The following is a 72,089-nucleotide window of genomic DNA, read 5'->3' as shown; positions in this document are numbered from 1 at the left end:
CCATGTTTGTTGCGGGAATTGATGGCAAGTTAGAGGAACTAAATTTATTGATAACATGGATACAAATAAATCAGCTCAATTACTTTACCATCTTCTTTTGTAAGGAGGTAGTGGATTGCCGGCAACCCTAGAAGGAATCCTGAAAGATATTTGTACCCCATTTACCAAGGCAATCTCGGGGGTTACCCTGCCCCACGACACGTCCACAGTATTCCAAGCAGCAGTGAGTCCGGAGATTGATCAGCATAGAGCACCTGGAACCCCAGCCAGAAGAACAGGCAATAAGGAGGAAAGTGCTATTAGGCTAACACCTATAATCATTCAAGAAAGCTCCACGGAACCTCCTGACCATGTAGCAGACGTTAGGGAATCAGAAGGGCTTTCCCACCAGCATTTGACAAAGAGAGCTAGGAAATCTGTAAGGACGGGCAGGAAGAATGCTCAGTTGGCCATCACAGATATCACAAAGGCAATAGCACCCACAGCACAGGAAGACGGTGAGGAGGTAAAAACCCCAGGGACATCACAAAAGGCAGACGGCCCTTGGAGGGCTTCTCACGACTCCCGGCAATTAAAGGGCCAGAGTCCGGAGGTACCACCCAGGACCAGCAAGTAAATATCCCAATTCGGCCCATAGAAGCAAGCTAGGAGGAGATCAAAGGACTTATTGGCAGGCAAGCAGGGTCAGTACCTGGGAGCCCACAGTTGGGAGGGGAAGATCCCCCAATGTGGAATTGCCTCATGAGGTCAAGTCGAGCAGGCACTTCTATGCAACAGTCAAGTTTTGTAAAGAATCCAAATCTGACTAGCTTGGCCCAAGGCCTTCAGTTACCTTGGATTTCAGAATCTATATCCTGAGGTCCTCAAGATGTGTTTAGTTGCTCCTGACCTTGGAGCTTGTGCCTTCATATGACGGTACTGTTATAAGATTTATACAAGCCCTAGGAAGTCAGCAAATGGATCCAACTGTATTGGTATTTGCATCTCTGGATCTCCCCCACGCAAATCATGGAAAGGAAAAAGCTCCTAAAGGCCTGGGGGATTGAGGTTATCATATATCAAGGAAACAGATACCCGTACCCGCTTTTACAGGACTGTATGCCGAAAAGGAAAAAAGAAACTCCCTGCTCTTTACTACGAGGGGCAAACGGGAAGTCTAATACTGGAGAAGCCATTAAGGAAGATATAGGTGAAGGGGCAGCAGCTCAATCAGACCTGAAAGTACAGATATGGAAAGAAGAGGGCCAAAGAAGGATCATGACTAGAAGATCTCTGACAAGAGATGACCCCCAGGACAAATGGACCTGGCTCCCAACAGTTTTATCCTCTGGAGTACTTCACAAAAGTTGAACAATAGCTCACCAGATCACACCCCCGCAAGGATCACTGAGTATTTGTTCTTGGAACATAGGAGGTTTGCAGGCAAAGCTGGAAAATCCGGTAGTTACTCAGTTCTTAGGCTCCTTTGACATTCTAATGCTGCAGAAATCATGGGCACTCATGGGTCTCCCCTTAATCGGGTATGAAGAATTTAATAAGCCAGTAGAGAAATCCAATACGTTTAGAATGGCAAAATGGGGGTTAGTAACTTATATCAGCACTAAACTCATGGCTAAGATATCAGAACTTTAGAGGGAAGACCAGCCGTTGCTTTTGGTTCGTCTGGGTGGTTGGGCAAAAAATATATGTGACCCCTTGATTTTAATCAATGTTTATGGTTAATCCAAAAAGAAAAGCCACTGAAGCTAATAAACTCCTTGAGCATTTTCTCCACATAAAAAACTCATATAGCCCAGCCTATTGTCTTATTTCATGTGATTTTAATCCTAATTTATTCTACTCTCCAAGCGAGGAATACGCTCAAATAGCAGTACCAATGCCAACTCAAAGCCTGCCACCTTAGGACAAGAAAGACAAAACTGGAGAGAAGTTAATCAAGAGCTGTGAGTTAGCGCTTATTTGCCCTGAATGGGTGGCTCCTGGCTGACACGCCCCCATTTGGACAAAAAGCCTCAGGAAAGGAGGTCTCATTTCTAGACAATACACCCTGGAAAATGCTCCATTGTTTAAGTATGTGAGTGACTTTAGAATCCAAGACCATCCAGAAAGTGATCATAACCCCCTAACAGTTATAGCACAGAGTAAAGTATTCAAGCAGTAAGAAAGAATACTCCTAAAGGGAGAGCTCTGCACTGAAAACTTAAAGTTATTGAAATGGAGCTCTCACTTGGTTAAAGCTCAAGCAGAAGAAGCATGACCAGTGAATCTACAAACGTGATCTCAGTTTGGGAGTAATTTTCAAAAAATCTTACTAGTCAAGTTTCTGCGAAAGGAATGAATAAGGGAGCACATCTGGAGCACTGTAACAACATATCTATGCCACAAGCAGTACGGATGAGGAAATCAGTGGTGAGCAGGCTTTTGAGACAGCTGTGGAAACATCCGAAAGATGAAACACTACTAAAAAATCCCTGAAAGGAAAGGAAACACCTAAAAAGGGAAATCTGGTTCTTTAAAAAATTAAATTAGGAAACTCTATGGGCTGAACTGCAGCACACATCGGCATCCGCGAATTCAAGATGTTTCTGGAGATTGGTTAATAACATTGAAAAAGGCCCAAGGGCTGTAAACAATGCAAACATAAGCGAGGAGTCATGGGTGGGATACTTGATGAAGAAACACCTCTGGCAGATGTCGGCCCGGCTCAGTGGGAGAGGGGTGCCTGCGGGCCCAAGGCCCCAAAGTCTATTATGTTGACTTCTTTCGAAATAACTAAGATTATTGAAAAATAGCACTCCTACTGCGCACCTGGTCCTCATGAGTTACCTCAAGCCTTGTTCAAATACCTAACGACAAGATGGGCAGCCTTTTTTGCAGCAATGTTTAATCACATCTTGTCAACAAGAATTGTACCAGATAACTGGAAGGGCTCAATAATTCATTGTATTTACAAAGGAAGGAAGGCCTCCTTACCATCTAATTATCGACTAATTGCCCTTCTGGATATGGACATCAAATAGTTTTCTTTAAGCCTTTTGCAGCATCTAGAATTGTGGGCTGTGGATAATGGCAGGCTTCCCATTACCCAGACCGGCTTTATTAGGAAACAGGGTCCCTTAACCAAACTTATGGCACTGGGGCCATATTTATACTTTTTTTTGCACCGCATAGCAGCGCAAACTTACAAAATATAATTGTATTTCATAAGTTTGTGCCACTTTTGCGTAAACAACTAACGTAAATGCGGTGCAAAAAAAGTATAAACGTGGGCCTGAGTTTGATAATTAATAGAGCAAAGGCCACAGAGACACCCTTTTTATATGTGTTTTGTAGTTTTTGAAGCTGCCATTTACTGTGGTCCTCGTGATAAACTGTTGGCAAAATTACAGCAATGGGGGTTGCCGCCAAACCTATTGAATGCCATCATTATGCTCTACTCTGACACATGGGTAAAAATTAAGCTTGGGAATGGCTCCTATTTATGTAGGCCTGTTAAGTCTACAACCAGTTTGAAGCAGGACTGCGTGTTGGCGCCACTTCTTTTTAACCTACATATAGCAGACCTTTCCTTAGTATTAGATAATCAGCCAGCTTACACCCCTACTCTTGGTGGTCACCAATTATCCAACTTACTTTATGCAGATGACCTGTTGCTGCTTTGCAGCTCTAGAGTAGGTTTACAGAGACTTTTGAATAGTTTAGGAGGGTATACGCAGGCTAACAACCTGGAAATAAATCAAGGCAAAACTAAAATAATCACCCTTAACAGCAAACCCTCTTCACACTGTAAATGGTTCTTGAACGGACAGATAATGGAGGAAGTGGCAACCTATACATATTTGGGGGTTAGGATTGACTCAAGACGTTTGTTGGCAGGTCACAGGGAGGTGATAAGGGAGGAGACACAAGCTCCAAATTGTGCCTTTGTAATTCTAGCAAAGTCAATCTTTAGGCACTCTCTCAAGCCGTTGACCACAGTAATAAGAGCCAAATTACTCCTGACACTGTCCTATGGCACAGAAATAATGAGGGGGCGGAGAAGGTTTTGTGAAATAAACTAATAGTCAAGTCATATAAAGAAGTTTCCCAGGCAGACTCCTCCGGCCCAAGTCAGCTTGAAATTCTCACTATTAAAACAATCGTTGGCCAGGTCAGCAGCATTTATAAAGTGGTGTCATAAATTGCAGCTTTCAATGGAAGGGACACTAGCCAATTTAGTATGGTGGGAAATTAACCTTAAGATGGGTAACAGTAGCTTCAAGGAGTATCTTGAAAAGAGTATAGTACAGCTGTATCTGGGCGACCTATGGGGTAGCACATTGACCGGCTCAGTATTATTAGTAAAGCAGTAAATAAATCAATTAAGCTCCTAAGCTGGTTAGGAGATATAGAGGAGTTAATTAAATGGTCTCAGGGGTGGTTGGTTTTAAACTCATATAAAGTAGGTAAGGAATCACCCATTATGTCCTCTATTTTCTCCTTGAAAATTAAGCAGAGTTTTTTAAGGCTAAGATTGGGAGACATTTCAACCCTTGGTTTTCTACCCAAACGGAAAAAAGGATGCTGCAACAGAGAATCAGGAATGCAAACTATGCCATCAGGCTGTGGAGTCGTTGACCCATGTGGTCTGTATCTGTCCAGTTCTGGCCAATCAGCCAAGGAAACTATTGAAAGGGAATTGATCGTCCTAAGGGTCAGATCCTGTAGACCAGCCGTCATTGCAGCTTTTGATCAATGAGTGATCTTACTCTTGCGGTCACGCTATTTGGCCATGTTATGTCTGAAAGTTGACATCACTGGGGCTGTTGTGCTGGTTCTAATACACCTGGGTATAGTTTGGATTGTGTCCACTGAGTGTGGCTTCCCATCATGCATTGCGTTGCAACAATGTTTATCTTTCTGATGTAGCAAATCTGGGTTAACCCCACGGGAGGATGCCATGCTTACCATGTCTAATTTGTGTGTAGTGCTGTAGGTTTTCAATCTGCTAATATTAGGTGTAGTCCATGTAGTGATAGTAGGCTCTGTCTGCCTTCTCCTGCACAGTGCTGTTGACAAACTGATATATAGACCAAGGACACTATTGTCTCATTGCACTGGGCAGATGTTACATGTCGATCTATCATTTAATGGCATGTGTCAATGGTGATTTAGGTTATCCAATGTCACTTGATATAGGTATAGCTTGTTTATACCAGGGTTACATGCCTTTACTTGGACAACTATGTAATGGTTTGATTAATGATTCCGGGGCAAGGTCTTAGTGAAGATGGCATTGGGTTTGTGTCAACCTTTAGCTACCTTGGCAATGGCAAACCATTGCATGTCTACTGCGTCTTTTTTATTGCAGTATATGACACCCATTATTGGTAGATGGGTCACCTAGGTCTGGTTTAGTTAGTGTGGCTGCTCTAGGTAATCTGTGCTAATGTGATTTTGAAATTGGTAGCTCTGATGGTGTGTTTATCTAATGAGTGTGATACACATGCATTGTTTTGTTTTGTTACATAATTTAACATTTTTCTGGCACTTCTGGGGGTCAATTGTCCTTGGATATGCTGGATATGTTTTATAGATCTTCATTATGATGGAAGTGTTCATATGTGGTATGTCCTGACCCCACTTCACTATCTGTTTTCAGCAACAGCAGGCCAAGGAGATGGGGCACAGTGGAGTGTGGAAGCTACTGGCCGCAGGACCTCTGGTCAAGACACTAAAGACAGGGAGGGACCCAGTGCCCCAGAGGGCGAGAGGGGTACCACGGGGGAGACCAGATCTTCCACTTTATCTTTGGAATCCTCTTCCAGTGGCCACTCCCTAGTTGTGGCAGACCCATCAGGGACCCCCAGTTCCATCTCTGTTGACCACCCTGTTCTATCACCACCCTCCCTTTAACTCCCCACCCAGTTGGCTGTGCCTGCTCACCAAAGAGGGTGGGGTCTCGTTTGTCCCAGGCACCTCTGTCCCAGGCCCTGTTAGCCCTGCTGCCCTCGGTGAGGAGGCTATTTACTCCTTGAGATTGATCTGTGTGGGTCAGTTCACTATTGTGAATGCCATCCAGTGACTGGCAAGCCACATCCAACAGAACATTCCTGGAGGGCATTCACGGTGCAATGGCTGGCCTACAGAGATCATTTCAGGCTCTGGCCTCCACACTGATGTCACCATTTGCCTCCCGTCCCCCCTCCACCTTCCTCTTCCCAGTCAAAATTCCCCCTTCCCTGATCCAGCCAAAGCAAATAGACAGATGTGCAATCATCCGCCTCAACAGACAGGAGAAGCGCACACAAACACAAGCAAGACGCACCACAGACTTGCACACAAACAACATCCACCTGCATACACTTCAACAGTCACAACCTGCCCCTCCACCCCCTGCATCACAGATGCAACACGGGGCACACCTACAGACACCTCACCAACATTGACTGATCCAGCCTCCACACCCATCCTATCAACAGACATCACCCCAGCAGACCCTCAGACTTCCACCTCATCACCACACCCGCAGACACCACAACCACTGACACTACATGCAGCACATCCAATTCACCATACCAGCAGTCACCACCCCAACAGACAGCCACACACCCACCACAGCATCCCCAGCACCTCCACCCCTTTCAACCCAAGACACATAACCACCCTCACTCACCCACCCAACAGATACCCACCACACACAAGCCCACCTCCCATAAACATGTACATCCACACCTACACATCATACAACCAATCCCTCACCCTCCACACCCAAACCCCCTTCTGATGACTGTCCCATGTGTCTAAGAAAGTCTTCCCACGTAATCTTAACCTTTTCCCTAATCCGCCCTGTAACACCTCCAAAAAGATCAGTCACCCTCCCAAAGGCCATCCCTTCCACCTCTAAGGCCTCCTAAATCTCCCCTGCCAGCACCCATGCCCCTCCTCCCAAGAAGAAGAAATCCACCTCTATCAAGAAGCCCCCTTTCTAAACCCAAGTCTAAACCCACTCCTCCCAAGCCCAAACCCCCTCCACCCCAATGTTCCGTGAGGTGCCTGCCTGCCTCCTTGATGCCTCTACCTGTGGAGGTTACATGGCAGTCAGGAGTCAAGTTGGGGCACCTTTTAGTTCCTTTGCTGCTCATGGTACTATTGTGGACTGGCTGGTGGCCTTGGACTATGTCATTTGTCATATCTATGATATTAAATCCAACCAGTTCTTGTTTTTTTGGTTACATCTTTGCATTTGATTCCCTAGTTGTATGTTGTTTCTGGCTGACATTGGTTGAGTGTAAGTATTTGTGTGTGTGTGCTGCTTGCTGATACATGTGTGGTGGTTTGATGTATGTGGGTTTGTGTGCAGTGCTGTGGTCCCCCAAGAGAAGGGTATGTGTAGTGTTTTAGGCTTGTATGTATATCATAAATGATGTTGTCATGGTATTGTGTTATTTGTGGTGGTATATGTTTGATTTGGTTATGTGCAATGTGGGCATGTTTGGTGTATGGCTTGTAGCCTGATGTGGCTATTGTGTACATGTGGTGTGGAGGTTTGTCAGTGCAGACATGGAGTGTGTTGAATTGTGCTTTTTTGCTTTGCCTTTGGGTGCATGTGACTGTTTAGGTGTTTGCCCCTCAGGGCTGTCTGGTGTATTGTATAGTGTCTGGAGTGGTGTTTGCTTTGCGTACTTCCCCTTCACCCATATGTGTGCCTGTGCAGTCCCTTTGTTATTGGCAATGCTTGTCTCTGAGTTGTGAATGTGGCCAGTTCATGTGGATATGTGTGTTTAAGCCTTATTGTAACTGACATCTGTACCAGTATGGGCTCCTTCCATGTGTGGACATCCTGCTGTCTGAGCTGCTGTACCAGTCTTGCTGTGGTGTGTTGCTTTATGTGTTTGGTATGTTTGTGTGTGTGTTTATTGTGCATGGCCCAGTTGAACCTATGTGCTCTGTATTTGATGGGGGTGTTTTGTGTGACTGATGGTACATCAATGTTTATATGTGTTGTAGGTGTGTCCAGCCCGTGGCCAGTGTTGAGTGTAAGTGTGTGAATTGTATTTGTATGTATGGAGTAGTTGTGTTGTTGTGATTTTGATAGCTGTTTGTGGTTGTGTACCGGTGTTGTGTTGCCATGCATATATGTGTGCTATTGACGCTTAACGCTTGCGTGTGCGGGCTGAGGTGTGCATGTTGTGTATATGTGATATTCCATGATGCTATATGTGAGTGTATGTTGATGTGGTGGGACGAGTGCATGCAGCCCCTCGCATACCCCTCTCTATGTTATGGTTTATCATGTGACAATTTTTGACATTTCACAGTTGACACAAGTGAGTGTGTGTTTACTTACAGTTGTTGTCGTCCCCGTCAGCGTGGATTTCTGTGTCTTTCTCCGAGTAAGAGAAGTGGGATGACATGTAGGTGTGGATCCATGGCAGCTCCGGACGTGTATTGCTTCCTGGAGGTGAGTGTCTCCCTTTGTACTGTTAATTTCTGACTCCCGATCTGTGGTGGTTGAAACGCGACAGACACATTGGCGGTGTGCTATCTCATAATGGGTCCAGTGGAAACATGGTCTTTGCCAGCCTGTTTGTGGCTCTGACAGACCGTGGCAGTCTGGGCTAGCTGGCAGTGCTAGCGGATAGCTGACGGTCTTCTGTTGCCTCCATCGTTGATGGTCGGACCGCCACCACTAACATGTCAGTCACTGGACTACCAAACTTGTAATCAGCCCCATTGTCTTCTCACCCTTCCATGGATTCATATTTCTGCATTTACATGGTTAACAATTGTTTTAATTTTTACAAATATATTTTTAACATCAAACAAATTTAATTTTTGTTTAAAAAAGTTTTGTTTTTTACATAATTTTACACGTTTATTTGTGATTTCTTTTAAATTCCATTCTTGACATGTCTATTTTTAATAAGAAAATGTGCAAATAATTAATTTTAAATGTATTATTTACACATTGTTTAAAAACCCTTTTTTAATCTAAAATTCAGTCAATATAGGTATAAAGAAAATTGTGCAACTATAGCATTTAACCACAATAACACACACCATAATACATTTTTGACAAAACAAATAAACATTACTAACATTTTGTATATTTATACAAAGTAACAACCATTTTGAGTGAAGGTGACACACTTAGCATTGACAACCACACTATTTAACATTCTAAAATGGCAGAAGCCTGACTTCACCGTCAAGACATTTGCAAACAGATGAAAGTCGCCGAAAGTGAAGAGTTAGTTGGTAGGAAACTCCATGACAGACAAAGCCATAGGCCAAAGTGTTTGAAAGCAACGTTCGAAAGCCAATGGATGTGTCCATTTCTGGGGAATATCTTGCATGGCGTGTATATGTACGCAGCTTTAAAAAAAAAAGCTCACTTGCCTCCTAACAGTGCCAGCAAAAACACCTCCTCAACTTTTGCTGCTGTTTCCTGCCTGGGAGCTACAATGCCTGGACAGTCAGGAGACAGGTCCCCAAACTTCTCGCCAGAGGAACTGGAGATGCTGGCAGATTTGGTCTTGTTCCTGTATAGTAAGCTGTTTGGCTTACCAGAGGAACAGGTAGATGTTTTAAGAGACAATGGGGGTCATTCCGACCTTGGCGGGCGGCTACTGCCGCCCGCCAGACGGAAACCGCCATGCGGCCGACAATGCGGCCGCACTCACGCGGCCCCCATTCCGCCATTCCCGCTGGGCCGGCGGGCGCAAACCAAGTTTGCGCCCGCCGGCTCAGCTGGAATGAGGCCGCAACACAGGAGCCGGCTCCTAATGGAGCCGGCGGTGTTGCGGCCGTGCGACGGGTGCAGTTGCACCCGTCGCACTTTTCACTGTCTGCTATGCAGACAGTGAAAAGCTGGGCGGGGCCCTGTTAGGTGGCATGGGCAGTGCAGGGGCCCCCAGGGTCCCCAGGACACCCCTTACCGCCAGCCTCTTTCTGGCGGTGCAAACCGCCAGAAACAGGCTGGCGGTAAGGGGGTCATAATCCCCAGGGCAGCGCTGATTGCAGCGCTGCCCTGGCGGATTATCCCCGCCGGGGCATAAACGGCGGGAAACCGCCGGCCCCGGCGGTACGACCGCCGCGGTCAGAATAGGGAAAAAAGCACTGCCAGCCTGTTGGCGGTGCTTTAGTCATGACCCCCAATGTAATTATGAGTTTTTTTTATTTTTATTTAAACACAGGCTAGAATGTCCTGTTTAGTTCCTGAGTGAAGTGTAGTGATGGAAGTGAAGGTTCTGTTTATTTTTATATACATAGAAACATTATGGTGTGTATGTTTAAACATATTTTCACATTTTAAATATACAACACTACAACATTAGTATATGTTGTGTGTATGTATGTGTATATATATCTATATATATAAATAAATATATATAAATAAGATAAATATAAGATTTATTTTTGGGGTATAAATATATGTTCATTTTTGAATTAACATGATTTTATTTATTTTTAATTTAAAAAAAATATATATATAATTATATATATGCATATATATATATATATATATATTTTATTTTTAAATAAAAAAATGAACATATATTTATACCCGAATTTAGAAATTCCAATGAAGAACTCAGCCTAGATGATGTCACTGGCCTGGATTAGTAAAATAGGGATATAAGAAGGGGTAAGGTTATTAAACCAGTTTCTACAAATTTGTGTTTTTTCTTAAAAAAAAGAAAAATGAAAAAGCTATGTATTTTAAGTATGTTTGTGAATAATTTCTCAAATTTGTGTTACATCAAAACAAAAAAAAGTCACACAAATTATTTGATCTTTAATTTTTTATATCCATACAGGTCAACTCACATCAGAAGAAGGAGATTTGGAAGTCCATCGCCAAGAAGGTGCAGACTCTGAGGTTCTAGAAGTGGCATAACATCCACTGCAGAAAGAGATTGGAGGACCTATGATACTGGACCAAGAAGTTAGCAGATGTCCAGCTCAGCCAGTCCTTCCAACATTCCAAGAGTGTCCACCATACCCTGGCCCTCCTTATGGCGTGCATAAACACAGTGGCCTATCCCCAGCTCGATGGGCAGCTGAAAGACAGACACCAGCATGAAGACGGTAAGTGTTTTGTGTTTTTCATTGCAAAAAAATAATTTTTGTTATAGCAACAAAATTTGGCTCCAATATAAAGGATGATACATGACCAACACACAAGAAGAGTTCTTGAAGGTGTACATTTTGCACAAAGTGTATCATGATGTGCATTTTTTAAAATGATTTGTTAAAAATTATACCATTGTTTTTCTGTTCACTTGCAAAGGACTGTTGTAGGAGGCTGGCCTGGTTTGTACTGGGTACCTAAGGTATTTACACCTTATAAAAGGTCCAGTTATCCCTTATTAGTGAAATGTAGGCAGTGTCTAGAAGCCAGGCTCTCTAGGGGCAGCTGTAGCTGAGCAGCCAAGGCTTATCTAGGAGACATGCAAAGCTCAAGTAATACCACTGTAGTCACACAATACTCACACACATGAAAGAAAATACTCAGTGTTACAAAAATGAATGTACTTTTAGTGACACAAATGCCAAAAATACCATAGAGACTATACTCCCTTAATATGTAAGTAATACACAAATAATATACACTAGTATGCAGAAATAGCTGTAAAAACAGTGAGAAAATGGTGCAAATAGTGTAAATCACAACAGTTAGATATGGGCCTGGGGAAACACAAACCATATACTAAGAAAGTGAAATTCAAATGTCGGTTTCCCACCTAGGCAAGTGTAGTGTGTAGAGGGGTGCTGGGAGTATTAGAAAACACCAAAGGTAAGTAATAGAACCCACCCCGGAGCCCAGGAAATCAGGAGTAACTCACAGTAACTTTCCTAGAACAAGAGAAAGAAGATTATGCAAGCACCAGAAGAGACTGCAAGACACCACTTGGTCCCCTTATTCCACAGGTCTTCAGGTCCAGGAATCCACTCCTAGACTTGAAGACCTGTGGAAGAAGGGGACCAAGTCCAAGAACCACAGAAGAGTCCAGGGAGAACAGAAACCCCTGCTAACCTGGATGAAGGTACAAAAGAAGAACCACCGGTGAAGAACAACAGACAGTACTGCACCCAAGAAGACGGATGCTTGTTCCTGGTTGGTGCAGATGATGTCACACACCGGATGTAAGATTGCAGTCTGATTTGAGTCTCTGGATTCCGCCAACAAGCCTTGGCACACACAAAGCTCGCTTTTAACGTAAAATGGTGCTGCCCGGGACAAGGAGGGACCTGGTGGACTCTACCCAGGAGGGGGAATCAGAGGGGACTCTCAGCAACTCAGAGAGCCCTCAAAAGAGCAGGCAGTGCATGGGGACAAAGAAGGTGCAAAAGGAGGCCCATGCAGCACTACAACAAAGGATCTCATGCCGCCGGAGAACCACTCAGGAAGCTGTGCATCGCAGGATGGAGTGCTGGGGGATGGAGCTGCACGGTTCACAAAGATCTTTGTGGAGGGATGCCAACACGCCTTGGCAACTGCAAAACACACAGTGCACAGGGGTACTGTCTTGCGTGGGGAAGCAAGCTCTTACCTCCACCAAAGTTGGACAGTAGGACGTCAGGTCCGTCAAAACTACTTTAGTCCACCACCCATGATGGTGGATCCACATAACTTGTCCGGAGCCATGCTGCCGGTTGTCGATGTAGAGAGGTGCCTGCTAAATCATGGGAGTCACTCTTTCACTCCAAGTGAGATTCCTTTGTTCTTCTGGTACAGGCTGAAGACAGGCTGTCCTCTGAGGATGCATGACCGAGAAACAGTTTCAGTTGCTGGCAGGAGCAGAAGATGCAATGTGCAGAAGTTGTCTTTGCCTCTTTGCTGCAGTTTGTAGAGTTCCTGGAGGGTCCAGATGCAGTTTCTTTGGTGAGAAGGTGAAGTAAAGGATGCAGAGGATTCCTGCTGGAGTCTTGCAATTCGAATCTGGAAAACCTCCCAACAGGTAAGCACCTATCAGGTGAGGGCTCTGACGTCACCTGCTGGCACTGGCCACTTAGATGCTCCCAGAGTTACCTGCCAACTTGGAATCCAAGGTGGCAAAATCTAGGGACCCTCTGGAGGAGCTCTGAGCACCACCCCTGAGGTGGTGATGGACAGGGGAGTGGTCACTCCCCTTTCCTTTGCTCAGTTTCATGCCAGAGCAGGGACTGGGGTACTTGAACCGGTATAGACTGGATTATGTGAGGAGGGCACCAAATGTGCCCTTCAAAGAATTTCCAGTGCCCTGTGGGGGCTACCCCTCCCAAGCCTGTAACACCTATTTCCAAAGGGAAAGGGTGTAACACCCCTCTCCTAAAGGAAATCCTTTGTTCTGCCTTCCTGGGCTTGAGCTGGTCAAGTAACTGGAGGGCATAAACCTGTCTGAGAGGTGGCAGCAGCTGGGGCTGCCTGGAAAACCTCAGAAGGCCAGAATGGCAATACTGGGGGTCCTCTAAGGAGCCCCCACAGTGCATGTAATCATACAAACAATGCTTTCAAAAGCATTGCAGTATGATTCCAACATGTTTGATACCAAACATGCCTATGTTCGGAGCTACCATGATGTAGCTAGACATAGGTAATGTCCTATGTCCAGCAGACATGTAAAATGGCGTCCCTGCACTCATGAAGTCCGAGAAAATGGTCCTTGAGGTCGTGGGGGCACCTCTGCTAGTGAACGGGTGCACTCACACACAAGTACTCTGCACCCTGCCCTCAGGGCTGGAGGGCCTGCTATAGGGGTGACTTATTAGTGGCCTGGTGCAGAGTAAATGGCAGTGGAAGGGTGCATGCACCTTTTCATGCAGGCTGCAATGGCCTAAGGATGGAAAAAGAACTACTGCAGCCCATAAGGATCCCCAAGAACCCCAATGGCCTGGGTAGCTAGGTACCATATATTAGGGACTTATAAGGGAGTACCAGTATGCCAATTTTGGGTGAAATACTGAGTTACCAGTATGCAACAACAAAATTTAGAGGAGAAAGAGCATAATCACTAGAGTCCTGGTTAGCAGGATCCCAGTGAACACCGTCAAGCACACTGACATCAGGCAGAAAATGGCGGTAACCATGGCAAAAAGAGTGTACTTTCCTACAACAGTTTGGAACAGACACATGTCTGCTTAACATGATCTGAATATAATTTTGTAACATTTTATAAGGGACAGCAGTATTAAACAGGCAAAACACTTTACTTGTCTCAGGTGTGATACTCCGTCATAATTGTGAAGGTTGTTACGTTTCCCCTATTTCAAGTGACATAGCATAAAATGCACTTATGATAAAGTGGAAGTTCTAAACTTCAAATTTATAAATTATTATTATAAACAATCACTATTAAACATGTGAGCCAAATGACTTAAAACATAAAATGAAAAGAATGACATTTTAATTAATAACTTATTAAAAATATGTTTTTAATAAAAGAACATTTCAATGTATGTTAAAAATGACAAATTTGCATGATGTTGTACTCATTCACAAATATGCAAGTAAGCCAGTCTGTGTTTAGAGAAATGAATTATATAGGCATATTTTTTTTTTAAAAGGAGGCAAGAATGTGAACACATTAGTGATAGGGTAACACATAGCAAAGTGCATTAATTTCAAGTCCTTTCTTATGTCAAGATGGAAAATCAATAAAGAAGACATATACATTTCTTAAAGGGACTCTTGCTGCTGGGATGTTATGTCACAAACAAAACAGATATTTTGCCCTACCTATTTCAAGGGCAATATTTTATAATGTACTTGGAATTTGACAGAGGGAAATTCCATCATGTGTATCTTGGAGTATCCAACCTGCAAAAATCATACACAAAAAACAACTTGATTTGAAATACAAAGTTAAAAAAGTTTTTATTTTTATTTGATAAATTTATGAAAAATATGAATACATGTCTTTAAAATTTTACTGTACTGTTGCATCAATATTTCACTAACCTGAAAGCCAGAATCAGTTTTTTGTTGAATTTACTATGGTAAAACTGGCGAAAATCAAATTAAGATATTTTAGAGAAAATTTTTAAAAATCTATCTGTACTAAAGTGGATCAAAATGTATCAAGCCCTATGCATCTACTTATGCTATAGAGGAATTAAATATTAAACAATAAATATTTTGGGGAATTCTTCAACAGCATAATGAAATACATAGGGTATGATACATTAATAAGCAACTTAAGTGCAGAACTGAAATGTTTAATTTAAACTTTTTAAAAAATAGTTAAGTTAATTAAAGTAAGTTTTACCATTGTGAAATGCCCAAAAGCAATAAAACGGACTTTCAGTTTATTCAAATATTGTTACAACATTACTGTATATATAAACACACATTGATTCATATTTTTATTTTTAAAAATACAGGGCCTCATTTCGAGTCTGGCAGACAGGAAAGCCCGTCACCACAATCTTGACACGGTGGCCGCCGCCTTCATGGCGACCTCCCTGCTGGAGTTATTACGAGTTTCCCGCTGGGTCGGCGGGTGGATACCTCAGTTTCTGCCCTCCATCCCAGCGGGAAACAAGCTACATCATTGCCTCTGGCTCGTAATCGGGCCTGCAGCAATGCTGAGCCAGAAGGGTGCACCAGCACCCTCACAATGGTCACTGTCTGCAAAGGAGACAGTCAACATTGGGATGATGCTGGGCAGGAGGGCCCCTGCACTGCCCATACCGAGTACATGGGCAGTGCATGTGTCCCCCTGTAGCCCTTCCTGGCAGTTTAACCACCATGAAAAGACTGATGGAGATCAAGGTTGTAATCCGCAGGGCAGCGCCTCATGCAGTGCTGCCCTGGCAGATTACGATCTCTGCCACCACCAGGCTGCCGGGATCATGGATCCTAGCGGAGCTGGCAGTTCCCTGGTGATCTGACCACCAGGGTTGTAATGTGGCAGTTGGATCGACATATTAGTGGGGGTCCTGACTGCCACCACAAGTGTGGTGGTCTGTAGACTGCCAAACTCTTAATGGGGCTGAAATGTCTACTCACCTTTTTTTGCTTTTTACATACACTGTTCAAAGTGATTTAAGTTTGAAAGAACATTTTGGTAAAATAAGTTCACTATTCAAAACAACAAATCTGAAACATTCAGAAGTGTAAAACAGTTGCTGGGGATGATTGAAAATAGATTAGAAAAATTTTCAAAATTGAATTAGGAGCAATAAAATAAAATTAAAACTGTGAGCAAATGTTTTCTGAAAATGTTCCCTACATGCAGGAGATAAAAACATACATAAACCTAAGATTAAAAGTCATGAAGCAGGTGAAACTATTTTGAGAAAAAATGGCATGTCAGTTATATTTACACAGATAAGTAAAACTATTGTATATGTCTTTACAGCATCTTCAAGAGCGGATGAAGGAAAGCAGGGAAGCAGCTGGCCACTATGTTTTGGGAGAGGAAACATCTGACACTTATGGACACAGTGGCATGGAGAGTGAGGGGACCGCAAATGGAGGCCACCACATAGTAATTTTCATCAGAGGCTTCCAGAAGTGACCAGTTCCAAGTAATGGTTTAACCTATTGGTACCTCAACCTTGTCTACCATTGAAAGAAAAATCTCCACTCTCCCTCTTGCTCAACCCAGTTGGTCAAACCCAACTCCTTAAAAGGGCTGAGGTCTCCTTTGCCACAAGCACTTCGCCCTTGCCCCTGTGACCCCAGCTGCACTGAGTGAGGAGGCCTTGCGCACGCCCTAGCATACAAATTAACACGATCCCTTATGGGGAAATGATTAGAACCAGACATAATTGTAGTGATGATACAATATTTTTACAAGAAATCAAGTTACTAGAACAACATTTTCTGAACAGGAAGTATTCTAGCCATGTTATTTCATCAGCTAAGAAATGTATAATCTCTAAGAACCGTAACACTTTACTCATTCACAACAAAAAACAGTATACAAAACAACGCATTTCTTTAATTACCAAATTTAGTACTGTTAGTTCTACAGTATATCGTATACTGAAACGTCACTGGCAATTACTATTATTGGACCCGTGTCTAAAGAAAATATTAAATAGGCGATCTTCTATAGTACATAGTAGGGGAAAAACAATGAGAAATTCTTTGTGTCCCAGTTACATTGAACCATTGGAACCACTGGAACAGCAAAAGGCCATGGTTGTCTTGTAAACCGTTGGGTTTTTACAAATGTTTTAATTGTATTACGTGTTAGTTTGCTTGCAACAAAGTCATTAATTTCTAGTACAATACACATGAGGTTCACCAAATCAAGCAGTTTACCAATTGTAACACCAAATACACAGTCTACTGCATTGTATATGTATGTGGACTTATTTATGTGGGCAGTACCATTTGGCCACTTAAGGAATGGATTCAAGAACATATTAGAGATATTAGAAATAACTTGAACTATCCATTAGCCATACACTGCAATCCCTCACACAAGGAATCTGCAATTCTCAAAATTAGATTCCATGGTATTACTTGCATTCCCAATCACCCTGGGGGGGAGAGAAATAGGGAACTCAGAAAATGTGAAGCCAGGTGGATTATTAAATTACGAGCACTACCATTGACCTGGTCAGTGCATTGCTCTGCCTCCTGTGGCTCCACCCTCTAAGTAGAGCCCTTTCCCTGGCTCCTCTGAACTCCTGACCCCTGTCAGGAGTCCGAGGCCTCCTCCACCTGCAGGCTTCTGCCTGCGCCTCATCCCTGGTATCTAGTGGGAGAGCTCTGCTTTCCTAATAGGCTACCTTCTGCCTCTCTCCTCCTTTTGCCTTGCTTTGCTTTGCTCTCTGCTCCACTACTGTCCCTTAATGGTCCTTTTCCTCGTTTCTCTCTTCTCCGCTCTCTCTCTCTCTCTCACTTTCGCTCTTCCTCTTACTCTCTCCCCCGCCGCTGCTGCCCCCGTGGCCCAGCCCCCTATTTTTGGCCCTGCCCCCTTTTTCACACTGTTTTTCGTCACTCTCCCACCTCCCAGCTGTCCTCTCCTCCACCTCACCTCCCTACTTAATGGCCGACGCAGTGCGGCCACGCAGCGGACACATGAAGGCACGCCAAAGGCAAGCCCATCTGCACCTGTATGTGCCTGGAGCACACCCAGTTGCAGAACCCCTGGCTTCTACCCCCCCACCGCCGCCATGCACGTCTTCAAAACGAAGCCACCACCTTCCGCGCCCTCAACATCTTCCGCACTCCCGCCTGCCTTCAAGCCTCCCCGCAGACCACCTTGGACCCATCTCCTGCCAGAACTGCACCTTCACCAGCCTCCATGCCAACGACCCACCCTCCAAGGAAGGACGCAACCATCTTAGATGTATCCTTCTCAACACCCGATCCGTCCACAAGGACGCAGTAGAGCTATGGAATCTACTCGACTCAGCCTCCACAGACGTCGCCTTCCTGACCGAGACCTGGATGAACCCTTCCTCAGCACCTTACATCGCCATAGCCATCCCGGATGGCTACAAGATCACCCGCAGGGACCGCTCCAACAAACCAGGAGGAGGCATCACCATCATCCACAAGAACACCCTCAGGATCATGACCAACACCGAAGACACCCTCCGCACTGCCGAACTCCTGCACTTCCAAATCCACACTGACCCAAACACCACCCTCCAAGGGACCCTCGTCTACAGGCCCCCAGCCCACAACAGCAATTCAGCAACTCCATTACCGACATCATCAGCATGCACGCTCTCGCATCCACTGACTACATACTCCTCGGAGACTTAAACTTCCACCTTGAGAATACCAACGACCACAACACCGCCACCCTGCTCGACAACCACTCCAACCTCGGCCTCAAACAGCTCGTCACAACAGCAACCCACTCCACAGGACACACGCTCAACCCTATTTTCTCTGCCAGCAATCACGTCTCTTTCTGTCACACCACCGAACTCCACTGGACAGACCACCGATGCATCCACTTCTCCTTCAAGAAACCCACAACACACCACCACCCACAACGGATCCCCCACCGCAGTTGGAACAAGGTCACCAAAGACCAAATTATAGCGACCCTCTCCCAGAACCCACCCATCGACACCACCGACACTGATGCAGCTGCCTACAACTTCAGGCAATGGGTCAACACCTGTGCCAATACTCTCACCCCAATCAAGAATCCCTCTAATAGACGCACCGACAGAAAGGCCTTCTGGCTTACCGCCAATCTCCACAAATCTAAGCAATGCTGCTGAAGACTCGAAAGAAAGTGGCACCAAGATCAGACTCTGGACAACCACACATCCTTCAAAAACACCATCCGCAGACACCACCAACTCATCCGAGCTGCCAAAAGATACGCCTTCAGAGACCGAATCAACAACACATACAGCCACAAGGAGCTCTTCATCGTTGTGAAGAAACTCTTCAACCCTAGCTCCAAAGCCAACCACATCCCGCCATACCAAGGCCTCTGTGGCTCCCTAGCCTCCTACTTCCACCGCAAGATTTCAGACATCCACGACAGCTTCAGCCCCCAGACCACCTGGCAACCACCAACACCACAGATTCACCTCTGACCAACCTCCTGCTCTCCTTGACCCCCATCAATGACAACAACACCATCTAAATCATGAACACTATCCACTCCGGCTCTCCATCTGACCCCTGCCCTCACCACATCCTCAACAAAGCAAGCTCTGTCATCGTACCCCAACTACGGAAGATCATCAACAGCTGCTTCGAGTCCGCACCTTCCCAGAGAGCTGGAAACATGCCAAGATAAATGCCCTCCTCCAAAAATCCAAGGCGGACCCAAAGGACCTCAAGAACTTCCAGCCTATCTTCCTGGTCCCCTTCCCGGCAGAAGTCATTGTGAAGGCTGTCAACAGACAACTAACCCGCTTCCTAGAGGAGAACCGCACCCTGGACCCTTCCCAATTTGGATTCTGCAGCAACCACAGCACTGGAACCGCCCTCATTGCCGCCAGCTACGACATCAGAACCATACTAAACAGCAGCGAAACCGCTGCCCTCATCCTCCTGGACCTCTCGGCCGCATTCGACACCGTCTGCCACCATACCCTATGCTCACGCCTCAGCAATGCAGGAATCCGCAACAGAGCCCTGGACTGGGTCACTTCCTTTCTCACAGGCACAACCCATAGAGTCCGACTCCCCCATTCCGTTCTTAAGCCACCAAAATCATCTGCGGCATACCCCAGGGTTCTTCCCTCAGCCCGACCCTCTTCAACGTCTAAATGGCCCCACTCGCTAAAAGAACCCGATCCCACAACCTCAACATCATCTCAAATGCTGACGACACCCAGCTGATCCTCTCCCTCACCAAGGACTCCGCCAAGACCTACCTCCTTGAAGAAATGAAGGCCATTGCCAAATGGATGAAGAGCAGCTGCCTCAAACTGAATTCCGACAAGACGGTAGCCCTCATCTTCGGCTCCACCCCCTCCGCATGGGATGACTTCTGGTGGCCTGCCAATCTTGGAACCGCTCCGACTCCCACCGACCATGCACGCAACCTAGGATTCATCTTGGACCCCTCACTATCCATGACCCATCAAGTCAAGGCCATCTCCTCCTCCTCCTTCAACATCCTCCGCATGCTCCGAAAGATCAACAAATGGATACCCACTGAAACCAGAAGAACAGTCACCCAAGCCTTTGTAAGCAGCTAGCTGGACTACGGCAATGGCCTCTACACAGGAACCATGGCCAAACTCCAGAAGAGGCTGCAACGCATCCAGAACGCCTCTTGCACACCTCATCCTGGACATCCCCTGCCACTGCCACATCACAGACCACCTGAAAAACCTGCACTGACTCCCAGTCAACAAGAGAATCACCTTCAAACTCCTCACCCATGCTCACAAAGCACTGCACAACACCGGACCAGAATACCTCAACAGACGACTCTCCTTCTACACCCAGACCCGACATCTCTGCTCCGCCGACCTCACCCTTGCAACTGTCCCACGCATAGGCAGAACTACAACCAGTGGTAGATCATTCTCACACCTCGCTGCCAAAACGTGGAACACTCTTCCCACCCACCTGTGCCAAACCAAAGACCTACTTACCTTCAGGAAACTTCTCAAGACCTGGCTGTTCGAGTTGTATCACCTCCCCCACCTCCCTCCTACCTCCCCTCCTCAGCACCTTAAGACCCTCACGGGTGAGTAGTGTGCTTTTCAAATCCCTGATTGATTGATTGAACATGGTCTGAACATTCAAAATTAATTACATGTGTTCCTATAACTAATCAGATGGTCAGAACTGTTCTATTGGAACAAGATACGTATGATAGGCACATAAATATATTTTACTCTGAGTGGATCATCCAACTTTACAGTTTTGATGACTGTATTACTATTCAATGTGTTGAAATGTTTATGACACAAGTAAGAATATCAATAGGTGCTCTTATGTTTCTGTATTAATTAGGGATACTGTACATATAATGGAAATAAGACGCATTCTATGTACATTGATTTAATTGCTCCCATCAGCACAAATTATTTGATTTGTTTATTTTAACATGTTGACCAATTACTTCACAGTTATTAACTTACTCACAATCTGTAGTGCAAACTAACACTTAGGCTCTCTTTATGACATTGGCGGTAAATCCTGCTTACCCCCACACTGACGGCCGCCAACTTACTGCCGCCACCGTGGATATCTGTTCACCATATTATGACACACATACACCAATCCGACAGAATTCAGCCACCCGCACAAATCTGCCAGACCAAAGGTCAGTGATAAATTTGTAGTATCAAAACCCACACCGTTACGCCAACAGAACAAAGCCTACCACATTATAACCCACGAATCGCCACGGCAGACATTCAACGGCGATAAACCATTAGCGGTACACATCGCTTCGCTCACAATGGACACCCACATACAAAACAATGCTACAATTAAAATAACACACACCTGTTACCTATAAACACACCACACCCACACACCCACACCACTATAAAACACACACCCACATTACCAACAACCCTTTACCATTTCAAACCATTGCCATCAGAGAGACACCAAGACCACTGACACAACTAGAGCGACACACTATTCACACCTCTACACCACTCACGCACCCCACATCACACACACCAGCATATTACCTAACAAACCCTCACCAACACACATCACACAACACCCAAGGCTCCACAAAGCCCCCACGGTTTCACAGAGGAGGAGCTAAGGGTCATGGTGGAGGAAATCATCTGGGTAGAGCCACAGCTATTTGGATCACAGGTGCAGCAGATATCAATTGCTAGGAAGATGGAGCTATGGCAGAGGATCGTGGACAGGGTCAGCGCCGTGGGACAGTACCCAAGAACTAGGGATGACATCAGGAAGAGGTGGAATGACCTACGGGGGAAGGTATGTTCCATTGCAGCAAAACACCAGCTCGCTGTACAGAGGACTGGCGGTGGACCCCCACCTCCTCCCCCACAACTAACAGCATGGGAGGAGCAAGTCTTGGCAATCCTGCATCCTGAGGGCATGGCCCGAGTAGGAGGAGGACTGGACTCTGATAAGTCAACTCTACTACTACTACCCCCTACACGCATGCCATAACATGCCCCTACCCTCACCCTCACTCCCATCCCTCCACTACTTCCCACACACCCCACCATCACATCTCACTCATCCCACTGCTAAGCCCTGCATGCTCTGCCAATGCATGGACACCACTCACAGCCCTGTATGGACACTCATCACTATAGCATGCATACTATAGAGAACTAACTATCCCGCCATACACCAACGTACAAAAGTGAAAGCTGCCAGGGCAAATCCAACCAAAGAGGGCAAGCCCCGGATGCACAATATGTCAGACACAGAAACCATAACACATCATTTACATCCCCACAGGTAACCCAGTCAATGTCAGCAGAGAGGAGGTACCAGCACTATCCAGTCCCCCAACTGAAGAGGCCCACAGTGATGACCGAAACTCTGGTCTTCAGGATCTGGATGACCTACCTGGCCCATCAGGGAAACTTGGAGGACTGCTGAGTGCCAGGGGGAGGACAGGCCCAGGGAACCGACTCTCCAGGAGGCACTTGTAGATATCCTGGGCGCATATCAACATTCCCAGGACACGATGGGCCAGATCCTGGACAATGTGCTGGAGAACAGGCGGCTGCAGGAGGGACAGTACCAGGGGATCAGGCAGGACTTGCAGGCCATCAACAGCACCCTGATCTCCATAGCAGGGGTGCTGGCAGACATGGCCAATATTATAAGGGAGGCAGTCTCACACTACTGGGCCCCTGCCACAAGCCAGACATCTGAACAGCCTTCCACCTCCACTGCTGCTAGTGACCAGGAGGCCCTGCTACAGGACTCACAGGCCACCAGCACCCCACCCCCTGCAGAAGGTGAACCACCCTGCAAACGTTCCCTGCGACCCAGACAGAAGCCAGAGACACTTGCCAAGACCACTGCCAGGAAATGAGACTCTCCTGATTGTCACCCTTGCGTCCCACCCTGTCACCCTGTCCACCTTGAACTGCCAATGCACTGTGCCTCAAACAGATTGGAACAATATCCTGGACTTTCCTCCATTATCACCCCATCCCATTGCACTTGCCCCTCATTTTTTTAGCGCTGCAATAAACACCCTTGCAAAAAACAGAAGTGTGGAGTATGTCTTGTATATCAAATATGCATTCATTGAACTATGTACAAACATAGCAAATCAACTGAACAGAAAATGACCATAGATTAATGACCTGTAGCTGGCTGCAGTGATCACACCAAGAGTATATGTGAGGTCACCAACATCTGCAAAATGAATTGCCAGAGGGAACAGTAAGTGGGCATAGAAGTGGGAAATATCAGCATGCCATTGCCATACAAAGGCAAACAAATGTCATTGAAATTTGAAGTAGCACTGTCCAACCTGTGTGTCATTGGAAGTACTGTCTGATCACAGATGTTCTGTTGTCCTCATCCTCTGCCTCCTCATCCTCACTGTCCACAGGGTCCACAGCTGGCACACGGGCATCTCCAACCTCCTCCTCCTGCTGGAATGGGACATGTAGTCTGAGGGCCAGTTTATGCAACATGCAGCATGCCACCACTATCTGGCAGACCATCTTGGGTACGAAGCACAGGGATCCACCTGTCAGATGGAGGCACCAGAACCTGGCCTTCAGGAGGCCAAAGGTCCTTTCAATTATCCTTCTCGTTCGCACATGTGCCTCATTATATTCTTCTTCTGTCCTTGTCCTGGCATTCCTCACAGGGGTCAGAACCCATAATAGGTTTGGGTAACCAGTCACCTGAAATATTGAGGGACAACATTTAGCCACACACTATCCCATATGGTCCACACCATGCCCATACACCAACATATGCTGGGTGGGAACCAGGGCTCACCTATTAGCCATACCCTATGACTCTGTAGTTGGCCCATCATATTTGGGATGCTGCTATTCCTCAGTACAAAGGCATCATGCCCGGACCCAGGATACTTAGCATTGACGTGGGAGATGTACTGGTCCGCAAGGCACACCATCTGTACACTCCTAGAGTCCGATTCCTGAACTCCTGTTCATTCTGGCGGGGGGACAAATACAATATTTGTTCCATCAATCACCCTAATTATGTTGGGAATATGTCCCATTGCAAAGAATCTTCAACCTGGGGGAAAACAATGTAGCTGCATATGTGTTTAATTAAGGCAGACACCACTCTTGAGAAAATTGGCTGTGACATCCCTGCTGCCAAGCCCACTGTCACTTGAAAAGAACCAGTTGCCAGGAAATGGAATACAGATAGCACTTGCACAAGAGGGGGGATCCCAGTGGGGTGACGGATAGTAGATATCAGGTCAGGCTCCAATTGGGCACACAGCTCTGTGATTGTGGCCCTGTCCAGTTTATAGGTGAGGATAATGTGCCTGTCCTCCATTGTTGCCAGGTCCACCAGGGGTCTGTACATGGGGGTATGTCTACATCTGCTATTCATCCACAGCAGTTGCAATCTAAGGGACACAAGAGTGAGGCGCCGGTCACAAACTGAGCAACGGAGCTACAGCAGAACTTTGCATCCTGTAAACTTTTAATGGGTCATTGTGATTAGTCCAGTATGTCCTAATATCTCCTGTGATGCAGCATTATTCCAGAGCCTTCCCCCCCGAAATGGTATCTGCCTGTCCTGTGTGGAGGGATAGGTGGAAGTGAGATAATTCTGCTGACTTTGTGTGCCGCTGCGGGAAGCGGTCAGGAACTGCTGCGCAACTCCTCATTGGTTATAATTGGGCCCTATGGGTTACAGTGGCCAATGGTGATCTACGCCGGCATGAATGAATAGAGTTGTGTGTGTGTGAAGGCCTCGTGTAAGGGGGGGTGGGTGGATGTCCTCTCAGCGGTGTACAGGTTGTGTGCTGGGCCATGTGGGTGTAAATGATAAGGGAAACAGGTTTGGTGGGCCATATGTTTAACAGGCAGGACTGTTTCTCTAAATCTATTTTCCTGTGTGTATTGTCTCTGCAGGTCAGCGCCCCTCAAAAGAAAGGTATGTGGCTGCCATCGCCAAGGACGTGCAGACCCTGGGAGTCTACGGCAGGCGGACCACCCACTGTCGGAAACAGTGGGAGGACCTGAGATGCTGGGCATGGAAGACGGCAGAGGCCCAGCTGTGGATGGCCTCCCAATGAGGAAGGGGTGCCTGTTGAACCCTGACCCCCCTAATGGCCTGCATTCTAGCAGTGACCTATCCTGTGCTGGATGGGCATTTAAGGGCATCACAACTGCTACAAGGGGGTGAGTACAGTGCCCATCATTACAATGTACGCATGGTAGGGTGGTATCCGGGTGGTGGATGTGTGTCAGTGGGTGCCCCTAAGCCAGGCCTGCCATTGCAGCATAGGTCCCCAGGTGGCTAGGGTTCAGAAGGGAAAATCTTGCAACCTAGCTCGTAGGCATCCACCACTGGACAGGGCTGCGTGGGTCCCAGGTGTGCTGCATTTGGCGGAGTGTGCCCCTTCCCATGCCTTGGTGGCTAATTATTTCTCTGGTAGTGCAATGGCATATTGGGTAGGGCCGTTTACTGTGTGTAATGGTGCTTTGTATGCCAACAGTGGTGTTGGTGCAGCCATTGACCAAGTGTATCCTTTTTCTCTGTCCCTCCGTTTTTATTTTGTCATCCTGTCCTTATGTGCATTAGCATAATCTGGTGAAGGAGCAGAGGCACCGGTGATGGCAGGAGCTGCATCCCACAGGACCCAGGAGGCAGAGTCCACCGACGGTGAGGGCACCAGTGGACAGAGGACAAGAGGAGCACCATGGCGGAGACTGGAGGAGACATTTTGGACACGGATACCTCTTCCGATGGAAGTTCCATGGTGGTGGCGGACACTTCTGTGACCACCCCAACTACAGGTACAGCCACCACCCCGTACCAGCACCGCACTCCCAGCAGCCTCACATCATGTTGCCCATGCCCGCTCACCCAGGAGGATGGGCATCTCCTTCGACCCAGGCACCTCTGCCCTGAGTGAAGAGGCTATTGACCTCCTGAGATCCATCTCTATGGGGCAGTCAACTATTGTGAATGCCATCCAGGGGCTGGCAGCCCAGATGCAACAGTCTAATGCATTACTGGAGAGCATTCTCACTGGATTGGCAGCCCAACAGAGATCGATTCAGGCTTTGACGGCAGCCATTGTCCCTGTTCCCACCGTGCCCCCTCCAGCTTCCACTGCCCAGTTCCAGTCCTCTCAACCACATCCTATCCCAAGCACACATATAGATGAGCATGCACAGAAGACAACACCTAAGAGTGTCACAAGCAAACACAAGTACCACACTTCATCCGACAGGCACTCACACAAACACCATCCAGTTGCAGACAGAACAACATCCACTATTTGCACTGTCTCCCCCTCCTCCTCCTCCTTCACCTCCCACCCAGTTACGTCCACACTCACACCTGCATGCAGTACATAATCATCCACTACCAAGCAGAACACACACCTCACTGACAGACACTTCCACAACAGTCATGCACATGTCTCCTGTGTCCTCTCCCACTGTGGCTGTCCCTCCTCCTAAAATACACAAACGCAAGCACTCAGACACCCAACAGCCATCCACCTCACAACAGTGCACTCTCCATGCACCTGCACCCAAGAGCAGCAGGCAGACACCTCCAACGACCACTCCCTCATCCTCCACTCCCATTCCTTCTCCCTCTTCCTGCCCCAATGTCCCTAAAAACTGTTTTTATCCACCATTGATGTCTTCCCTACCCTGCCCCCGTCCTGCACGTATGGCCAAGGTAGGAAGAACCCAGCCAAGCACCTCAGCTACACAGTCCATGGGCACAGTCGTCGCTGCACCCACTTGTGGTGGAAAGGGATCCAGGACACATGTCCTGAAGGGGAAAGAGCCTGTGCCAGCAATCCTAAAGGGGAAGGAGACTGCCCCAGCAGACAAGAAGGGAAAGGAGCCTGCCCCAGCAGGCAGGAAGACCAAGGAGCCTGCCCCATCAGGCAGGAATACAAAGGTGCCTGCAACAGCAGGCAGGGAGACCAAGGAGCCTGCACCAGCAAGCAGGAAGAGCCAGGGGCCTCGGCCAGGAACTGTGACGCAGCCCCCACCACCAACCATGGTTGTGCAGCTGTCCAAGGTTGCAGGTGATGGACAGGAGCCTCTCCCCACCAGCAGCACCACCAGTTTGCAGCCATCCAAGGTTGCAGAGGATGGGCAGGAGCCTCCCCCCACCAGCAGCACCAGTGTGCAGCCATCACCATTGGCGGACGGTATGTAATCCTGCCTCCATGGGCTGCTGTGTGGCCTGCCCCCTCCAAAACCAGTGGGCAAGACACCCACCTGAGAGACTGTGGCCCATCACTCCCCAGGATCAAGAACAAGGCATGTTGACCCCTCCAGAATGAGTGGGTATGACACCCACTCGCAAGACTGTGGCGCATCACTCCCCAGGATCAAGCACAGGGTGTGTTGCCCCCTCCAGAACCAGTGGGTATGACACCTACTTCAGAGACTGTGGCCCATCACTCCCCAGGATCAAGAACAGGGCAGGTTGCCCCCTCCAGAACGAGTGGGTATGACACCCACTCGCAAGACTGTGGCCCATCACTCCCCAGGATCAAGCACAGGGCACGTTACCCCCTCCAGAACCTGTGGGTATGACACCCACATGTGAGACTGTGACCTTGTACTCGACACGACCAAGCACAGGGCATGTTGCCCTCTCCAGAACCAGTGGGTGAGACACCCTCATGTGAGACTGTGACCTTGCACACGACAGGACCAAGCACAGGGCATGTTGCCCTCTCCAGAACCAGTGGGTGAGACACCTACATGTGAGACTGTGACCTTGCACTCCACAGACCAAGCACAGGGCATGTTGCACCCTCCAGAGCCAGTGGTCTTGTTACATCTCCCAGCTGAGGTGCCCTCCTGTCACCTGTCCCCGTGAGGTGCCTGCCTATTTACCAACTGATCTCCCTGCAGTGTTCTCTCTGTGTTGAAGCAGGTGACATGTGTGGCCTTGGACTTTGGCCTGTGGCCATATGGCCTACTCAAATTGTGGACTGGCCTGTGTCACTTTTTCTGTACATATGTTTATATCTATTATCTTGCCGATTGTTTTTCATACTGTGTTGATCTCATTACATTCACTTTTGCGAAATCGTTTTGTCCTTGCATTATTCAGCCGAGTTACAGGGTCAAATAGTTTTTGTAATGCAGCTGGTTGTGTGTATGGTGTGCGTGTGTGGTGTGTGTTGTGCGTGTGTGTGTCACTCTTGTTCTCCTCCCCCCTCCTTTGTGTGCTAGGCAGCTGTAGTCACCGACTTCGTCTTCGCCGGCGTTGGTGTTTGTGGTGGAGCAGCACGTAGAAGATCATCAGGAAGACATGTAGTTCAGGTTCCATGGCGGCGTGGTTCTTCCCTGTGTTTCCAATGGTGAGTCCTTTCCCTTCTGAGCTAAGTTTCCGCCAGGCTTTTGATGTTGGTGGTACCGCCCCTGAAAAGGTGGCAGTTTCAAGGGTCTTAATATGGTGGGCGGAACACTGACTTCCGACTAGCAGTAGGCAGCTACCGCCGTGGTGGTTGTTGTTTCCGCCCTGGTGGTCGGTGTGGTACAATGGCTGTCTATCAGAGATCTTTTCCTCCATGGTCATAATTTGGCAGTAGTTACCGCCGGCCTGCTGGAGGTATAACCGCCACTTTATCACCGACCACCAGGGTTGTAATGAGGGCCTTATTCTTTTTCTTCTTCTTTTTAACTATTGGCATATTAACTCACTTATCTGGTCTTATTTAACCTGGGGACTTTTCTCTTTCACGTATTTTCTTTTCTTTTTTTATTCTCCATGGGAGATCTTTTTAAGCTAACGTACATTTGGGTCAAGATATCTTATGCATCATTCTTAGTATATTCGTATGTTTTGTGTATAATATACACGTTTTGACATTAGTTTCATTTCTATTAACATTTTGGCTCATTCTAATTTTGTTCTTTTTAGTACATTGATTCATGGTTTATTATTTTTTGTGAGAGATATGACATTCGGGCTGTGCAATAGATGAGTGTGAGATTTACTAAAGTTTTTTACCTACAAGTTGGCCACCACCGTGCTTTCTATTTGAATGGTTCCTTTCAGACTAGTTCCTTTCACACAACCCCTCGGCTTTTTTGTTGGGTCACAGTTGCGGCAATTTCACTAGCTCTACTAGTTAGACATAATTTTTCTTGTTTTTGGAAGCTGGACCCGATATTCAGAGACGCTCTACTTATGATAACTGTTCGGTACATTTCGGACTTCAGCAGCATTCCAACTATAAGATGGCCCCCATCATTATTGCCATCTGAATGCTTCCTACTCTCAACCAGTCCTCTTTTCATTGTTGTTATGCTCTAGTGTCGGAACCAGCGTCGGAACTGGGAACGCCGCGGGATGACTTGACCGTGGCGTGTTCTCCCACTGCAGATATTATTCATTATTAAATAGATACGAGTTGAAACTACTTCGGGAAATATTAACGACGTTGGACTGTTGTATGCTTTTAAAGACATCGCAGAATTGGTGTGAAGATTATTTCCTACTTAGAATGCTTACTTGAGTTAAGCCCTGATGAAGCCCTTAAGAGAACATTTTCTCATAGGATGAAACACGTGTTGGCTGTGGTTGCTACAAGAATATTGGCTGTGATTGCTACATAAACTTTGTCTTCAAGGACGGCCTTTTTGTTGTGCTGAACTGCAGACTGTACAATTAAATGGACTCGATTTCTACAAGAAACTATTGTCATTGTTCAATGAAGATTGGATACATTACTATGGATTCATGAGTGCCCTGACATTTGTTTCTTTCACTGAATATCACATCAGAACCCTGCCCAACATGGGACCTACACTGCAATGTCAGCCCTTGCCTAGGGGCACCCACAGGTACACATCCCCCACCTGGATACCACCCCACCAGACATAAGTAGTAATGATGGGCACTAAGCTCATCCCCTTGTTGCTGCTGTGATGCCCCCAAGCACCTATCCAGCTCTGGATAGGCCACCGCCAGTATGTGGGCCATCAGGGGGGTGAGGGTTCGATGGGCACCCCATCCTCATTGGGTGGCCATCTCCAGCTGGGCCTCCACCGTCGTCCGTGCCAAGCGTCTCAGGTCCTTCCACCTTTTCCGACAGTGGGTGCCCTGCCTGTCATAGACCCCCAGGGTTCGCACGTCCTTGGCGATGGCACGCCATATACCCTTCTTTTGATGGGCATTGACCTGCAGAGGAAATATACACAGGGAAAGGTATTAGTTAGACCGTCCTGCCTGTTACACTCATGGCCGACCACAGCCCTCCCATCCCCTTATGCACAGACATGGCCCAGCATACATGCTGCATGCTTGCCAGTGCCCATCCACCTACCCCCCTACATGAGGCCTTCACACACACCAATACATGCATTCATGCCCCATGCATCGTGCTTACAGTGTACTCATCTGTTGGTCTGGAGGCCCATACAGCAGTCTGTACTGGGGTAGGACCCCTTCTACCAGTTGCTCCAACTCTGCTGAGGTGAAGGGAGGGGCCCTTTCCCCAGTCACACAGGATATGGTAGGTTCCAGACACAGGTCACAGCAGCACATGCAGTCTAGGTCCTCTCCTGTTGAAGGTCAGGTAGCAAGTGAATGAACAGATAGAAAATGGCAGTCACGTCCGCGGCGGTGCATACTGTCGCTGCCAGCATACATCACTATTGGCCACTGTAACCCATAGGGCCCAATTATAACCAATGAGGAGTTGCACAGCGGTTCCCGACCGCCTCCCGCAACGGCGCACAACATCAGCAGAATTACCTCACTTCCACCTGTCCCTCCATACAGGACAGGTGGACGCTATTTCAAGGAGAGAGTAGACCATGGATTCTAACTGCATCACTGATCACAATCGTGCATTCCAGCTATATGCCACTAATACATTAATAAATCACATCATGCATTGAACTGTAGTGGGTACAATGTACTGATTATTGTTGGCTCCTCACTCTTTTGCCCCATGGAATGCAACCGCTGTGGATGAATAGGAGATGGAGACATCCCTCTGTGTACAGACCCCTGGCAGACTTGGCAACAATGGGGTACAGGCACATTATACTCACCTACAGACTTGACAGGTCCACAATCACAGAGCTGTGTGCCCAATTGGAACCTGACCTGATATCTGCTATCCATCACCCTACTGGGATCCACCCTCTTGTGTAAGTGCTATCTGTACTCTATTTCTTGGCAACTGGTTCTTTCCTAGTGACAGTGGGCTTGGCAGCAGGAATGTCACAACCAATGTTCTCAGGAGTGCTGACTAGAGTGTTGTCTGCCCTGATTAAACACATGTGCAGCTACATTGTCTTCCCCCAAATGGAGGATTTGGCCACAGTGAAGGCTGACTTCTATGCAATGGGACATATCCCCAACATCATTGGGACGATTGATGGAACACATATTGCATTTGTCAACCCCCCAGCAGAATGAACAGGTCTTCAGAAATCATAAAAGCTTTCACTCGATGAATGTGCAGATGGTATGTTTGACGGACCAGTACATCTCCCATGTCAATGCTAAGTATCCAGGCTCGGTGCATGATGCTTTTATCCTGAGGAATAGCAGCATCCCAAATGTGATGGCCCAACTCCAGAGGCACAGGGTGTGGCTAATAGGTGAGCCCTGGATCCCACCCAGTATATTTTGGTGTATGGGTATGGTGTGGGCCATATGGCATAGTGTGTGACTAACAGTTGTCCTTCAAAATTTGCAGGTGACTCTGGTTACCCCAACCTATCTTGGCTGCTGACCCCTGTGAGGAATCCCAGGACAAGGGCAGAGGAACATTACAATGAGGCACATGGGTGAACAAGAAGGATAATAGAACAAACCTTCGGCTTCCTGAAGGCCAGGTTTCAGTGCCTCCATCTAATAGGTGGATCCCTGTGCTACTCACCTGAGAAGGTCTGCCAGATAATCGTAGCATGCTGCATGTTGGACAACATTGTATTGAGACACCATGTGCCTTTTCTGCAGGAGGAGGAGGCTGGAGAACGCCGTGTGGCAGCAGTGGACCCTGTGGACAGTGAAGGTGAGGAGGTAGAGGATGAGGATGAGGACAACAGAATTGCAGTGATACGTCAATACTTCCAATGACACACAGGTAAGACATTGTAACTTCACATTTCATTGTCAGTTTTGTGTTTGACATTGTCACTGGCAGGCTCTGCTTTCCCACTTCTATGCCAACTCACTGTACCCTTTGGCAACTCTTTTTACAGATGTTGGTGCCCCACTATCGCTCCTGGTGTGTTCACTGCAGCCAAGTAAAGGTCTTTCCTATGTATACATTACTGTATAGTTGAACTGCAATGTTTAAACCTTGTTAAACAAATACATACTTAAATCATTTGACATACTCCATACTTGTATTTTTTCAAAGGGTGATTATTTAAGTGCTATGAAGAAAAGGGGTTAGTGCAATGGGCTGGGGTGATGATGGAGGAAAGTCCATGGTAGAGTCCAGTCTATTGGTAGCACAGGTGCATTGCCCATTGGGGCATTGGAAGTGGAGCAATGGCAGTTCAAGGTGGACAGGGTGACAGAGTGGGACACAAGGGTGACATTCAGTAGAGTTTTATTTCCTGGCGGGGTCTTGGCAATAGTCTCTGGCTTCTGCCTGGATCACAGGGAATGTTTGTAGGGTAGTTCTCCTTCTGGAGGGGAAGGAGTGCTGGTGGCCGGTTCGTCCTGTGGCGGGGCCTCCTGTCCGCTAGTGGCAGCAGAGGTGGAGGGCTGTTCAGATGTTTGTCTAGTGGCACGGGCCCACTGGTGTGACACTGCATCCCTCATAATGGTGGCCATGTCTGCCAGCACCCCTGCAATGGAGACCAGGGTGGTGTTAATGGCCTTCAAGTCCTCCCTGATCCCCTGGTACTGTCCCTCCTGCAGCCACATGTTCTCCTGCAACTTGTCCATGATCTGGCCCAGCGTATCTTGGGAATGTTGGTATGCTCCCAGGATCGCGGTGAGTGCCTCCTGGAGAGTTGGTTCCCTGGGCCTGTCCTCCCCCTGGCACACAGCAGTCCTCCCAGCTTCCCTGTTGTCCTGTGCCTCTGTCCCCTGAACCATGTGCCAACTGCCACTGACTTCAGGTCCTTGATTGTCTTGGATATGTGGGGTGCCCTGGGGTCCCTGTAGTGGTGGACACACTGCTAATTGACGTGTCCTGGGGGCAGAGGTATGGGCACGCTGGGTGGGTGCTGTGGTGGTGTTTCCTGAGGGGGAGGCTCTGTGGTGGTGTGTGACTGTGCCTGGGTAACCGACTGTCCGTAGGTCCCTGATGGGCCAGGTTGGTCATCCAGATCCAGGCGATCAGAGTCGCTGTCATCACTGTGGGCCTCTTCTGGTGGGACTGGATGTTGCTGGCATCTCTTCTCCGGTGAGATTGGCTGGGATACCTGTGGGAATGTATATAAAGTGTTATTATTTCTGTGTGTGACATATTGTGCATGAGTGGGTTGCCCTCTATGGTTGTTATTGCCTTGGCAGCTTTTCCTTGTGTGAGTTGTTATGTGGTGGGCCAGGTGATTCTCCAGTGTGCATGCTTTAGTGATAGGTGTCGATGCAGGTCTGTAAGTGGTGTCCATGTATTGGTGGTGCATGCAGGGCTTGACATTGGGATGAGAGGGTTGTGATGGTGGGGTGTGTGGGAGGTGGTGGAGTGATGGGAGTAAGGGTGAAGTGGAGGTATGTGATGGCATGCAGGTATGAGGGGTAGTAGTAATATAGAGTTGACTTACCAGAGTCCAGTCCTCCTCCTACTCCTGCCAAGCCCTCAGGATGCATGATTGCCAAGACTTGCTCCTCCCATGTTGTTAGTTGTGGGAGAGGAGTGCCTGTCCTCTGTACAGTCAGTTGGTGTCTTGCTGCCACAGGAACGTACCTTACCCCAGGGGTCGTTCCACCTCTTCCTGATGTCATCCCTTATTCTGGGGTACTGTCCCACTGTGTTGACCCTGTCCACGATTCTCCACCATAGCTTTATCTTCCTTGCAATGGATATCAGGTGCACCTGTGTAACAAATAGCTGTGGCTCAACCCAGATGATTTCCTCCCCCATGACCCTTAGCTCCTCCTCAGAGAATCTGGGGTGTTGTTGTGGTGCCATGGGTGTAGTGTGAGTGGTGTGTGTGAGGGTGTATAGGGTGATGTGTTGGGGTGTGTGTTGTGAGTTACGTAGGTGGTATATTAGATGATGTGGGTATGTGGCTCTGGTTGTGTGTGTGCTCTTGCTGTCTCTCTCTGTTGGCAATTAATTGTAGTCATAAAGGGTTGTGGGTAGTGTGGGGGTGTGTTTTATAGTGGTGTGGGTGTCTGGGTGTGGTGTGTGTATGAGTGTCAGGTGTGTGTAGTTTGAATTGTCCAATGTGTTTTTTTTTTGTTTGAGTGTTTTGAGCGCAGCAGTATATGCCGCCAATGGTTTACCGCGGTTGAATGTCTGCTGTGGTGATTCGTGGGTCATAATGTGATGGGCTTTGTTCTGTTGGCATACCGGTGTGGGTTTTGATACCGCCAGTTCATCACTGACCTTTAGTGTGGCGGATTTGTGTCTGTGGCTGTATAGTGACGGATTGGTGTGTGTGTGTCATAATATAGTGAATGGATATCTGCTGCCGCAGCGGTATGTTGGCGACAGTCAGCATGGTGGTAAGTGGGATTTACCACCAATTTAATAATGAGGGCCTAAGGCCCGTATTTATACTTTTTTTGCGCCGCATTTGCGCCGCTTTTTGGCGCAAAACGGCGCAAACCTACAAAATACAATGGTATTTTGCAAGTTTGCGCCGTTTTTGCGTCAAAAAACAATGCAAATGCGGTGCAAAAAAAGTATAAATACGGGCCTAAGTGTTTTAAATCCTCATAACCTTGCCCTCTCCCCTCTTCTTTACTTGTTATGTTTTGTTCCTGTACAGAAATAGGACTTATTACAGCCCTCTGAATTGCCAACTACCACATATTTAGTTTGGAAGACTTGGGCAAGTGGTTGAACTTGGTGGGCTGCCATTGCAAAGAACTATTACAAAACTATATTACTCTAATTGACCACCTATATCTCGTAATTGCAGGTAACGTTTCCACATCTCCTCATATGCTGTGGCCCATATAATTTATATCATTAGTGAACAATATATATAGATATTGCTTACCTTTCATTTCTCCGTATATATATCAATTTCCAGGTATACATTCATCTTTGGACTGTTTTCATTTGACTGATGGGCAACTAACATAATATTGAACCTGTTATAAAAATAAGAATTTAATAACATACGTTTTACTTAAAAGACTTGATTCTGATCTCTCTGGTACGTCTACTGCTGTAAATAGTTTTTTAAACTATTTTATCCTTTCATCTATTTTGAACAAGGGACTCTTTGTCCACATTCATCGGGTGTTTTCTTAACAGATACACCAGATTCGTGTATGTTTACCTTTGTAATATGTTGAAATAGTAATATGACTCCTTTGGAAACACAAGGGGCACAAGGGGCTTCTTTTGGTACAATAACATTTTGGAACTTTTTCTCAAAAAGCTATGGTTAAGAGAGATGCCTTTTGTGTTATGTTGTTATAGTTTCTTCTGACTTTATCATGTCCTTTTGCATTCATTTACTGTGTTTTTCAACAAGCACACATATTCATTTCTTTGCAGCCTTGAAAAAGTCACTGTGTGACGAAACAAGTGTTGGCTGCTATAGCAAAGAACTATTACGTGTGGCTGGTAATACAAAACTTGACTACGAAATCTTATGTTTTGGACTTGATTAGATGGAAATACAAATCACATTAAGAAGGACTTTCTTCTAATACATTTAATAAAATTGTTACTTTAGTGAATTCTTTTTGGTTTAATAAATACTCAGAGATATACATTTATTGAACATTAGATCCATGACAACATACTTTTACTATATATACATTTGTTTGAGTGCTGTGGTCTTCAAATATATATTCACATGAGTGAGAAGGCTATTGAGCTCTTAGGCAGCATCACTGTAGGCCAAACGATAATAGTGAATGGCATCCAGGTCCTAAGCTGCCAAATGCAACAAGTGGTTGCATTTCTGGATGCCATTCACAGATTAAAGTCTGGCATGCAGAGATCGCTTGCCAAAATTGCAGCCTCCTAACTCACCTCAGCCTCCTAACCAGCCCAACCTTCTGCCTCAACTCAGGTTCCTTACTCAACACAAATCCAAACTTCCACCCCAATTCCAAGTGCAATCACTTCTTTGCAGGCACCCACTCCAACAGACACAAGTAGCACAATACTACACACACACACACACACACACATAAACATAAACCAATCAAGAAACACAAAAAACATACAGACACACACTATTGAAACTACACCCACAAGCACCACAAGCAAAACACCCACAAGCACCAAAACCACACCACACTCATAAGTACCACAACCACCATCACACCCACAAACTGCACAACCACTACCACACCCACAAACACCACAACCACACCAACCACCACAACACACTTATCAAAACCAACACACTAACACAAAAACACACCTATACACAGAACAACACCAACCAAAAGCAAAGCACCCTCTCACCAGAATAGCACACACCAGCTAAAAATACACATCCTAACATATACAACAAAGACAGACCCACATGCAACTGCCATACATACAGGCAGAATCACATCACCCGCTCCAGCTCCCTCTACCTCCACAAGCAAACCCTCTACCACCTCTCCTACCTTTACTCCTCACTCCAAATTCTTCTCTTACCTTGCCTTGACCCGACTACATGTGAACTCACCACTCAAAGAAAAAGTCTTGAGGTGTCTTCTCTGTGTCCAATAAGTGCCCGCTCCTGAGGAGGTTACTCTTGGACTATGTTTAGGAGGTACATTATGAGCAACAAAGCCACAAGATGTTGTGTTTGACAACCCTTTTTTCAACATTTGTTTTTTAATTTAAAAAAGTTTGGATGACAGATTTATCCCAGTTATAAATAAAAATGTTTAATTTTACAAAGTCTGTCCTATCATTATTATTCATGTAGAGTGTCAAATGTTGGATAAGTGTCCATTATCCTGCTGTAAGCTTGTACTAAATTTGAAAAAAAGTAAAAAACAAAAATGTTAGTACAGGTGTTTCTATTAATTTCTTAAATTACATTACACACATATGTGTTGTACCTGGCTTTTTGACAAGGTCATCCCCAAACTTTTTTGCCTCCTTCCTCCTATTTTTTCTGACCTGTTGTTGTTGGCTTTTGACCTCTGGGCACTTTACCACAGCTAACCAGTGCTAAAGTGTATATGCTCTCTGTGTAAATTGTACTATTGATTGATTTATCCATGATTGGCTATTTAATTTACTTATAAGTCCCTAGTAGAGTGCACTATATGTGCCTAGGGCCTGTAGATTACATGCTACTAGTGGGCCTGCAGCACTGGTTGTGCCACCCACTTCAGAAGCTCCTTAACCTTGTCTCAGGCCTGCCATTGCAAAGCCTGTGTGTGCAGTTTCACTGCCACTTCGACTTGGCATTTAAAAGTACTTGCCAAGCCAAGAACTCCCCTTTTTCTACATATAAGTCACCCCTAATGTGTGCCCTAGGTAACCCCTAGAGCAGGGTGCTGTGTGGGTAAAAGGCAGGACATGTACCGGTGTAGTTATATGTCCTGGTAGTGTAAAACTCCTAAATTCGTTTTTGCACTACTGTGAGGCCTGCTCCCTTCATAGGCTAACATTGGGGCTGCCCTCATACACTGTTGAAGTGGCAGCTGCTGATCTGAAAGGAGCAGGAAGGTCATATTTAGTATGGCCAGAATGGTAATATAAAATCCTGCTGACTGGTGAAGTCAGATTTAATATTACTATTCTAGAAATGCCACTTTTAGAAAGTGAGCATTTCTTTGCACTTAAATCTTTCTGTGCCCTTCAATCCACGTCTGGCTAGGTTTAGTTGACAGATCCTTGTGCATTCACTCAGACACACCCCAAACACAGGGTACTCAGCCTCACTTGCATACATCTGCATTATGAATGGGTCTTCCTGGGCTGGGAGGGTGGAGGGCCTGCCCTCACACAAAGGACTCCCACACCCCCTACTGGGACTCTGGCAGACAGGATTAAACTGAAAGGGGGCTTGGTGCATTTCTTAGACACTCTTTGAAGTCACCCCTACTTCAAAGGCACAACTTAGTATAAGGCCTCTGCCCTACCTCATCAGACACTTGCTGGAGAAGAAACCTGAACCAGAAACTACACCCTGACAAGAAGAACTGCCTGCCTGCTCAAAGGACTCATCATCGGGAAGCTCCTCATCAGACCGGCTTGTGCAATGTCTGACGGGCTCCCCTTTCGGGGGCTCTTTGCCGGAGATCTTTTTTATATGTGGTGGCTGCCGTTGAATTATGAAGGTCAGGCACTCTATATGGCAGGAGAGTGGAAAAAGTAAGATTGATTAGAAACCACTGAACTTGTTCTGTTTAATATCTATCCAGAGGGGTTACGATCAAGATTAAAAAAACATAATTAAGTGGAAAATGAGAATGATGCTCAACCACTTTAAAAGGCCTGGAGTACTGGGAAATTGTCACCTGCCCCCTAGGGTCTGGTCAACATGTTTCGCGTAATATTGGTCGTGAAAGATCCTCTAACGCTTCATCAGGACCTACATCAAACTAGACTTCTCCTGGCTGTATACGAAAGAAAACACTATCTAATTGTGTGTGTGAGAGATAAATAACAGTCACTTACATTTGTGTGAACTGTCTCGTCACCACCCTGAGGTTGAACAATTGCCTGGCATGCCAGGACTTTCTGGGGGGCACACCTACCCCCCACTAGGTCAGAGTTTAACCTCTGAACCTGGTTCTCCAACCCAGGGTCACCACCCTGAGGTTGGGCAATTGACTGGCACACCAGGACTTTCTGGGAGGCACACCTACCTCCCACCAGGTCAGAGTTTAAGCTCTGAACCTGGTTCTCCAACCCAGGGTCACCACCCTGAGGTTGGGCAGTTGCCTGGCACACCAGGGCTTTCTGGGGGGCACATCTACCCCCCACCAGGTCAGAGTTTAATCTCTGAACTTGGCCATCCAACCCAGAGTCAATACCCTGAGGTTGCACCATTGCCTGGCAGGCCAGGACTTCCTGGGAGGCACACCTACCTCCCACCAGGTCAGAGTTTAACCTCTGGACCTGGTTATCCAACCTAGAGTCACCACCCTGAGGTTGAATCATTGCCTGGCATACCAGGACTTTCTGAGGGGCACACCTACCCCCCACCAGGTCAGAGTTTAACCTCTGAACCTGGTTAGCCAATCCAGAGTCACCACCCTGAGTTTGAACCATTGCCTGGCATACCAGGACTTTCTGGGGGGCACACCTACCCCCCACCAGGTCAGAGTTTAACCTCTGAACCCGGTTATCCAACCTAGAGTCACCACCCTGAGGTTGAATCTTTGCCTGGCATGCCAGGACTTCCTGGGGGGCACTCTCACCCCCCACAAGGGACACACCGTCCCCAAGGGCCACACAAGAGTCTGGTTGGCGCAGGTCTCCCGACCTCTGCCCATCCGGCAGAGTCTGGGTTTCCCCCAAACCAGAAACGGTTTCACCTGGGTCATTCCTGGGGGGCTCTGCTCTCAGAGCTGACCCCCTGACTCTCAAGGTCCTCCACTGGGGTCTGCAACCTCCTCTCAACCCTATGTCTGGACTTCTGCACCCCCTCACTAGGAGTGGTACGCCAGACACCAGAACTGTTGGGATGCTGACTACAGTCACCACCCAAGTTCTTCTGACACTGCGGGGCTTCCCTCAAAAGGTGGCCCTACGGTACAGGCTAGGCTTCCCTCCTGGTGTTCCCTCATGGAACCCTCTAGGACCTGGGACCTACCTGGGACACTACAATCCTCTCCCACCTCACTTGGTTGGGAACCACCTAGACCACTCCCTTCAGGAGCACCCCCAAATGCCTCTTCAGACTCTCTGGTACTCAACCAGAAGTCTGCCTCCATTGTAAGTTCCCTGGGGTCAGAGAACTCACACTCCACCTGGTGTTGGCGTAGCTCTGGAAAATAAGGACCAGACATATGCTCTCCAGCAATTACATCACTCTGCCCTTCACATGTATTAACCACAGTACCTTCACCCAACCACCCAGTAACTCAGCCTTGGAAAAGCACTCTACATCACCCTCCTGAGACTGGTGAGACAGTATCTGCCTGTCCCTGACACTCAACCCATACTCTTCTGGTATGTCTCTACACTCTCTATCCAGGACGTCCACCAGGGGGGAACCCTTTTCTCTGTCACTCTCTGCTAGAGTCAGTAAAGTGTCCCTCCCCCCAGTAGGAATATGACTCCCTGTGCCAGTTCCCCAATCCTTCTCAGGGACCCTGTACATAACGGGAACTACCTCATACCCTTGAACCACCTGGGGTGTGTCAACTCCCTTCTTCAAGTTGGGCACCACATCTCTGGGCTTGTGCCCTTCTTCAGCAGTACTGGATGCAAGATTTTTGCTGCCACCATCTGAACTGGACACAGCCCTTCCGGCCTCCAGTTTCAGCTCTTCACAGCTCAGCTCTTGAGCTGCAGTCTTTTCTTCTTCTAGGGCTAAGAGTCTTACTGCCTCAGCCCTTTCAAGCTGCTCATCTATCTCTTCCATCCACCGCTCTTGAGCTAGGAGCCATTCATCTCTCACTGGTTCTCTTTCCTCATCTGAGTAGTCTTCCTCCTCATTTGAGCAGTCCCCCTCCTCATCTGAGGGGTACTTAGTCATTTGGTTTTTTTCTGCCTCTCTCTCTGCCCATCTTTCTTCCCCCCAGACTATGTAGGCATGTAGCATTTCCATCTTAGTAGATCTCCTTGATGCAGGAAGGCCCCATTTTCTGCAAAGCCTCCTTAGGTCAGCCTTAGTGAGGTGGTCAGTAGGCACAAAGAGTGAGTAGGTAAGCAATCTCATTGCTGATAAGGTCTTACCGGCAAAAACCAAAATCCAAATATCAATAGTATATCCAGGAGGACATCAGAGAACCAAAAGCAAAAAGATGAAAAATCAAGTTGACCTTCAACTGTGGGTACGTAGTGAAATACTTAGCTACTGTATGTCACTGCACAAACACAAGTCCTATCCTCACCGCTGATCACCAATGTTAGAAATGGGGTTTTTGGTTGGCAGTCAGGTTGCCCTCTGTCCAAGCAAGAACCCTCACTCTAGTCAGGGTAAGTCACACACAATTCAAAATCAGCCTGTGCCCACCCTCTGGTAGCTTGGCACGAGCAGTCAGGCTTAACTTAGAAGGCAATGTGTAAAGCATTTGTGCAATAAATCATACAATACCATAATATAGCACCACAAAAATACACCACACAGTGTTTAGAAAAATATATAATATTTATCTGGGTATTTTCAGGTCAAAACGATCAAAGTTGCAATATGAATTTGTAAAGATATCACTGAAAAGTGATATAAAGGGCCTGATTCTAACTTTGGAGGACGGTGTTAAACTGTCCCAAAAGTGGCGGATATACCACCTACCGTATTACGAGTCCATTATATCCTATGGAACTCGTAATACGGTAGGTGGTATATCCGCCACTTTTGGGACGGTTTAACACCGTCCTCCAAAGTTAGAATCAGGCCCAAAGTGTCTTAAGTCTTTAAAAAGCAAACAAAGGCCCTCATTCTGACCTTGGCGGGCGGCGGAGGCCGCCCGCCAAAGTCCCGCCGTCAGATTACCGTTCCGCGGTCGAAAGACCGCGGCGGTAATTCTGACTTTCCCGCTGGGCTGGCGGGCGGTCGCCTTCAGACCGCCCGCCAGCCCAGCGGGAAAGAGGCTTCCACGATGAAGCCGGCTCGGAATCGAGCCGGCGGAGTGGAAGCTGTGCGACGGGTGCAGTTGCACCCGTCGCGTATTTCACTGTCTGCGCAGCAGACAGTGAAATACTTGTAGGGGCCCTCTTACGGGGGCCCCTGCAATGCCCATGCCAGTGGAATGGGCACTGCAGGGGCCCCCAGGGGCCCCGCGACCCCCCCTACCGCCATCCGGATCCCGGCGGTCCAACCGCCGGGATCTGGATGGCGGTAGGGGAGGTCGGAATCCCCGCGGCGGTGCAGCAAGCTGCGCCGCCGCGGAGGATTCAATGGGGCGGCGGTACACTGGCGGGACCCCGCCTGTGGTGCCGGTCCGACCGCGGCTTTACCGCCGCGGTCGGAATCCCCATTGGAGCACCGCCGGCCTGTCGGCGGTGCTCCCGCGGTCCTCCGCCCTGGCGGTCAAAGACCGCCAGGGTCAGAATGACCACCAAAGTCTCTTTCAAGCACAAAGTACCTGGTTTCTGGTGGAAAATCTCCTCAGAGGGCCACAGGAGAAGAGATACGTGAAAACTGGTGTGTGCGTCAATTTCTAGCCCAGCACACACGGACTTGCGTCGTTATTTTTCACGCGGGGAAGTCGTGCCTCGTTTTCCGGTGCGCGGACAGTCTCTTTCTGTGGATCGCGGGGATTACCAGATGTCCCGGGTCTGTGCGTGGATTTTCCTGCTTGTTTTCCAGCTGCGCGTTGTTCTGCAGGGCTGCGCGCCGAAGTTTCGATCTCACGGCAGGCGTCGCGTCGATTTCTCCTTGGAAGTTGGGCGGCGTTGTGCTTGCGAGCCCGTGCGTCAAAGTTTCGGTCATCCCGAAGGCGTCGCGTCGATCAGCGTGGGTGTGCAGCGTTTTTCTTGCCGCGGAACAAGCTGTGCGTCGAAAATTTCGGCGCACGGAGCGTCCAAGTGAAAAAGAGAAGTCTTTTTGGTCCTGAGACTTCAGGGAACAGGAGGCAAGCTCTATCCAAGCCCTTGGAGAGCATTTTCACAGCCAGGCAAGAGTTCAGCAACTGGGGGGAAACACAGAAAGTAGAGATGCAGGATGCCAGAGGTAAATGTAAAATGGCGTGAGGGATTCTTACCTGGGTGCTACTGAAAATACTGTTGTATGACTGTGTCCCTGTTGTCCGTGTCGTCCCCGTCGTCTTCCTCTTCTTCACTCTCCACAGGCTCCACAGCTGCAACAACACCACCATCCGGACCATCCTCCTGCAGAAAAGGCACCTGGCGTCGCAATGCAAGATTGTGAAGCATACAGCAGGCCACGATGTCTGGCACACCTTCTTGGGTGAGTACATTAGGGATCCCCCTGTCATATGCAGGCACCTAAACCTGGCCTTCAGGAGGCCGAAGGTCCTTTCTATGATCCTCCTAGATCGCCCATGGGCCTCATTGTACCGTTCCTCTGCCCTGGTCCGGGGATTCCTCACTGGGGTCAGTAGCCACAGCAGGTTGGGGTAACCAGAGTCACCTATTAGCCTGTAGCTGTTCCATCACATAAGGGATGCTGCTATTTCGCATAACATACGCGTCATGCACTGACCCAGGGAACTTGGCATTTACATGGGAGATGTACTGGTCAGCCAAACAGACCACCTGGACATTCATCGAATGGTAACTTTTCCTGTTTCTGTACACCTGCTCATCGTCTTTTGGGGGTACTAAGGCCACATGGGTCCCATCAATGGCACCAATGATGTTGGGGATATGTCCAAGGGCATAGAAGTCACCCTTCACAGTGGCCAAATCACCCTCCTCAGGGAAAATAATGTAGCTCCGCATGTATTTCCTCAGGGCAGACAACACTCTGGACAAAATCTTGGAAAACATAGGCTGAGACATCCCTGATGACATGGCCACTGTTGTCTGAAAAGACCCACTTGCCAAAAAATGGAGGACTGACAGAACCTGCACCAGAGGGGGAATTCCTGTGGGTTGGCGGATGGGGGACATCAGTGCTGGCTCCAGCTGGGCACACAGTTCATGTATAGTGGCTCGGTCAAGTCGGTATCGAAGTATTATATGACGTTCCTCCATTGTCGACAGGTCCACCAGCGGTCGGTACACGGGAGGATTCATCCTTCTCCTCGCAAGTCCCAGCGGACGGTGCCTAGGAAGGACAACATGGAGTACAGAGTCAAGCAACCCACAGGTACGTAACTACAGCTTGCACAGTACACGATTCTCAATGCATTGAATGGCTTGTATGAGTGGGAATGCAAGGCCTAGGCCTGTGTGACGCAGTAGAAATTATGCCATGTGGGCCCTTGAAATGGCGGCTTCCTGACCTGAGAAGTGTGACAGTGGGATGTGAGGTCAATGCGCTGGCGTGACACACCGTGGCGGTAGGCGGTCGAAGACCGCGCGCCAAGCCGCATTGGTTAACATCGAACCCTATGGGTTTCACGAGCCAATGACTAGGTGCGCCGGCGGTCGCGGAACGCACCGCTGCGGTACGCACCGCCGCGGGCGTGACCGCCATTTTCTATCTGGTTAATCACTCGAGACCTGATCATCCACAGGAGAGGACCTATACTGCAAGTGCTGCTGTGACCTCGGTCTGGGAGATACAATGGCTGCTGCGACTGGGGAAAGGGCCCCTGCCTTCACTACAGAAGAGTTGGAGAAACTTGTCGATGGGGTCCTACCCCAGTATGCGCTACTCTACGGTCCTCCAGACCAACAGGTAAGTACACTGGGTGCACGTTGAATGGGCTATGCCTGGGTTGTGTATGTTGGATGTAAGATGGTGGGGTGGGGAGACAATGACGAGTGCAAGGCACGACAGATGAGAGCATGCGCCACATGGCAAGGTTGGGGAGGGGGGGCCAATCGCATCTATCATGCGGAAAATTGATGATATTTCAATTTCCACCCTGTACATGTCAAATAGGTCAGCGCCCATCAGAAAGTCGACATTTGGCGTGCCATCGCCAAGGAAGTCCGGAACCTGGGGGTCCACAACAGACGGGGCACCCACTGCCGCAAGAGGTGGGAGGACATCCGCCGCGGGACCAGGAAGACCGCCGAGTCACTGCTGGGGATGGCCTCCCAACCTAGGAGGGGTGCCAGTCGTACCCTGACCCCCCTGATGTCCCGGATCCTGGCGGTGGCCTACCCCGATTTGGATGGGCGCGTGAGGACATCACAGCAGACACAAGGGGGTGAGTAGCAGCACATTCAGCTATCATTACGCGCAGTGGAGGTGCCTGGGTGGGGGAAGAGGGCTGTGGGTGACCTTAGGCCAGGGCGCTTTCCGTAGTGTAGTCCTCTCCTTTAGCCATGTCCCTGTGCCCCCGCCCCCCACCTCTGTAGGGTGACAAGTACAGCTATCCATGGTCCTGCATCACCCATGTGCGCGTTTGTTGTCCCTAGACCTGTTGGCCTAGTCACAAGTACTGAGTAGTGTACCCCGATTGCGCGGCTTAGTGCATAAGGCTCCTGTGTCTGTCCTCTCCGCCAACGGTGTTGACAATGCATGCACTCAACCTGTTTTTATGTCTCCCCCCACCCTTTTTCTTTATCTTCTTGTGCATGTGTGCATTAGCATCATCAGGTGGAGGAGAATTGGCACCGGAGCACGAGGGAGCTGCAACTCACAAGGCCCCGGTGGGCCATGGCACATACACCGAGGCCACCAGTGATACGGAGGGCGAGGGGAGCTTCACAACGGGGAGCCGTGGTGACACCAGCGACACCGACACGTCCTCGGATGGGAGCTCCCTAGCGGTGGCGGCAACATCCGTGCCCCCGCCTCTACAGGTACAGCCGCCACCCAGCGCACCAGCTCCGCCCTCCCAGCAGCCCCTCCGCCTTCGCTCCGTGCCCGCTCACCCAAGAAGGCGGGCGTCTCCTTCGCCCCAGGCACCTCAGGCCCTGCCCCTGTTACCCCTGCTGCCCTCAGTGAGGAGGTCATTGACCTCCTACAGACCATCATTGTTGGGCAGTCTACCCTTTTGAATGCCATCCAGGGGGTAGAGAGGGAGGTGCATCGTAGCAATGCATACCTGGAGGGCATTCATTCGGGTCAGGCTGCCCATCAACGATCGTTCAATGCTCTGGCCTCAGCACTGACGGCAGCCATTGTCCCTGTTTCCAGCCTCCCTCTTCTAACTGCCTCCAGCCTGTCTCTGTCTCCTGTTCCTCTACCTATCCCACCCACACCATCAGATCAGCCTGCACACACCTCAACACCCAAGGGCAGCTCAACCAGACATAAGCACCACAGGTCACACAAACATTCACCCAAGCAACACCCAGATGCAGACATGCCAACAGCCACTACCACCTCTGTGTCCCCCACCTCCTCGTCTCCCTCCTCCCTCCCTGTGACGTCTCTACTCACACCTGCATGCACACCACCAACAGCCAGTACTTCCATCACCAGCACACCCTCCAGTCCAGTCCGCAAACGTGCAGTCACCACCCCCACTGCCATTTACACGTCCCCTGTGTCCTCTCCCACTGTGTCTGTCACCCCCTCTTCCAAGACACACAAATGCAGGCAGCCACCCACCCAACAGCCAACCACCTCACGACAGCCTCCAGCCCATGCACCTTCACCCAAGGACAGCACACCTGACTCTCCTACAACCACCTCCTCTTCCTCCACTCCCATAACCACTACACCTACCCTTTACCCTGGTCATAAAAAAGTTTACCTCTCCAATCTTGACCTCTTTCCCTCACCTGACCCCCCCTCCATCTGCTAAGAGTCCCAAGAGCGCCTCAGCCACCACCAGCCCGGCTTCAAGGGTCACCGTAGTGCATGGATTTTGGAGTCCCCCCTTTGCCAGCAGTGATACATCGGTCAGCAGCAAGGGGACAGCCAGCCCCCCCTCTGGAAAGAGGACCCGTAAAGTAAGGGGCCGCCGCGGGACGACTGACACGGCTGCCCCCAAGGACCAAAGTTCTGCCATTTCACCTGCCACAACATCCAGGGGAGGCAAGGCCCAGAGAGCCACATCGAAGGGGGGCAGGGGCAGCAGGGCGGAGAAGTCAGCCAGCAGGAGCGCGGACCAGGAGGGCCCCACAAGCCCCATCCCGGGTGTGAGGGAGGACACCCAAGGGCCCAGGACACCGTCACCGAAGGGTCCAGCAACTGCACGGTCGGAGGGCGACTGAGCAGGGAGTCGTGGCCAGGTCTGACTCACTTGACTTACAGAACAAGCACCGCTGAACAGGGCCCCGCCGTCCAGAAAGGCACCGCTGAACAGGGCCCCGCCGTGCAGAAAGGCACCGCTGAACAGGGCCCCGCCGTCCAGAAAGGCACCGCTGAAAGGCACCGCTGAACAGGGCCCCGCCGTCCAGAAAGGCACCGCTGAACAGGGCCCCGCCGTGCAGAAAGGCACCGCTGAACAGGGCCCCGCCGTCCAGAAAGGCACCGCTGAACAGGGCCCCGCCGTCCAGAAAGGCACCGCTGAACAGGGGCCCTTCAACTCCAGCACCGCTCCGCTGGGCCCTTCATCTTAAGCACCGCTCCGCTGGGCCCCGCCGTCTCAAGCACCGCTCCGCTGGGCCCTTCCTGTCAAGCACTGCTCCGCTGGGCCCTTCATCTCAAGCACCGCTCCGCTGGGCCCCGCCGTCTCAAGCACCGCTCCGCTGGGCTCTTCATCTCAAGCACCGCTCCGCTGGGTACTTCATCTCAAGCACCGCTCCGCTGGGCCCCGCCGTCTCAAGCACCGCTCCGCTGGGCCCTTCATCTCAAGCACCGCTCCGCTGGGTACTTCATCTCAAGCACCGCTCCGCTGGGCCCTTCCTGTCAGGCACCACTCCGCTGGGCCCCGCCGTCTCAAGCACCGCTCTGCTGGGCCCTTCATCTCAAGCACCGCTCCGCTGGGCCCTTCCTGTCAGGCACCGCTCCGCTGGGCCCCGCCGTCTCAAGCACCGCTCCGCTGGGCCCTTCATCTCAAGCACCGCTCCGCTGGGCCCTTCCTGTCAGGCACCGCTCCGCTGGGCCCCGCCGTCTCAAGCACCGCTCCGTTGGGCCCTTCATCTCAAGCACCGCTCCGCTGGGCCCTTCATCTCAAGCACTGCTCCGCTGGGCCCCGCCGTCTCAAGCACCGCTCCGCTGGGCCCTTCCTGTCAAGCACCGCTCCGCTGGGCCCTTCATCTCAAGCACCGCTCCGCTGGGCCCTTCCTGTCAGGCACCGCTCCGCTGGGCCCCGCCGTCTCAAGCACCGCTCCGCTGGGCCCTTCCTGTCAAGCACCGCTCCGCTGGGCCCTTCATCTCAAGCACCGCTCCGCTGGGCCCCGCCGTCTCAAGCACCGCTCCGCTGGGCCCTTCCTGTCAAGCACCGCTCCGCTGGGCCCTTCATCTCAAGCACCGCTGGCCCAATGACAGTGCCGTTTCTGTGTCGTGCTACTGTTCACGCTGCACTCGGCCCACCCTGCCTCCTCCATTGCCTGTGGAGACTGTTATCCACTTGATAGACTGTGGCTTTGCACTCCCCAGGATATGACAGTGGGCAATCCACCCACTGTAGAGACTTGAGAGACTGTGGCTTTGCACTCCCCAGGATTGAACAGTGGGCATGGTGGCCCCTTCTTGGATCTGGCGTCGTGGACTCATGTGGCTGTGGTGCCCCCCCTTCCCTTCCCCCTGAGGTGCCTGTAGTTTTATCATCTGATGCCCCTGCAGTGTTCTCTCCAACGGACTCAGGTCTCCTGTGTGGGCTTTGCCCATGTGTTGATAAACTTTGGCCCACGGACAGTTGAAATTTCAGTGACTGTGCTGGACTTATTGCCTCTATTTATCGGTTACGCAATGTTTACACTTGGATTTTTTTGATTCATTTTCCTATTTTACCATGACTTCAATGAACCTATTTTATACATAAATTTATTTTCGCACTTTAATTTTATCTTTTCGTTATTCCGGGGGGTTTGGGTGGGGTCACTTTGACTTGGTGCTCTGCATTGGTGGGTAGATAGTTGGGGGGTGGGTGTGATGCGTATGTGTGTGCCCGTAACCCTTCCTCCTCCCCCCCTCCCCTGTGTCGTAGGTGCGGTACTCACCGTTGTCGTCTGCGCCGGAGGTCGTACTCGTGGTAGATGAGCAGGTAGACGAGAGCAGGTAGGATGTTCAATTCGGGCTCCATGCTGTCCTCCGTCCTCGTGGAGTGTATAGAGGTGAGCGTTTTCCCGTTCGTAGTCTGTTTCAGCCGTGTTTTTATCGGCGGTGCTCCCGCCCCGGAAAAGGTGGTGGATTGGTGAGTTGTGATAGGGTGGGCGGTACATTGTCTGCCGCCTGCCTGTTGGCGGTGACCACCGCGCTGTTTGTCTGTCCCGCCGTGGCGGTCGGAGTGTTAAAGTGGCGGGCTGTGTTGGCGGTTCCTGCCAGGGTCAGAATTCCATTTTTTGGACCGCCAGCCTGTTGGCGGGTTGGCCGCCGCTTTATCACCGACCGCCAGGGTCAGAATGACCCCCTTTGTTTGCTTTTTAAAGACTTAAGACACTTTGAGGGTCATTCTGACCCTGGCGGCCGGTGGCCGCCAGGGCCACCGACCACGGGAGCACCGCCGACAGGCTGGCGGTGCTCCAATGAGCATTCTGACCGCGGCGGTTCAGCCGCGGTCAGAAGCGGAAAGTCAGCGGTCTCCCGCTGACTTTCCGCTGCTCATTGGAATCCTCCATGGCTGCGGAGCGCGCTCCGCAGCCATGAGGATTCTGACCCCCCCTACCGCCATCCAGTTCATGGCGGGAAAGCCGCCATGAACAGGATGGCGGTAGGGGGGGTCGCGGGGCCCCTGGGGGCCCCTGCCGTGCCCATGCCAATGGCATGGGCACGGCAGGGGCCCCCGTAAGAGGGCCCCAAAATGTATTTCACTGTCTGCCTTGCAGACAGTGAAATACGCGACGGGTGCAGTAGCACCCGTCGCACCTTCCCACTCCGCCGGCTCGATTACGAGCCGGCATCCTCGTGGGAAGGTCGTTTTCCCCTGGGCTGGCGGGCGGTTTAACTGGAACCGCCCGCCAGCCCAGGGGAAAACTCGTAATACCCGCCGCGGTCTTTTGACCGCGGCGCGGTAATTTGGAGGGCGCGATCCTGGCGGGCGGCCTCCGCCGCCCGCCAGGGTCATAATGAGGCCCTTTATATCACTTTTCAGTGATATCTTTACAAATTCATATTGCAACTTTGATCGTTTTGACCTGAAAATACCCAGATAAATATTATATATTTTTCTAAACACTGTGAGGTGTATTTTTGTGGTGCTATATTATGGTATTGTATGATTTATTGCACAAATGCTTTACACATTGCCTTCTAAGTTAAGCCTGACTGCTTGTGCCAAGCTACCAGAGGGTGGGCACAGGCTGATTTTGGATTGTGTGTGACTTACCCTGACTAGAGTGAGGGTTCTTGCTTGGACAGAGGGCAACCTGACTGCCAACCAAAAACCCAATTTCTAACAATATGCATTACACATTAGAAAATAATTACTTGTAAGAGATGTTTGAAAATGTACAAGTACAGAGCAAATGTAAGCAGACAATTCAAATTAAAACAAGTTAAAAAAAGCTAACCTACAATTACGGTTGTTTTCCAGCAGCAAAGGTATGACTTGGACGATCAGGTCCATGAATCAGACGTGGTGGTTTACCCACCACAGTTATGTCGATGGGAAAGCACATCATGACTGGCCCGGTGGAAATATTGTCTGTACTCCCTCCAACAGCTGCTTTTCCTCATGATGCCGTTGATGTGAGAGGAAAATTCTGGCAGAGATGGCGGGACTGAGATGGACGATTGTTCACATACCCTCCAGCATTTAAATTAAGTGGGAGGATCTCTTAGTAGATGGACAGATTAACTGATGAAAAAGTGACTGCAGGACCAGATCTGCCAAGATCTTAATCAGGCCCTATGTTGTTTGTGAAATGTCAGTGGTATGGTACTGAACAAGCATGTCACTTTGGGAATAACTGATATTTTAATGATGTCTACCCTCCCATACATACCTAATGGCAAGTTCACCCATCTTTTGAGAATGACCTCCATATCTTTTCAAACCTTGGATAAGTTATTTCCCAGTAGGTCGATCCAGATTATGGGCCTCATTATGAGTTTGACGCCAAACTCCTGACAGGGTGGCCACTGCCTTCGGCAACCACTCCGCCAGACCTATTGGAAGTTTCCCACAAGGTCCGTGAGTGGAAACTGAAATTTCCGCCCTCTGGCCTAGCGGGAAAAAGGATACAGCATTTTCTCTGGCTCGCAATCAAGCCGGCTGCAATGCTGTAGCTCGCAGTGTGCAGAGCACTCACGCAGTGTTCACCCTCTGCAAGGCAGACAGTGAACATTGCGAGGGTCCTGGACAGGGGCATCCCTACACCTGTTCTCTGCCAGCCTTTTCATGTTGGTGAAACCACCATGAAATAGCTGGCAGAGAATGAGATTGTGGTCCGCAGGGCAGCACTGCATGAAGCACTCCCCTGGTGAATTTCGATCTCCACCATTGCCACGCCTTCAGGATCGTAGATTCTGGCAGTGCTGGCAGAACCCTGGCAGTCTGACCACCAGGATCTTTATGTGGCGGTTGGACTGCCACAACAGTGTAATGACGCCCTATGTGTATCAGAATTCTTAAGTGTTTAATTAGCTTTTTGACTTCATATGCTACATTCTTGCAAGCTTGTGTCATAATCTTTGTTTTCTCCCACATTTGTTGCATAGCCAGATACTCTCCCAAATTCTTCAGAATGCTGTTCAAGTCTGGGAATAAAATATTCTGGGTTTGAAGTTTAAAAAATTATTTTGTCTGCGTATAAAGCTATCTTTATTGGTAAGCCTGGAGCTTCAAATGGGAGCATAGACTTATCGAGCTGGATCATCTTGGCAAAAGGCTCAATATATAAGTCAAAATGACAGCCTTGCCTGGTATCTTTGGAAATCTGGAATGATGCGGTAAGCTCACATTTTCTTTTTGGCATATTCTATTTGTTTTTCAAGTATTTAGACAGCATTGATATTGAGATTGTTTTTACGCTGTAATAAAGTTATATAAAAGAGTGATAATTATCTCTGCAATGCTTTTCAAATCCAACCATTTCCCATCCACAGCTTCCCCATTACGCTATTAGGTGATGTAAGTGCCTCTGTATATGTAATTATGTATGGTTCATGTCTTGTTTGTCATTCAGCATATTGATGTGTCTAAGTATGATCAACGGGTATCTGTCCTATTGGTTATCACCAGATGTCAATCAATTTTCAGGTTTAATCAACAAAGATGCTCTACAGGGATCGCATCAGAAGAGTGTCAGGGCTTTTTAGGTCTTCCACTAGTCCCTCCCATGGCCAGGGGACATCCAGAGGATGACGGCCACGGCAAGCTTCAGACAGGAGCACTTTGCCTTCATAACTAGTCCACCTCTTTAATGGTCTCCTCCAAATGTTTAATTTGGGTCCTCCTGTTGGTTTCCAATTATGAGTTATTTGTCTTTTGGCTGATATAAACCCCAGGTCCGGAGACCTACTTGCTTTTGTTATCTTGGGTGTATGTGGAAATTTACTAAGCAAGCAAAGACTGGGTCATGGGGAACATCTCTCTCCACTACTTCAGCAAATGTATCTATAATCCCTTTCCAGTAAGGTACAAGAGGGGGGCAAGCCCACATCATGTGAAAAAAGCCTGCCCCTATCAGTCCACACCTTGGGGATTTTGCGTTTATTAAATTAAATAATTTATTGATATGGCTTGATGTGAGGTATGCTCTATATGAGATATAGAAATTAACTAGCTTAAATCTAGCATTTATAGAAACCTTGGAAACCCATTCCGAAATGGACAACCAGCTTTTGTTGCCAATGGAGACCAAACATCGTCTTCCCATTTATTCAGCTGACACAATAGTGGTTGGTTAATGTCTCCCCTTATTGTTCGGTACAAACATGTGATTGCCATAAATCTCCCATATTTTGTTACTAAATAAGTGCAACCATTATGAGTGAGTGGTTCTGTCATTTTCAATCCCCAATGCTTCCTTATTGCTGTCATCAAGGTTCTATATAAAAGAAAGTGTCTTGGGTGCAAATCGTACTCTGCTCTAAATTCCTCAAACTGTAGGAGTATGCTCTCCCTCTAGAGGTTCCCAACCTTGGTGATTCCTGACTCCTTCCAGTCCCCAATCCCCCTCCAATTTCTACCATGCATGAGGACTGCAAGCATTTCTATTGGTAGCTCTGGATTGTATGGGGTTTTTGTCCTAGTCTTCTGTAAACATCTGCACCAGCAGTAGGCAATTTTCTCACATTCTATTGTGGCTACCTCTCTCTGTCACTGAAATCCAGGTAATAATGTAATCAATGCTGATCTCTCTAGGGCTCCTAGGCATCCAGACTGGTTAGGGCCCTGTTGTTCATTAATCCACTACGTAAAGAATTGTAATTGTGGTGCTAGATTGTAAGTTTCAAAGTCCGGAACTGCAAGCCCTCCAGCTCCTGAGAGTCTTTGTAAGTTAACCAGTGATACCCGTTTGCAGCCAGATCCCCACAAAAAGCTAACGGACATTGATTCAAACTCTCTAAAGAGCACTCAGGGAATCTTGGTGCGTAAAACTGTAAAATAATAACGTAAACAGGGTTAGGCGATCATTTTTTAGCGTGCTACTTTACCTATTACCAACAGAAGGAGGGTGCTCTAGAAGGTCATTTGCAAATTTCCAATCGCTGGGCAGACGTTGACGTCTAGGAGGTTAGATGCAGAATGATATATCCTAGTACCTAGGTAGGTTATGCAGGTAGGTTCCCATTTTAAGGCTCCCAGTTCTGCCGGTAGTACTGTTCCAAACCTCATGGGGAACAAATTAGATTTCAACCAGTTGACTCTTAATCCTGACATAGATCCAAATTTATCTAGTAGTCGCCAAGTACTCAATAAATCACCATGGCTCTCCTGTAAAAATGACAAGAGGTCATCAGCATATAACACTATAAATTGCTGCTTGACCCATATTACCCGACCCCGGCAATCTTGCCCGCTTCTGGCTCAGATCCCAAGGGACTCCATGGCCAGCACAAATAATAAGAGTGATAACGGGCAGCCTTGCCTGGTACCATGTTCAACTACATAGTTCTCAGAACTATATGTGCCCGTTGTAGGAGGCTAGCCTGGCTTATAGTGGGTACCTTGTGGTACTTACACTTTGTGCCAGGTCCAGGTGTCCCTTGTTAGTAGATTAGAGGTGGTTAGCAGCTTAGGCTGATAGAGGTAGCTATAGCAGAGCAGCTTAGGCTGAACTAGGAGACATGCAAAGCTTCTACTATACCACTTATATCACTTAGCACTATATCATAACAAAACACAATACTCAGAGTAACTAAGAATAAAGGTACTTTATTTTAGTGACAATATGCCAAAAGTATCTCAGAGGATATACTCCCTTAGGAGGTAATTAATATACACAACATATACACACACAAACCAAATTAGGTAAGTAAACAGTTAGAAAAGTAGTGCAAACACTGTAGAACACAATAGAATGCAAGAGGGAGAAATAGGCCTGGGGCAACACAAACCATAGACTCCAAAAGTGGAATGCGAACCACAAATGGACCCCATGTGTAGTGTGTAGAGGGTCGCTGGGAGTGTAAGAAAACACTAAGGGTGTCCAAGATACCCCACCATAAGACCCTGAAAAGTAGGAGTAAAGTTACCCTGCTACCCCAGAAAGACAGTAAAGTCGAGATAGGGTATTCTGCAAGGACAACAACTGACTGCAAAGCACTAAAGATGGATTCCTGGACATGAGGACCTGCAAAGGAAGAGGACCAAGTCCAAGAGTCGTGCAAGTGTCCAAGGGGGGGCAGGAGCCCACTAAACCCCAGATGAAGGTGCAAAAGGGCTGCCTCTGGGTGGAAGAAGCCAAAGATTCTGCAACAACGGAAGGCGCCAGGAACTTCTCCTTTGGTCAAAAGATGTCCCATGGCGGGCTGGAGGAAGCACAGTTGTTTCTATGCAGAAAGACTGCAAACAAGCTTTGCTAGCTGCAAGAGTCACAGTTGAAGGTTTTGGGTGCTGCCAGAGCCCAGGAAGGACCAGGAGGTTGCCCCTTGGAGGAGGAGACAGAGGGGGCACTCAGCAACACAGGGAGCCCATGCAGAAGCAGGCATCCCCCGCAGAATCACCTGAACAGGTGTTCAGAAGATCTGAGCATGACGGTTGACTCAGCACAACAAAAGGGAGTCCCACGAAGTTGGAGTCCAACTCAGTGAGTTGGGCAATGCAGGACGGAGTGCTGAGGACCTGGGCTAGGCTGTGAATGAAGGAAGTCTTGCAAGAGTGCACAGAAGCCCTAGCAACTACAATTGTCGCAGTACACAGGATTACTGTCTGGCGTGGGAAAGCAAGGACTTACCTCCATCAAATATGGACAGAAGGGCCACTGGACTGTTGTGGACACTTGGACCCAGCTCCTGTGTTCCAGGGACCACTCCCGTTAGGATGAGAAGGGACCCGGAGTACCAGTGATGCAGAAGTTTGGTGCCTGCATTGGCAGGGGGAGGATTCCGTCGACCCACTGGAGATTTCTTCTTGGCTTCCAGTGCAGGGTGAAGGCAGACAGCCCTCAGAGCATGCACCACCAGGAAACAGTTGAGAAAGCCGGCAGGATGAGGCGCTACAATGTTGCTGGTAGTCTTCTTGCTACTGTGATGCAGTTTTGCAGGCATCCTGGAGCTGTCAGCGGTCGATCCTTGATAGAAGTCGAAGAGGGAAGTGCAGAGGAACTCTGGTGATCTCTTGCATTCGTTATCTGGTGAGATGCCCACATGAGAGACCCTAAATAGCCCTCAGAGGAGGATTGGATGCAGAGAAAGGTCAGCACCTATCAGGAGGGGTCTCTGGTATCACCTGCTGGCACTGGCCACTCAGAGCTGTCCATTGTGCCCTCACACCTCTGCATCCAAGATGGCAGAGGTCTGGGACACACTGGAGGAGCTCTGGGCCCCTCCCCTGGGAGGTGCTGGTCAGGGGAGTGGTCACTCCCCTTTCCTTTGTACAGTTTAGCGTCAGAGCAGGACTTGGGGGATCCCAGAACCGGTGTAGACTGGCTTATGCAAGGAGAGCACCATCTGTGCCCTTCAAAGAATTTCCAGAGGCCAGGAGAGGCTACTCCTCCATGGCCCTTCACATTATTTCCAAAGGGAGATGGTGTAACAACCTCTCTCAGAGGAAATCCTTTGTTCTGCCTTCCTGGGACTGGGCCGCCCAGGCCCCAGGGGGGGCAGAAACCTGCCTGAGGGTTGGCTGCAGCAGTAGCTGCAGAGAAAACCCCGGAAAGTTAGTTTGGCAGTACCTGTGCTCTATGGTGGAGACCCGGGGATGCATGGAATTGTTCCCCCCAATACCAGAAGGGTATTGGGGTGACAATTCCATGATCCTAGACATGTTACATAGCCATGTTCGGAGTTACCATGGTGACGAAACATATAGGTATTGACCTATATGTTGTGCACGCGTGTAATGGTGTCCCCGCACTCACAAAGTCCGGGGAAATTGCCCTGAACAATGTGGGGGCACCTTGGCTAGTGCCAGGGTGCCCTCACACTAAGTAACTTTGCACCTAACCTTCACTAAGTGAAGGTTAGACATATAGGTGACTTATAAGTTACTTAAGTGCAGTGTAAAATGGCTGTGAAATAACGTAGACGTTATGTCACTCAGGCTGCAGTGGCAGTCCTGTGTAAGAATTGTCGGAGCTCCCTATGGGTGGCAAAAGAAATGCTTGAGCCCATAGGGATCTCCTGGAACCCCAATGCCCTTGGTACCTAGGTACCATATACTACAGAATTTTAAGGGTGTCCCAGTGTGCCAATCAGAATTGGTAAAATTAGTCACTAGCCTGCAGTGACAAATTTAAAAGTAGAGAGAGCATAAACACTGAGGTTCTGGTTAGCAGAGCCTCAGTGCTACAGTTAGGCACCACACAGGGAACACATACAGGCCACAAACATATGAACACTGGGGTCCTGGCTAGCAGGATCCCAGTGACACATATCAAACATACTGACAACATAGGGTTTTCACTATGAGCACTGGGCCCTGGCTAGCAGTTTCCCAGTGAGACAGTAAAAACACCCTGACATATACTCACAAATAGGCCGAAAGTGGAGGTAACAAGGCTAGAAAGAGGCTACCTTCCTACACAACCCCCCCAAACGAAGGACAATAAGGCTAACCTTGGCCAGTTGAGTCTTTATTGTCTAAGTGGTGAAAATTGGAGAGTAGCTCTGCAATAGAATGGTTACTCCCCTTATCATCCTATGTATGGTTACTTCCCTGTAGGGATGTAAACCACCCTGTTTGAAGTTTTTTAGCTAGCCAACAATGTGAAGTTATCTTCTCAGAGTTCCTATTAGTATGTTTTACTTTAGAGCAGTGGGAATTGTCCACTGGACCTATATCAAATGATGAGAATGCCAGACAGGGATGGTGTCTCAGTAAAGCCGTAGCTGGGCAAAAACGTTGTCTGTATGGCTGTAAGAAAGAACAGAGTTGCTGTTTCTCTTGAGTTGGAGCAGGGCAGGGCTGCTGTCCTATAAGCTCCACACTAGGGAAGGGTTGCTGTCCTAAGTGTTGTGAGGCAGTGCAGGGTTGCTGCACTAAAGTTTCTCTAGGAGGGTTGGAGGGATGCTCCATGTTAACAAAAATTGTGCACTTCTTCTCACCAATATTAGTTATCCCACAGAGAGGTACTTCTACCTCAGGGAGTACAGCTGTGTTAGCTGATGATTCCCTTTGTACAGGTGACACCCCAGGAGAGGTTTCTCCCACCACAGGACTGGTATCTTGAATGGCAGGGTGGGTAGGGGATACTTTCATGCCCTTTTTAACTCTTGTTGGAGAAAGATCCTGAGTTTTCAGGCCTTTTTCTCTCCTTTGCTTTTTCATTTCAGATGAAATGAGAGGCAGAAATTCCTCAGGGATACCCAGCATGGCTGCATGGGTATTAAACTACCTCAGCCCAACCTGAGGCCTCTACGTCATTACCTAAGAGACAGTCTACAGGTAAGCTAGGTGATACTACCACCTGCTTAGGGCCAGTAACTCCACCCCAACTAAACTGAATTATATCTAAGGGAAGAAACTTAGTGGAGTTATGGATACCAATAATCTTGTACTGTTGTCCAGTGATGTGTTGTGCAGGAGACACTAGGTTTTCAGTCACCAAAGTGATGCTGGCACCTGTGTCCCTGTAGGCCTGAGCCTCAACACCATTTATTGAAACTGTCTGCCTGAGCTTATCCATTGTAAGGGGACAAGCAGCCAGTGTGGAAAGGCCAATGCCACTAGGTGTGACAGAAACTGTCTTGGGACTGACTACCCCAGTTTCTATGATGGACCCATAAGTGAACCCCACTACACCCTTATTTTGACTGTTGCCAGCAGTCCCACCACTATTACTACTACTGCTAGGGGCACTAGAGTTTGATGTATTAGTAGTGGTAGGCTCAGGGGGTTTACCTGGGCAGGACTTATCCCCTGGCCTATGGCCTTTATTTTTACACACTTTGCACCAATGCTTTTTATTGTGTGTGGGTTGTGAAGAAGAGGAAGAAGTTGATTTATCCCCACCCCCTGAAGAGTGTTTAGGATTTGAAGAAGGTTTTACCCTTATCCCATGCTTATCCTGAGATTTCTCACCATCTTTCTTCTTGCCATCCTTGTCACCTCCTGTATGAACTTTTCTGTTCACTCTTGTTCTGACCCATTTGTCTGCCTTCTTTTCCAATTCTTAGGGAGAGGTCAGATCTGAGTCTACCACGTACTGGTGCAACAAATCAGACACACAATTGTTCAAAATATGCTCTCTCAGGATTAGATTATACAGGCTTTCATAGTCAGTCACTTTACTGCCATGTAACCAACCCTCCAAGTCCTTCACTGAACAGTCTACAAAGTCTGTCCAGTCTTGAGAGGACTCTTTTCTGGTGTCTCTGAACTTAATTCTGTATTGTTCAGTGGTTAAGCCAAATCCATCCAAGAGTGCATCCTTCAAACTTTTGTAGTATTAGCATCACTTTCTCTGACAGTAAGGAGCCTATCCCTACCCTTACCAGTGAAAGATAGCCACAAGAAAGCAGCCCACTGCCTTTGAGGGACCAACTGTACCATACAGGCCTCTCAAGTGCAGCAAACCACTTGTTAATTTCATCCCCCTCCTTGTAAGGGGGGACTATCTTATGCAGGTTTCTGGAATCTTGCTCTCTAACAGGATTGCTATCAAAAACACTGCTGCTGCCCCCCCGGGGAACTAACCCCAACCTCTGCCTTTCCCTTTCCACATCCAGAGATTCCCTGTCTAAGGCCAGCTGCTGCTGTTTAAGCTTCAGCCTGGCCTCTTCCAACCTCAGCTTTCTGAGTTCCCTTTCCATTAAGATATCCTCAGGGTGGGAGGCTTGGGAATTGTGAGACACAGAAGAAATGTGGGAATTGGCAGAGTTGGACCTGTCCCTAACTAGCTGGACCCTAGTAACATGGCCTTTAGCAGTGAAAGTTGCCCTACTGTGTGTGACCCCCTCCCACTGAGAGTGTCACTAGGTGGTCTGTTAACTGGCAGGTCCTTGGAAGAACCCTCCCCAGTAACCTCAGGGGACTCCTCTGAGTCTGACTCGGAACCCCCGCCCCCTCTACCTCCTAATCCTGGGATGGGCCAGACTGGTTCTGGTCACTTTCTAGGATAAGGCTGAGGAGAAGATCTTTGGTAGGATTCTTTCCAATTGCTAAACCTCTTTCAATGCAGAGACCCCTCAAACTTTTAAAGTTTAGATTCCCATAGGTTGCCTGGACAACTGTGGGAGTAAGCTCTACTGCAGACATGATAGAAAATGTTTAGGACAAAGAGAGAAAAAGCTCCTTTAACTTTTAAAAGAACAGAGAAAAAACTTTTTCAAACTTTTGAAAACTTTTTAAACGTTTTCAGAAACTTTTCAGAAACTTTGTTGAAAGTTGTGTTTAGTTCAATGTGTATATCTTGAAGTATTTGGTATATGTTTTTCTCATGAAAAGCACCAATGACAAAGTAAAGCAGTTACAAGTACTTATCCCACCGCTGCCACCAATGTAGGAGGCTGGCCTGGCTTATAGTGGGTACCTTGTGGTACTTACACTTTGTGCCAGGTCAAGTTATCCCTTATTAGTAGATTAGAGGTGGTTAGCAGCTTAGGCTGATAGAGGTAGTTATAGCAGAGCAGCTTCGGCTGAACTAGGAGACATGCAAAGCTCCTACTATACCACTTATATGACTTAGCACTATATCATAACAAAACACAATACTCAGAGTAACTAAAAATAAAGGTACTTTATTTTAGTGACAATATGCCAAAAGTATCTCAGAGGATATACTCCCTTAGGAGGAAATTAATATACACAACATATACACACAAGAACCAAATTAGGTAAGTAAACAGTTAGAAAAGTAGTGCAAACACTGTAGAACACAATAGAATGCAAGAGGGAGAAATAGGCCTGGGGGCAACACAAACCATACACTCCAAAAGTGGAATGCGAACCAGGAATGGACCCCAGGCCTAGTGTAGTGTGTAGAGGGTCGCTGGGAGTGTAAGAAAACACTAAGGGTGTCCAAGATACCCCACCCCAAGACCCTGAAAAGTAGGAGTAAAGTTACCCTACTACCCCAGAAAGACAGTAAAGTCGAGATAGGGGATTCTGCAAGGACAACAATTGACTGCAAAGCCGTGAAGACGGATTCCTGGACCTGAGGAGCTACAAAGGAAGGAGACCAAGTCCAAGAATCACGCAAGTGTCCAGAGGGGGCAGGAGCCCACCAAACCCCAGATGAAGGTGCAAAAGGGCTGCCTTCGGGTGAAAGAAGCCAAAGATTCTGCAACAACAGAAGGTGCCAGGAACTTCTCCTTAGGTCAGAAGATGTTGCACGGCGTGCTGGAGAATGCAGAGTTCTTTCTACACAGAAAGACCACAAACAAGCCTTGCTAGCTGCAAGAGTTGCAGTTTAAGATTTTGGGTGCTGCCAGAGCCCAGGAAGGACCAGGAGGTTGCCCCTTGGAGGAGGAGACAGAGGAGACACCCGGCAACACAGAGAGCCCACACAGAAGCAAGCAGCACCCGCAGAAGCCCCTGAACAAGGATTCAGAAGATCTGAGCATGACGGTCGACTCAGCACAACAAAAGGGAGTCCCGCAAAGTCGGAGTCCAACTCAGCGAGTTGGGCAATGCAGGACGGAGTGCTGGGGACCTGGGCTAGGCTGTGCACAAAGGAAGTCTTGCAAGAGTGCACAGAAGCCCTAGCAGCTGCAGTTCACTCAGTACACAGGATTACTGTCTGGCGTGGGGAGGCAAGGACTTACCTCCACCAATTTGGACAGAATAGCCACTGGACTGTTGTGCACACTTGGACCCAGCTCCTGTGTTCCAGGGACCACGCTTGTCAAGATGAGAGGGGACCCAGAGGACCGGTGATGCAGAGGTTTGGTGCCTGCGTTGGCAGGGGGAACATTCCATCAACCCACAGGAGATTTCTTCTTGGCTTCCAGTGCAGGGTGATGGCAGACAGCCCTCAGAGTATGCACCACCAGGAAAAAGTTGAGAAAGCCAGCAGGATGAGGCGCTACTATGTTGCTGGTAGTCTTCTTGCTACTTTGTTGCAGTTTTGCAGGCGTCCTGGAGCAGTCAGTGGTCGATCCTTGGCAGAAGTCGAAGAGGGAAGTGCAGAGGAACTCTGGTGAGCTCTTGCATTCGTTATCTGGTGGGATGCCCACAGGAGAGACCCTAAATAGCCCTCAGAGGAGGATTGGCTACAGAGAAAGGTAAGCACCTATCAGGAGGGGTCTCTGACGTCACCTGCTGGCACTGGCCACTCAGAGCTGTCCCTTGTGCCCTCACACCTCTGCATCCAAGATGGCAGAGGTCTGGGACAATCCAGAGGAGCTCTAGGCACCTCTCCTGGTCGGTGCTGGTCAGGGGAGTGGTCACTCCCCTTTCCTTTGTCCAGTTTCATGCCAGAGAAGTGCTGGGGGGATCCCTGAACCGGTGTAGACTGGCTTATGCAATGAGGGCACCATCTGTGCCCTTCAAAGCATTTCCAGAGGCCAGGAGAGGCTACTCCTCCCATGCCCTTCACACCTATTTCCAAAGGGAGAGGGTGTAACACCCTCTTTCAGAGGAAATCCTTTGTTCTGCCTTTCTGGGACTGGGCTGCCTAGGCCCCAGGGGGGCAGAAACCTGTCTGAGGGTTGGCAGCAGCGGTAGCTGCAGAGAAAACCCCGGAAAGTTAGTTTGGTAGTACCCGGGCTCTATGCTGGAGACCCGGGGATGCATGGAATTGTCCCCCCAATACCATAATGGTATTGGGGTGACAATTCCATGATCCTAGACATGTTACATGGCCATGATCAGAGTTACCATGGTGACGCTACATATAGGTATTGATCTATATGTAGTGCACGCGTGTAATGGTGTCCCCGCACTCACAAAGTCCGGGGAAATTGCCCTGAACATTGTGGGGGTACCTTGGCTAGTGGCAGGGTGCCCTCATACTAAGTAACTTTGCACCTAACCTTCACTAAGTGAAGGTTAAACATATAGGTGACTTATAAGTTACTTAAGTGCAGTGTAAAATGGCTGTGAAATAACGTGGACGTTATTTCACTCAGGCTGCAGTGGCAGTCCTGTGTAAGAACTGTCTGAGCTCCCTATGGGTGGCAAAAGAAATGCTTGAGCCCATAGGGATCTCCTGGAACCCCAATGCCCTGGGTACCTAGGTACCATATACTAGGGAATTATAGGGGTGTTCCAGTGTGCCAATCAGAATTGGTAAAATTAGTCACTAGCCTGCAGTGACAAATTTAAAAGTAGAGAGAGCATAAACACTGAGGTTCTGGTTAGCAGAGCCTCAGTGACACAGTTAGGCACCACACAGGGAACACATACAGGCCACAAACTTATGAGCACTGGGGTCAGGGCTAGCAGGATCCCAGTGACACATATCAAACATATTGACAACATAAGGTTTTCACTATGAGCACTGGGCCCTGGATAGCATTTTCCCAGTGAGACAGTAAAAACACCCTGACATATACTCACAACAGGCCAAAAGTAGGGGTAACAAGGCTAGAAAGAGGCTACCTTCCTACACCCGTCTTGACCCTATCCCTAGGGTTAGTATAAAGCAGCCTTGTCCAGCTAAGGAATCCTTCTACTAAGCGAAAGCATTTCATAACCTCATGCAGGTAATTCCTGGCTATCAAACACTTTTTCAATATGCACATTAAAAATTGCCGATCTGTTCTTTGAGTCTGGAGTCTGTTCTAGGATCAGTAACACTCTCCAAACATTCAATACTGTGTTTTGATTTAGGGTGAATCCCATTTGATTTTGGTGTATTAAATTGGTCATGTGAGGGAGGAGTCTGGAGGCCAGGATCCTACTTAGGATCTTGTAGTCCACATTTAATATTCACAGAGGTTGATATGCTTTTAAATCTTGGGGTGGTTTCACTGGTTTTAGTAGGGGGACTACGAGAGCTTCTCTCCTAATGTCCAGAAGTACACCTAGAGTCTTTGCTTCCCTGTAGAGATCCAAAAGTACCGGTGCCAACTGTTCTGCGTAGGTGGCAAAAAAAATCACAGAGAAAGTCTATGCTAGGAGTTTTCTGCCTTGCCATATGTTTGATTGCAGCCCTCACTTTTTCAGAGTTATAGCTCCACCCACTTGTTGGGCTTCGTTAGGAGAAAAGGAGGGGAGAGGCAGTGACAAGCGGTAATCATTGATTTCATCACTAAAAACCTGTATCCTGCTTTTATACAAGTGATATAGTTTCGAACCTGAGTCAGTTTCTATCTCAACTATAGAGGCACCTTTTTTAGTAGGGTTTGCCAGCCAATCTAATAATTGTCTGGATTTATCTTGTGATGCATGGGCCTTAATCATATACGTTTTATATTCAAAGCACCTGAGTCACTCTATTTGCTCAGCCACTTTCTCTTTTGCTTCTAAAAGGGATGGCTGTAGGGTCAGGGTCTCCGGTCTCCTTTGTTCCAGGAGTCACAGGTCCTTTTCAGCAGCCGAGACCTCACATAAGTAAAGTTTGGAGCACTACGACTGTCTCTGCAACACACCGCCCTCAAAGGACTGCCAAATATTGTTTTATATACTGGTCTATCTGATCTTTATATAGAGGATCGGTCAGAGGGTCAGTTTCCATTTGGGAATAAGGGGAGGTGTATCTCCTCTTTGTAAGGGAAGCAGGACCCGATCGTGGTCCAAAAGAGTCCTGGCTAAATATTCTTCATCTTGAATTTGGTGTTGAACTAGAGGGGTACAAAGAACGGTATCCAGCCTAACATGTAAAGCTTGTAGGAGTGGAAAAAAGGAATGATCCCTATCTTGTGGGTGCATTGTCCACCAAGAATCTAACAGGCCCCAGTCTTTTTGCCATGTATTGAAGAATCAAGCCATCTTACAGACCGGGAAATCACTCAGTGGTGGGGGTGAATGGTCAATTGTCCTTGTTGCTACGTAGTTGAAGTCACCTCCATTAATACATCTCCACTAGGTAGGAGCGAGGTGTCAGCATAGGTCTGACAAAAGACCCACCTGATTCTAATTGGGGCCATATACTTTAATAATTGTCATTTCTTTCCCATCCAGGTGACCCGCTATAGCAATGTAACATCCCTCGCGGTCAATGACATATCTAGTGAGTTCGAAAGGTGCATCCAAATGAGGACCCCCCCCTCAGCAAGGGTGCAATGCAGCCCCTTCCTTACTATTAAAATGAGTTTCCTGGAGAAGAGCAATTTGTACTCCTCGCCTGTCCAAATATGAAAAGTCTTGATAGCGTTTGGGCATGGAATGCATTCCCCTTACATTCCTATGTATCAAATTATATCATGTGGGACTATTCATCTGGTCTATGTTTCAGATAACCCTTGTTGCCAACCTTGATAGTAGTGTGGAGTATCCAGAGACCTTTGATCTGGGTGTAAAGGATTCCTTTTATCGTGCAATAAGCAAAGTGTTTTTTATCTTGAAAAACTACCCAACTACCCAACCCCAGGAGAGGTGAGTGCATCCTCCCTCTCCAAACCATTTTGATGTGCAACATTATAGTGGATGTATCCACCTCAATACCAAATTGGGTAGAATAAGTGACCAATGTGGGCCGCCGTTTAAGGGTCTTTACCCCCCAGCATGTATGCATTTGATAAAAGATATAGGAATAACGTTCAATAACTGCAGGAGGCAAGGAAGTAGGCATTGGTTTCATAGCAGGTCCATCCTGGATCTGGACATAGTTCGGCAACTCAGAAACCATTGCGGTAAGCTCACCATTAATCAGAATCTTAGCTACGGGTTGTATAGATGTGATGACCTTGCTGTTGAAACCATAACTCTGCAATACGTCCTATAAGTAGACCCAGTTGACCATATTGTACACCTTTGCAGCAACCAATGTTGCGATCGTAAACAGAAGTTTGAAAGTCTCAGCCATAATTATGACTCCAGTAAAAAGATGGGTCAACTTGTGTAAACTGCCTGACTGGGATTAATCCCTTCTGATCAAAGTGAATAATTGTTTGTAAAATATTTGACAGCATTTTAGCCAGGAGTACTGCTAAAATGTTATAGTCACAGTTGAACAACGAATTAGGTTGATAAGAATTCTTCCTCCGAACATCTTTGCTTGGCTTTGGGATCATAAGAACAGTAGCTTTATACTAGGAAGGTGGGATTTCATTGTTGGCAAAATAGAGTGCAATAAATAAAGTTTTCCAGAAAGGGACCAAGAAAGTAAGCAACTGATTATAAAAGTCTAGAGTAATTCAGCCTGGGCCAGCTGCTTTCCCATTTTCCAGCTCTTTGACCCTGCTTCTAGATCTCTTCCTCTGTGATTTCTCCCTGGAGGACTGAATTTTGTTAATCTGAGAGACACAAAGGTTTTACATCCTGCAGCCAATCTTGAATCATCAATGGGTCTGGATGTATATCTTCTCTATATACTGCACTAAGATTGCCTTACATCTCTGCTTTTATTTCCTTTGCTGTGTTCAAGACCTTCCCTGTGGCTGACTCAATGAGATATTCTATGTAGTTCTTGCCTAGATCAACATTTGTCTTCCAGGCTAGCACAGACCCAATGTTTTCCCCATACTCAAAATGCTGCAGCTTACTGGCGTTCCACTTAACTTGCAGTCTTTTGCTGATCTTCTATTCATATTTTCCTTATGCTGATTTTATACTTGTTTTGTAACTATTCGAATTCAGTCCTTAAAGAGGTGTTCAGCCTAGATGACTGATTGTAATTCTTTCTCCTTCTGGGCAATTTCTTGTTCACACATTCCTCTTATGATCTTGTCTTTTAATATTCTGAATGTACAAGAGCATAATAGCACACCCTGTGATATAGGCCTTGTAAGATTCCTAAACAAAGGTACCTCTAGCAGTGCCCACATTATGCTCTGGAAAATATTTCATGACTCCTCTTAACTCTATCTAAGAGGAAAAAATCTATATGAGATTTGTGACCATAATTTTTGCTACAACAAGTATAGCCTCTCTGGATTCCTGACCTCTTGGGCAGATGTCTAAAAAACTTAAATCTACCATCACATCCTCTTTCTAACTTTCACTATGCTTGAAAGGTTTGAATGCGAATTCTGTCACAATACTTATAAAAAATAACATTAACGTTGCCACCTACCAAACATGGCATATTCTGTTGTAGGGCATCCAGGTAGCAAGGGTCATCACAATTTGCACTATAATACCCTGCAGAGGCCCGCTCATAGGATCCAATTGCAACACCACAATTAACCATCTCCCTGAGCCATCTGTTTTATAATTAACTACCCTTATCCCACAGTTACTCCTTATAATAAACTCCCTTCGTATTGCCCATTTGCTCAGAGCTGATGACCTACAATCTCACTTCTCTAAATGTGTTTTCTGCAGGAGAGTGATCCAAGATTTTGAATATCTTAGGAATTCTAAAATCACCCTTTGCTTCTTTGTCCTGCACCTAGACTGTTAACATTCCAACTTATCACTTCTGAAATGGGGCCCCTTTTTGCTTGAGAGTAACCCTCCTCCCCCATTTGTGTCCTACGTGTACCTCAAAGTATGCTCACATCAGGTTTTGTCCCCCAATACTTACAACAACTCCGGAACTGACTATGGGGGTCATTTTGACCTCAGCGGTCTTTGGTCAAGACTGCTGAGGGACCGCTGTGCAGAAGACTGCCAGTGGTGGCGGTTTTCCGCCCAGCGTATTATGACTCTTGGAGGCTCTCTGTCCTTTTTCGAATGGAGAGCTGACAACAGCCATACTGGCAGGCGGCAGCGAAGTGGAGGTTGCTCCACCACCACGTCAACAGAACACTGCCCACCGAATCACTTCCTGTGATTCGGCATGGCGGTGTTCTGTTGACGGTGTGGTGTCGGCGGAGCAGCCCCCATGGCACCCGTCGGACCAGGTAAGTCGATCGTCCGTGAGGGGAGGTGGATGAGGGGGGTTGTGTGTTGTGTGCGTGCATGGGGGTATGCGTGTGTGTATGTAGTGGGGATGTGTGAGTGCCTGTATGCTTGTGGGGGTGTTGTGAGTATGGGAATGAGTGCATATATGTCTGTAGGTATGTCTGCATGGTTGTGTGTGTGTATGTATGAATGTGGGTGTGCGTGTCTGACTGTGTGTGTGGATGTTGGCATGTATGTCGGTGTGTGTGTGTGTATGTGTGTTGGTGGTGCCTGTGTGCGTGTCATGTGTGCATGAGTGATGTGATGTTGGGGGTCGGGGTGGGGAGGGGGGTCCTACCACCTTTGGGGGTGGCAGGGGTGGTGGGGGGTGTAGGGGAGGGAGTCGGGTGGGGGTGGGGGGTGGGGGAGACCCCTATCAGTGCCAGGGAAGGAATTCCCTGGCACTGATAGTGCTTACCGCCATGGATTTCATGGCGGTTCCAACCGCATGAAATCCATGGTGGTAAGCCGGGTCAAAATACCGCCGGCGGTATAGTGACGACCGCCGGGCTGGAGCAGGAACGGAGAAGCGGCGGATGACCATGGCGGTAACCACCATGGTCATAATTCCAAAAAAAGACCGCCAGCCTGTTGGCGGTCTTACCGCCGCTTCTCTGCCGTCCGCCAAGGTCGTAATGACCCCCTATGTGTCCTGAGGAATTTTCTCCATATGCTTCTATTCCCTGCTCACCCTCCCAACTATATATCGCGCCACATTCATACCTTCATGGCTTTCCAGTTTCTACATGTCTGCAAAACTGAAGTTCCTTTTGTTAATAGAGGTATGACAGAAAAAATAAAATAAACAAGTGACGGGTGAAAAAAAGTAAGAGAAGGGAAAAGCGAAGGTTGGAGGATAGAGGAGTGGGACAAAACACTGGCATTAATACACTGTGCATTTGCACTTACGCTGACTTATGTACCCAAAGTGGCACTGTCCAACCCTATCATTATCTGGAGCCAGCTTAGTTAGACAACTATGAGGCTAACCAAATCCTTTAGATTAGATCGCTGCCTCTTCCATTCCCTGAAGACTGTACATCTCATTTCTTCATATAACTTTCAGCACAGGGGGAAATTTAAGATGGACAATAGCCTCCAAACCTCTTAGCTCTCCCAATTTCTACCCCAGCTCCCACTGGAGTTATACTGTAATTCTACCTACTTCTGACCTGTTCTGATAAGAAAAGGTGTCATGAGACACTGCCCTCACTTTTAAAGCACCCAAAAGGATTATATCCTTAATAGAAGAGGTCTGAAAATTCACCAGTATCTTCCTATGTGTCTTACGGTTGTGATTACGCTTGAGTAGGATCTCTATGTATCCCGTGAATTCCCCCCTCCAAATTGATATCTGGCCTGTCCTTCAGAATTCTCTCCTTTAAAAGCCTGATAGCAAAACCCTTTAATTTGGTCCCTTCAGCTCATTCTGGAACATTTAAGATCCTCAAATTATTCCTCCTAGACTAGATATCAAGTCTTTCCATATCATCCATCAATTGCCTATTCTGCTACCTCATTTCATCAATTTCTTGTGTGTTTTTACTTATCGCAAATCTGGCCTGATCTATCCTTTCTTCTAGGTATTTTGTGCTAGATATCCAGTTTTACTCCACGTACCTGACATACCCCCTGAATCTCTCTTTGATTTTGTTCAGAAATCTCACATTTTTGTATAATCTCTAACTGCAGGACTTAAAAGAAGCTTCTCTACCGTGGTGCAATCCTTACTTGATGGATCATTGTAATCTTGCAATTGAGCCCCCTCATTATGCTCAGAAGCCTTGGACCCAGGGTCATGAATGACGTTGAGGGCGAGAAGCTAATACGAGTCATGCTGGAATCAGCAATCGGTATCTTAAACCTATTCCTTTCAGGGATAGTGGTAGTACTAGCTCCGGTTTTAGCACTTGTGTTGACTACAGGAGCTAGATCTTTCCTCGTTTTAAGGGGTTCATTTGAAGTTGTGCCAGTTGACTTGTCTTCCCTCTGTAATGGACTTTTCTCTCTGTTTTCCATAATTATGAAAAAAAGAATTTAGATAGGGAGTAGACCCTTTTTTGTGAGACCTTTGGCCAAAGTTCATGCCCCAAAGCTTTAACATCCCCTGGCTTGGTCTGAGCGTTAAGAATGTTCTGTGTGGTTTTTGTTTGGCCAGCTTTTAGTCTCAACTGGTTGCTCAAAGCACTTGCCTGAAAGGATTGCTGGCGCCTTCTGCCTAGTAGACCTGAGTAGATACCTATTTATACATGTGACTGTGGATAAAGGTGCAAGCCCCCCTCCAGTGGCAATAGAAATGTTAGTTTGGATGGCGTCTGTCTGGGAAAGTCTCTCATAGAAGCCTCCTTCTTTCTCTGGTGCTTTCTACTTCCCCCCTGTTAAAGGTCTTACAGAATTAGTCCCTACTTTAGATATTGGGCAATACTCTGTGCCTGAACAGTATAAGGAGCCCTCTGAAAGTACTTGTGATCCATAATTTATTTGGTTATACTACAAGGTGCAAACACCTTTCTCTTTGAGCCAACCTTCACTCCCCGTCGGTTTTGGGTGTCGGTACATACCCCCTTGGCACTGAGTCTAGTGCTCGCTCTGCCATGGTTTAACCCCAAGATGAACTGGTGCTGCAAAGACCTGATCACGTTGCACTGAAACTAATGCCTCATGCCAAATCAAATCAAATCAAATCATTAACATTTATAAAGCGCGCTACTCACCCGTGCGGGTCTCAAGGCGCTAGGGGGGAAAGGGGGGGTTATCGCTGCTCGAACAGCCAAGTCTTTAGGAGTCTCCGGAAAGCGGAGTGGTCCTGGGTGGTCCTGAGGCTGGTGGGGAGGGAGTTCCAGGTCTTGGCCGCCAGGAAGGAGAAAGATCTCCCACCCGCCGTGGAGCGGCGGGTGCGAGGGACGGCAGCAAGTGCGAGGCCAGCGGAGCGGAGGGGGCGGGTGGGGACGTAGAAGCTGAGGCGTCTGTTGAGGTATTCCGGTCCCTTGTTGTGGAGGGCTTTGTGTACGTGGGTGAGAAGACGGAAGGTGATCCTTTTGCTGACTGGGAGCCAATGCAGGTGTCTCAGGTGTGCGGAGATGTGGCTGTTGCGGGGTACGTCGAGGATGAGGCGGGCCGAGGCGTTTTGGATGCGATGCCAGGGCAGGAGTAAACAACTCTTCACCTGCATTCGCATCCCTCAACAAAAGGCAGCCATATGAATTGAACTAAATACATGAGGGGGTGTTCTTGCCTCTCAGTAGCTTCTGTTTTTTTTGCTGAACATTAAAATTTAGAACCTAGGTGGAACCAAGGTGAATAAACTGGCAGAATTTCCCCTGACCTCTCTGCGGCCAACATTTAGCCTGCCACCATGTTCCTACTAGCATTCTGTATTTATTGAATTTAAAGCTTAAATAACTTAAAGCATTTCCTTTAGAAATGCATAAATTGTGGGTGTTTATTTCATCATAGAAATTATGGATAGTGCTCTAGGAAACTAAATTGAGAACACATTTGCTATGAGTTCTCTTTGGTGTGTTTGGTGTTTCTCCTCAAACTGAAGCACATAGTGAATGCATGGTAGAAGCGTTTAAAGTGACCACCTGAAGGAGACACCCTGCAGCCCAGATGTGCAGTTATAAAATGTCATTTTAACTTGGCAAAGCAAATCTTTTGCCAAGCTTAAACCTTACTTTTTAATACTTATAGGTTACCCCTAAGATAGACTGTAAAAGCCACTGTGCATATTGTTAATGAGTAGGGCATATATATTTAAGGATTCACATGTCCTGGCAGTGAAAAACTATAGTCATTTTTCAATGTAGCAAGGCTGGCTGTCCTATAGGTAAACACTGGATTACACTATAACAACCTCTAGTGCTTGGTGTTAGCTTGGTAGCAGATAGAAAATGATTAAAGGACTAATGTAAACAGTATTTTAAAATCCAACTTAATGGTCAAGTTGGCTTTCTATTACAGTTTTGGAAATTATACTTTTAGAAAGTTGTCCTTTTCATGCCTTAAGCCAAAAGGGCATTTCTACCAGTGTCCAGTGTCACACGACTACTGATGGCTCCCCTGTGGTGAGATGTGGATTGCGCCTATATTGTTGACCGAGGCATTGGGTATGAGAAGGTATTTTTCTTACTTGAGCAGGATAGACTAGGGAATGTGCTTATCCCCTTTCTGAACTTCAGAGGATGCCTACCCTATCACT

Source organism: Pleurodeles waltl, chromosome 3_1 (assembly GCF_031143425.1).
Source record: "Pleurodeles waltl isolate 20211129_DDA chromosome 3_1, aPleWal1.hap1.20221129, whole genome shotgun sequence".
In the NCBI taxonomy this organism is placed as follows: Eukaryota; Metazoa; Chordata; class Amphibia; order Caudata; family Salamandridae; genus Pleurodeles; species Pleurodeles waltl.
This window is presented reverse-complemented; position numbering follows the sequence as displayed.